This window comes from Peromyscus maniculatus, chromosome 6 (genome assembly GCF_049852395.1).
Source record: "Peromyscus maniculatus bairdii isolate BWxNUB_F1_BW_parent chromosome 6, HU_Pman_BW_mat_3.1, whole genome shotgun sequence".
In the NCBI taxonomy this organism is placed as follows: Eukaryota; Metazoa; Chordata; class Mammalia; order Rodentia; family Cricetidae; genus Peromyscus; species Peromyscus maniculatus.
The window spans coordinates 4,463,917-4,536,005 of NC_134857.1; the positions used below are offsets into that span (position 1 = coordinate 4,463,917).

Genomic DNA, 72,089 nt, shown 5'->3' on the forward strand with positions numbered 1-72,089 from the left:
AGAAGGAAGCTCTTGCTTTTTGCCTGTTGGCCCTCACTCTTACCGGCAAATTCCTCTTTCTTGTGGCCAAGGCGTTACTTTGTTGCCATTCGAACACACTTTGTCAGGATTTCAACACAGACTGAGCTGAGACATCAAATCTCATGGACCCATCAACCACTAGATATGGTGATATTTTATTTGTACTGAAATGTGATTTAATTTGTATGTTAATAAATAAAGTTGCCTGGGGGTCAGAGCTAATAGCAAGCCATAGCAGAAGTCTGGCAGTGGTAGCACAGGCCCTTAATCCCGATCACATGACAGGCAGATCTCTGTGTATTCAAGGATACCACCAGCATGGAGACACATGCCTTTAATCTCAATACCAACCATAAAAGACCTGAAGGTCTGTATATATGGGCAGTAACGAGGAGGTCATGTGGTTGGGTTTACAACCAATGAGAAGGCAGAACAGAAAGTCAATAAATAGGACAAACACACAGGAAGTAGGTCTCTTGCGGAGAGGTAGGACAGCAACAGCAGTGAAGGGTAAAGTTTTTAGTCTCAGCTCTTAGCTATTGCTCTGACCTCTTGGCTTTTAATTCTGTATTTGGCTCTGTGTTTCTTACTTAATAAGACCATTCATCTACAACTAGATCCTTGGCCTTTCGATAGAAAAGAGACAGCCAGACTAGCTACGCCATAGCCTGTAAGCCACCCTAATAAATTTCTTTCAACATATTCACTTATATTTATAAATATTCTTTCCATCAGTTCTATTCCTCTAGAGAACTCTAATACAGATACCATGAATGGGTGTTGGATTTTATTAAATGCTGTTTCTGCATGATTATGAGGTTTTTGTCTTTGATTCTGTTAAAATCATACACGACTTTAGTTGATTTTCAATGATAAAATCAACTTCGAATTTCTGGATACTTGGTCATACTGTGTGTAGATGTAACCAACCATCTTATTAACGGTTGAAACACAGAAACAATGTAAAAGAGAAAGCCAAGAGGTCAGAGCTCAGAGCTAAAATCTCACCCTTCCTCCTGCGGTGTCCCAGCTTCCCCAAAGAGAGCTATTTCCCTGTGTGTAAGTCATTTCATAGTCATTCTGCCTTCTCATTGTTTGTAAACCCAAACACATGACTGCCTCGTCACTGTCTGTATGTACAGCCCTCCAGGTCTTAAAGGCGTATGTCTCCAATGCTGGCTGTATCCCTGAACACACAGAGATCTATGGGATTAAAGGCGTGTGCCACCACCGCCACACTCTTGCTATGGCTCTAATAGCTCTGACCCCTGGGAAACTTTATTTATTAACATACTATTAAAATCACATTTCAGTACAATTAGAATACCACATTTCCCCTTTTCTATTTTAATAAAAAGAAAAAAGCAAAAGGTTATAACTAACAAAAGAAAAACTATATACAAAAGTACAATAACTATATATAATATATACAAGTAATAAATACCTAAACAGGTATTTGACAAATCAGAGAAAATAATTCCATTATCTATCCTATTTTGGTAAATCCAAGATGTATCTAATGCATTTTCTATTCTATCAAGGCCAATTCTTTCTCAGCTTCAGGTGATAATTCTCTTGGACTATTTAAGTCCTTGTCACCTTCTAAGGTTTTGAACAAATTAGTCAGTTCATCATTTTTTACCCCAACAATAGTTTGTAGATGAGAAATATCTCCAAATAATCTTTGAAAGTCATTAAGAGTCTGTAGTCTATCTCTCCTAATTTGCACCTTTTAAATATTTTTGTATAGTATTTGATTCAATATGCCAAGTTTTTGTGAGTGCTGGGCATTCAGTTTAAGGCCTCAGTAAAGACAAATGTCTATCACCAGTAGCTACCCTCCGAGCTGCTTGCTATTTCCCAGAGGATCTTACTATATCCCTTGGCTGGTCTGGAACTTGTGATTCTCCTGTCTGAACCTTCCAAGTACTAGAGTTCAAGAATGTATCATCATGGCCAGCCTTCTAATACTTTTGAAGTATTTTTTGCATGTATATTTAAAAGGGATGTTAGTTTTCAGTTTTATTTCATGATTTGTCTTTTCATTTTGGAGTCAGAATCTTGGCTCATAGAATGGCAGCATGCTTCCACAGACATGTAAGTGGAATTTTCATTGTTATAATTTATAAATTGTAATGTTTCAGTTTCTGTGAGTCAAACCATCATCATCATCATCATCATAATCATCATCTGGTGCTTGGATCGAACCTAGCATGCTAGAGTGTCCTGTATGACTGAACCCTAGTCTCAGCCAACTCCCAAGTTACCATTAAGGAATAAGCAAGATCTCAGTCACTAGTCTGACCACCATCTAATTGGTGCAACACATCTAGAGTTTGTTTTTTTTTTTTCTGGTTTTTCGAGACAGGGTTTCTCTGTGTAGCTTTGCGCCTTTCCTGGAACTCACTTGGTAGCCCAGGCTGGCCTCGAACTCACAGAGATCCACCTGCCTCTGCCTCCTGAGTGCTGGGATTAAAGGCGTGTGCCACCACCACCCAGCTCATCTAGAGTCTTATACTGTCCTGTTGCAGACAAGAGCAGAGGCAGATGATATGCCAGGACTTTTGTACCTCAGCATCAGCTCCATTGACTAGACAGGAGAGGCGTGTGCTGCCTCCTACTTTTCTTCGTATCATGGAGTGGTTAAAAAACTTCCTGAGTTGTCACTGGCCATTGTCACCACCGCTTATCTTGAGATCACATCCTCCTGAGATTTGGGGGAGATGTGTAATAAAGGTACACAGATATTTATGAACAACCAATATAACTCTGCTGTTTAGTATCTCTAGATGCCAAGAGCCAATAGGCTGTCAGAAGAATCTATGTGTCAACCTGGTGTTTCAAGAGATCAGTCAATGTTGCTTTCATCATGTATCCACAATACTTGTTATGATCATGACTTATCTGGGTTATCGTTTAGTTTGTGAAGTGCAGTGCTATAAAAGTATAATGCAATGGAAAGCAACTGCTTTTTTCCAAATTAATTGATCTCATATGTAATTCATTAAGTTACTTTCAGTTTTTGAAAACAAAACAAAAATCATCTCAGTTTGATATTCACTGCTGTTCATTTTTCAAACCTCAATTCACATGTCACCTCTTCTAGAATGAGCAGCCACTACCTGTCATTTTGTGCTATGTGTACTGTCTCCTTTACCCTTCACACAAGGGTATGAGGATCTTTATCTTTACAGATAAAGACCCTGGGGGCCCAGAGAGGTTAGGGAATAGACCATTATCACCTCTACAGCATAATGACCAGTTGGTTTAAGCACAAATTCAGGTAACTCAGGCTAGCCTCTCCTGTTGCCAAACTAGCCCTCTGACTGCTGGGTACTCCCTGCCCCAGCACTTGCATAGTTTTCTCAGAGACCTTACCTCTCACAGATTCCATGTGGCTTGACACAGAACTCCAGGTTGAGTAGCTTGGGAAGGCCTGCCAGAACTGTGTGATTGGTTCTATTTTGTATTTCTAGCATTCTAAAGTGTAGTGGCACACGGGTATTCTGTATGTACTGTGAACAACTATACTTCCAGGAAGTTTGACATAGAAGGAAACCAAGTTTTTATTTAATACAAACTTGTGCTACCAGTCAGGGGAACTGAGCCTCAAAGAAGGAAGGTAACATTTGCCCAGTCATACAGTGATAAAGTAGAACACGCTTTCCACCCATGACTATTTCTTGTAACCCTCGGACTTTAGTTCAGAAGTTGCAAAGCTGATGCCATACAACAGTTTGTAAGTTGTTAAAAAAAAAAAAAAGGAAAAAAAGACCAAAAAACTAAGGGATCTGAACTTAAGATATCAGAGGCACTGTGGAAAATTCTAATCACTGACTCTATACCTATCAAAGCTGTTTATTAGTTCTGGAGATCACCCCCTACCTGAAATAAACCAAGGCCTCTCTCAGACCCCAAATCAGCCAACTTAACTCCTTGCTCAGTGCTAGTAAACTAAGAGGCTGAGATGTGAGGAATAAAATTCACTCAGGTGTGCAGCCCAGCCCAGCCGCACAGACAAGCATAGCATTCTCCTGCTTCACAGCTATGCCCTTCCTCTGCAAGCTGATCCTATGGACGAAGAATAAATACAATCTCTCTCTCAACCCCTCCCACCGGCTGCTCCTTCCAGCTAGGCCTGACCTGCTGGTTGTGCTGTCAGCCCCCACACCCCAGAGCTCACCAGGCCTGCCCAGCCCCGGCCTCCTTTCCTCCCCACTCAACACCCACCCACCCCACCCCAACTGTGGTCAAGGTTAGCAAAAAAGCCATGGGAACTCTTTCAGAGCGGTGCAGAAAACAAAAGCGAAGACGACCTCCAAACACCAAATCCTCTAAAATTCACGTTTGGGGCCATCCTAGGAGGCTGTGGTCACAGCCTTTACTCACCTCGCTGCAGGTCAGTTCAAAGCTGCTGCATCACATTTCACCCATAAGGAATTCAGCCCACTCATTTCCTTGCTCAGCTGTCCTAAAAGCTTCTCCCTAGTCTTTCACACTACATCAAAACAGTCGGACTTTGCCTTTTGGCTTCTCCATTAACAGTCCTTCTTTCCGTATAGACATGTCCTCAAGATGATCATCTTATAATATGAGCATTTTGATATTTTTGTTATTCTCATTCATTTAGGCTAACCTGACTCTGATATTTGTATTTTCTCAGCTTTCTAATATTTGCAAAGAAAATTTTCTCTCGAAACTCTTCTCATTCATCTTAAATAATTTCTTTGAAATTATTACCCACTGTGATGGAGCCAAGGGGTTCAAGGTCAAGCTCAGTAACAGGGAGGCACACTCAAAATTAAAATGTAAAAAGAGGGCTGAGAATGTAGCTCTATGTAGAGGGCTTGCTTGTTTGGTATACACAGACCTGGGTTCAATTCCCAATACCTCAAAATAAGTTTTGGTTATGCAGTTTTCCTAAATTGCTATACATATTAAAAACATGTATTCAAGGTCTACATATAGATTCACACACACAAACACATTTGAGACAGACTCTCCTATAGTCCAGGCTGTCCTAGACTAAGCATACAGGCAGCGATGATAAACATTTAACTCTTCTGCCTCTACCTGAGTGCTGGTATTAGAAGGTATGTCACCATACCTAGTTTATGGTTGTTGGGGAATGAACCAGAGCTTTGTGCAATGGTAGGCAAGCGTTCACTACCTGAGCTACACCTCTAGCTCTGAGATGTTTATTTCTAAGATTATATTTTATTTCTCTCTTGTCCAAAGTTTGCTCCAATTGAACTACCTTAACTTTCCAAGTGCTAAATTTCTGTGCTTTCTATTGGCTATACATAAATATTCCAGGTTTACTTTGATTTCTGTTTATTTTCTGAAGGTTAAGAACTTTGGGGCTGGAGAGATGGCTCAGTGATTAAGAGCACTGGATGCTCTTCCTGAGAACCTAGGTTCACTTCCCAGCACCCACATGATAGCTAACAATTGTCTGTTAACTCCAGTCCCAGGAGATTCAATACCAATTGTTAACCTCTAAGGGTACTACATGCACATGGTACACAGACATACTTGAAGGCAAACACCCGTACATATAAAATAAAAATTTAAAAACTCAATAATAATTTTGAAAGAATACTAACCTTCCCTGATTGTTTCAGTATCTGTTTCAGGCCAACTACTGCCCAGGCCTGAGCTGCCCAAAGTAAGGGCTGCTCCCACAAACAGCAACTGGGCTGAAAAAGCAGTTGTTTTGAATCAGGATGCACTGAAGGCATGAATACTCACCTAACACAAATCCTACCTGGAAAACAGAATATAAAACATCTCAATAATACTTCACATTGAATATATATTTGGGTTAAATGAGGTGTTAAATAATAGATGATGTCTTTTAAAAAATTTAAATGTTGCCAGGTGGTGGTGGTGCATGTCTTTAATTCTAGCACCTAGGAGGCACAGGCATGTGGATCTCTACAAGTTCAAGGCCAGACTGATCTACAAAGGAGTTCCAGGACAGCCAGAACTGCAACACAGAGATATCTTGTCTGGAAAAACCAAGAAACAAAACAAAACAAAAGCCAACCAAGCAATCAACCAAAAAACCTTTAAATGTCACTATGAGAAAATTTAAAAGTTTCCCATTTGCCTACACTGTGGCATTAGTCAGCAGGCAGTAGTGGCCTGTGAATGTCACACATTCAAGAGTGAAAGGTGAGAATGATTATATTTCCTTGAATTTTTTCTTTTTTTTTTTTTGTTTTGTGAGATGGAGTCTCAACAGTGTGGCTCATGCTGGCCTGGAACTCAAGATCCATCTGCCTCAGTCTCCCCATGCTGGGATTACAGGTGTGCAAACCTGGCAATTTCCCTGACTTGGGGGACAGTTCACTAGCAATGAATCAAACAGGATTTTTGTGAATTTTATTACAAATCGACACAATATTTTTATTTGTACTTGAGACTCCCAAGCCCTAGAAAGGCAGCTTTATACCCCACATTCTATCCGTTTGATAAAGACAGGGGAGCGCTAAGAATTCAGTGCAGTATCCGTCTGTGTCTGGTAGAAGATGCCTGAGGAAGGAATCTGAAAAGCCAGGGGCCACCAGCGGTGCTCTGTGGACTCATGTCGGAGGCTGTGTTCTCCCCATTGAATTCATTCATTGAAACTGAAGAGTTGTTCAGGATGAACACCTGAGCAGAGGGATCACATCTAGGAAGGACTCAGCCTACTTGGGTGGAGAGGTAGGTGCACACTGGGACAGTAGGACATTGTGACATCAGCAGTGATGGTCTCTGAATTTCCTATTGCTGACCCACCCAGTCCACGCTGTTACTTGCACCAAGCCCATTCCTCTACCATGCGTGTGAAACAGCTCAAATCAGCAGATCCACATGGACCTTGAGGTGACAGGCTGGCTCTGGTGAATATTCCTCTTTTCTATTTAGAAGGTGACCTACCGCAGTATTACGTGTTTGTTGTGAAGTGGATAATGATGCCGAATTCCCTGAGGTTTTCCCTTTGTCCTGATTAAGGATTCCTCTTCGAATGGTTCAGAATGTGGAGGAAAGAGTCCCAGGCAGTCATTCCTTCAGCTTCACTGGTAACGTTTACTGGGGCAGGGGACAGCAAAGGCTTTTATTTCTAAGCACTCTCTCATAATTTTGGTGTGAATTGGGGCCCATGGCCCCCATAGAGTTCCTGTGGGCCATAAGGCCTAATCCTTAAAAAGCCCTTAAAAGTTATATTTTAGAGGCTGAGGGTACAGTACAGAGGCACAGGTGTGAGCATGTATAAGGCCTTGAGTTCAATTCCCAGCACACACAGACACAAACATGGTATAATTCTGCATCAATAAGCTCTGCATGTTACTTTACTCAGGCTAAAATATGGTGTAACAAATTCATTACACATTAAATAAGTAAGCCTGGGCTCAATAAGCACATTTTATGTAAACGCAGGACTAAATGGCACCCACCTAAGTTATGCATGAGAGGCTGGTGGCTACATATCTCAGACTTGTGCCTCGGAACTGAAGCTGGACTGTACGTTTCATTTTAACTAAATGAACTATCAGAAATGCTAGCAATCTGTCTTTTCAGAGTTCTTCTCTTTCTGCCAATCACAGATTCTAGAATTATAGACTCTTTGGTTTTACATGTTTCTCTAAACAGAGATGCAATGATTTTTATCAGTGAATATTTACCTTAACATGAAAAATATAAACTTTTGCACCAACATTTTCCAAACTGGTTTACCTTGGAATGTCACCTTTCTACAAATACTATGTCATTATAGCTATGGGTGTACAAAGAATGTGTGTATGCATGTACACAAGGTTGGATTTCAGCTAGGTGTTTCCATCTTATTTCTTTTTACTGAGACAAAATTCCTGCTATAAAAGTAGTTTTTAAAATTATGTATTTGAGGGGCCAGAGAGATAGCGCAGTAGGTAAGGGAGGCTGCTACTTAAACACAGGGACCTGAGTTCAGATTCCAGCATCCACATACAAAGGCATGCCAGCCTGTAACCCCACTGCTGGGGTGGGGGTGAGCTGAGATAGGAGGATCACTGGAGGTTGCTGGAAGCTAGCCTAGCTCCAGGTTCATTAAGAGACCCTGCCTCAAAAGAGTGAGGCAGAGTGAGGCAGAGAGTGATACAGCAGGACATCTGATCTCCTCAGTGGTCTCCACATGTGTTGTGCAAAGGTATGTGCACATCTGCAAACATACTACACACACACAACTTTCTTTATCTGAAAAAAAAACTAAAGCATTTGAAACAACATATTAATGAATACCTTTTGTTAATCAAATACTGTAATTTATACTTTATCTTCAAGAACCTGCCATTTAAAAAAATAACCAGAACAAGTTTCACAAATATGCTTATCTCACACAATAATAATGATTAATATTCTCCATTTCACATTCAGTTCTGTAACCTGGAAATGTAGTGATGTGTACCATTGCTATTGCATTTACCATATGACCATGTGTATAATATGCACCTGCCAAGGAGCATGAATATCTTATTACAATAAAAATTGTATGGACATATTATTATAACTTCTTTTGAGACAGGCTCTCACTGTGTAGCCCTGGCTGAGCTGGAACTTGCTATGTATACTGACCTGGCCTTCACTTGCATCTGCCTAACAAGTACTGGAATTAAAAGCATGTGCCACCACACCTGGTCCAGTTATTGCTATAAGTGTTTTTTTGTAAGATTTTTAAGTGCAGGGCAAACATTCTACCACTGAGCTGTATACCCACAATCCTATGCAGTCTTAAGACCCACGGAGAGCTATCTGATTATTTTCCTTTAATTTATCCAACTGCTGCTCCCCCCACCTTGTGTGAGTGTGAGTGTGAGTGTGTGTGTGTGTCATACACACACACACACACACACACACACACACACACAGACTGGGGGTGGTGGTGGTCAGCTTTTCACCCAACACTAAAAACTCAAAGATAGGGTAAAACACTTGCCTCAATAAGCATGAGGACTTGAGTTCAAACTCCAGAAGGTATGGAAAAGTAGGGCACATAGTTCATGTGTCTGTAATCCCACTACCTCTACAGGGAGATAAAAAGTGGTGGACACTGGAGAATCCCCGGAGTTCAAGGGTCAGTCAGTCTGGCAATATGAGGTGGAAAACAACAGGAACCCCACTTTAAACAACGTTGAAGGCGCATGACACCTGAAGTTGTCCTCTGACCTCCAGACAAATGCCATGCATCACTGACCCCACATACAAACAAAACAAACAAAATTACCTCAAAGATGTACATGATCAGGTCTTTGCCCTGGTCAGAGACAAAAGATTATCAGATGATGTCTTAAATCTAACAATATACAGTAGGGGTCATAGAAATGTAAAACAAGATGCCCCAATTGTGGAAGTCCAGAGTAAGAAAGAAACTGTGGTAGTTTAGAGAACACATTATAAGTGGATTGTCTGAGTTTAAGTCATAGCTCTATTATTTGCTGTGTAACCTTAGGCATATTACTTACCCACTCTGTGCTTCGGTGCTCCCTACAAATGGGCATAGCTTAGACCTAAATTTTTGCATGAGTCTCATGGGCTTATACAGTACGATACACAGGGAACCCTCACTCATGTGTGCCAGAGACAAAATAAGACCAAGCCAGGAAATATGAAGTATATCATGCTTAGCAGGCAAACATTGAAATCTGAGCTGCATTCGTGTGGAGGGCTATGACAAAGGCGGAAGACAAGCGGAGAAAACCCGCGGACTCCAGAGAAGCTCCCATTAGGATAGTTCTTGGAGAAAACCCTCGGACTCCAGAGAGGCTCCTGTTAGGATAGTTCTTGGAGAAAACCCGCTGTAACTCCAGAGAGGCTCCCGTTAGGATAGTTCTTGGAGACTGCTGAGGAAGAGATTCCGGTCTGTATTGCAGACAGACAACTCTGGGACAGAAGGAAAAGTATAGAGAAGATGGGATGGGGGACACATATCTTAGGCAGCTCAGCCTGGGCTACATGGTCAGACCCCACCATCTCAAAAGGGGCTGGAGGAAACAACTGATGAGAGATAATGGACTCTTGGCTAAGGGACAGAAGCAGAAGGCAGGTTGTTTAGGTGATAAAACTGACAAGCTTAGACTAAGGGAAATGAGGTTGAGCCATTGTGGATGGTTCTGATATTTAGCTTGCATGATGAAAAAGCAGTGGGGGAAAGGTTTGGGGTAGGTTTTGGCTTTGGGGGGGTCTGTGGAATGAGTAGAATTAGTGTTTAGGACACACCATGCAGAGCGTCAGTAAAGATTTTGGACTCATTGGGGGATATGAACAGGAGTCTAGGAAGTACAATAATGAAGAGATTCGGGCTTGGTTGTGGAAAGCGCATCACTGAAAAGCCAAAGAGTTTAGCTAGCAAAGAAGTATGGTCAGAGGAGGGGAGACTAGAAACAAGTAAAATCATGGAAAATGATGGAAATTCCAGGAGGAAGTGTTGAAATGCAGGAGAGAAAGAGGTCAAGTGGAACTAAGAATCGTCCCTTGGAACTGGCACTTTGGAAAGAGCTTTAAGAAAACCTACAAGCTACCGCTGCAATAATGTCTGATGGAGTGCAGCAAGAGACAGAGGCTTCTTCGTTAATATTTTAGGTTGCCAGGTTGAGTTCCTAGAGAACATCCACAGGTGTGACCCAGTTTCACACTTGCTACACGTTATTTTCTTAGGGCCTCGCAAGAAGTTAGCCACATCAGCGTACATATGCTGATGTCGGAAAGAATGAATGAATGACAGGTCTGCAGCGCCAAAGATCTGCCTCTGTAGGGCTCTGGGAGCTCCCAACACGTGGCTAGTTCTAAGCAGTAGTAGGAGGCCTTAAGGAGTTACAGTTGTCTTAGCAGAAACTAAGAATTGTCTTAGTAGAAACTAACTTCCAGGGCTGATCTGGTGTCTGTGCTGAGGGGAGCCCCATATTGGTGATGAAGATGCGGATGGTACTGTTGGGTGATATACACAAACATGGGCAATCTTGGACAGCTTTTTAAAGCGCCGAACTTGCTGTTTTATTTCCTTCCTCTGCAGGGAGCACTGTATTTCTTTCTCCTTGCAGCACACACGCGTCCTCCGGATCGCAGCTCAGAAGCCCGGCTAGGTCGAGCTTGGACAGTCCACCATGACAGTGACTCTAGGTGCAATAGTCTCCCGGATTCTTCCCCAAACTTACCCGGGAACTCTGCCGTGGAGCTATTAGGAGCGCACGGCGGACAGGACGCGGCCGTGATCGCGGCGCCCGGAGTGGGGGCGCAGGCAGGGCCCCGCCGCCCCGCGTGCCGACGCGCCGGCCGGCGCCCCGCTCGTGCTCGCAGTCACCCGCCGCGCGGGGCTCGGCGCATGGCCTCAGCCCCGGCGGCCGGGTCGCCCGGCTGCTCGCGCCACGGATGCCGGCAGGCCAGGCCGCCCACCCCGGGGCCCGCGCCCTCCGCCTCCCGCGGCCCGGCCGCTCCGCGGGCCGCCGCACTGCGCATGAGCGGGAGCCCGGCGAGCCCGTGAGAGGCGCCGCCGCCGCCGCCGCCGTCCATTCGCTGCGGAGCCGGAGGAGGAGGGGAGAGGTCCGGAGGACACCAACATGGTGAGGCACCGCGGCGCCGTGCCGCCCGGCTCGGGCCCCCAGCCCGGCCGCGCTCCGCTACCCCTGCTCGGCCGGCGCCCGCCTCGGCCCGTCCCTTCCCGGCGCCGCCGCTACGCGAGGGCCGGGCAGCGGAGCGCGGCGGGGCCTAGTCGCCGGAGCGGGGCCGGGCGCCGGGCGCGGAGGCGTTGGGGGACGGCCCGCGCCCCATTGTGCGGCCGGGCGGCGCCTGGGCAGCGGGCCCGGCGCTGCCTGGTCCCGGCCGGGCCCCTCGGTGCTGGCGGCCCTGGCGAGCCGGCGTCGGCCTTCCCGGTCCGCGCTGGCGCCGGGCGCCCGGGAGTTGGGGCGGCTCGGCAGAGGCTCGGTCCCAGCGAGAGGACTGGGAGGCTCCGGGCTGCGGACGGAAGTGCAGCCGGGGGACCCGAGACCTGCTGCCTTCCGAGCGTCTGCTCTATTTGCTTGGGGTGGGAGGAGTAATTGCTTTATTATAGCAGTTAGGGACCATTTGTGGTTCTTAAAAAACAGTTTGTCAAGTTGCTCCCCTCCTGGTTTTTGTTTGGGTGAGAAAAAGTCACGGAAGCTGGAGGACGCTGTAGTGAGCTGACTCCTTTGTCATTAAGTACCTGGCGCTGCTGGACACTGTTTTTCAGTTTGGAAGTATACAGTCACACCTTGTTGGAGTGTGACCAGGCAGGCTGCTGGGTGAATAGTAGAAGTGATAGGGGTCCTGTCGCTCCGGAGAGCAGAAGGGCCTCTTTGGGGAGGAGGGTGTGCTCCAGTCTTCAGTTGTGGGGGGTTGTTTTTCGCTCAGTGACACTTAAGTGGCCCCAGCCCCCAGCTGCTTTGGTCTCCTGTGTAGATTATGTGGTTTGGTCCCACAAATTAAAGATTTCTCTTCTGTGCTAAGTTCTTAAAACTTTATATTTTGTAAGAAAGCTTTCCTGTAAAGTACAGGATTAGTGTTTGGATTGAGAGTACAGTGTAAATTCAAAGACCCAACAGAGAGTCTGCAGTTTCTTCTTGGACAGGCCTTGGACATTACCCCTGAACCCCTAAGAGTTTCCACCCTCTTATTGAGGTGCTTGTAGCAGGCTGAGTTAATGAAGTGCGGGTCTCTGATGAACATTTATCATCGCGGTGTGTGTATGCAGCTTCCAACAGCCTACATCAGAGTCTCCTCGAATCCAGTGCCTGCCAATGCTCTTTGGGAATGTAGGATTCATGCTGTTTAGAGGAGAGCTCACTTTGGGTTTGGGCTTGTAGCCTTCTGTCCCTTTGGTTAATATTAAATTAGCTCGTTTTGGAACTTAGCCACAGGTCATGCAATCGTACTGGTTGTGACAAGATGCCCTTAACTTAAAGCACTTTCTATGCCTTAACTCATTTTATGTCACTGGGACTGTCTTGGTATGGTCTTGTTAGTTTAGAAAGTCAACATAGGCCCATAAGAATCTTACAGTAAGTTTATTTCATTATAAATTTGTAGTTTTTTTTCTCAGTGCAGTTGTAGGCTGTTAGGAGTTTTTGTTTGCTTTGTTTCTGGTAGGTGTACCACGGCTAATTTCTACAACATGAATTATTGTCAGTTTTAGGAAAGACATAAATGACTGAATATCTGAAATATTTCTATTAGAAAAAAATCCAGTTACCTGTCTTTCACACTCACAGAGAGACCAAAAATAACCCGGGCTGGGGATCAAACCTAGGCAGGGCTTCATGCCTGATAGGCAAGTGTATTTTAAGAAGTACTCAAAACATGTGAGTTTTTTCCTAGTAAGATGGCAGGACTGGGTTTGTTAGCTTCAAAAGTTGTAACGAGTTTAATAATTTGATGATTCTAATGGTTTTTAAATGTGTAAGGTCTATGTAGATTGTGTAGCCTATTTGATTTTTATAAATTACCAAAAGATTTTAGACCTATAGTGTCTTAAGAGATATCTGACTTGTCCCCTTCCCTTTATAAAAGTAGAAATGGAGGCTCAAGAAAGTTTTGAGGTTCAGGTTTGTAAGATGGTTATAAAAATGTAACTATTTTCTCCCAGCCTGTCATTTCCTAGTATTTGTGGTACATGTATAAGTCTGTAAAGTTAAGACTAGAAAGGAAATCTAGAAAAATGGCTGAAAATTGCACTTGAGATTAAATTATATTAAATAGGAAAATAACTATTAAAATAAATAAGTTAAGTAGCAAAATTAAAATTAATGGGTAGTTAATATTGTTAATTACTGTTTTAATGGCTTTAAAATATATAGACTTTGAAATGTATATTGTATTTTTTGCTATTTGCAGGCACTAAAAATGCAATATGTAAATCTGCCCTGGGTTGTTCTTTAGAATGTGTTGCATATCTTCTGTATAAGCGGCAAGTAAAGCAGGGCCTGACTGCTTCTAACATTCATTAGGTATCTGCTATATTCCTCACTCTGTTCTAAGCTTGGAGATACATCTGTATCTATCAGAGGGAAACCTGGAAAGTTAGAAATCTAGGGAAAGTCAAAGAGTAGACATTGTCTATATTTTCCTGCTACTATTTACGAAGTGTTAAGTGTAACGGGAAAAGACCCTATTAGGACAGAGGATGATTAGACGCACACTGGGGCATGGTGGAAGTGGGGATACAAAATAGCAAAATAGTGTTTGCGCTCGGTGGAGGAGAGAAAACTGAAACAAACTGGGAGTTGAGAGACTAAGCCTTGCAGGAATAGGGTGGAGAAGAGCTTGTGAGACTGGTAGCAGTGTATGAGTGTATGGAAGGCTGCTGGAGTGGGAGGGAGTGGAGTGATAGCTGGGGCTTTGTCTTGGGGAACATTGGGAGGATACCAGACTTTTGCTTCGGAGAGAGAAGCAGAGGGGAAGCCCTGCTAAACTCTGAGTGCTGTGGTAGTGTTTTTTTGTCTCAGGTATCCTGTTACAACATGATATTTTCAGACAGTCCTTTCCATTCAAGACTCTTATTAAAGTTCTTTCTTTCCTTCTTTGTCTTTCTCTTTCTTTCCTTCTTTCTCTTTCTCTCTTTCTTTCAGCTCTGGCTGTCCTGGATCTTACTCTGTAGACCAGGCTGACCTTGAACTCATAGAGATCCACCTGACTTTGCCTCCCTGAGTGCTAGGATTAAAGGCGTCTGCCACCACTACTCAGCTAAAGTTTTTTCTTCTGTAGCTTATGTGTACAGAGTTTTGAATTCTGTTTCACTATATAATGTTTAATACAACATTTTCCTCTAGCTGTTCAAGGGTTAATTTTAAAAATGTATTTTTCTTAAGTTGGATGTTTTGGTGATTTGTATGCATCTCAATGACTATATACAGAAAACTGGGCCTTTGAGGAGAGAGGCAATTGAGAGTTATTGAGAACATAGCACACGCTCGTCTTACAGCTTCTAACTGTATTCCTCCTCCCATCTGTGGAGCAGGAAGTATTACCACCTCCTGTCAGCATGGCTGGTGACAGCATTGGTGGTTCTTGGTGATTTGAGCAAGGTGAAGAGCTAGTATAGGAAAAAGCAGGGATTACAGACACCGTCCTGATTCTTACATGATACCTCCTCCAGGCCTCAGTTTTCCCCTTTAAAAAGAAAGAAAGAAAGAAAAAGAAGAAAAAGAAAGAAAAATCAAGCAACATTTCACTACTGGTATGGAATCTCTGACTAGTTTGACTAGTTTCTTATATTGAATGCAAGCAAGTTGCTTCTATATTAAATTCTATAATAAATCAAAGGGTCTGATGTAAACATTAAATATGTAATTGAAAATTAAAACTCTTTCGTGTATAGTGAAAAACATTGGAAATAAAATTAACTGATTGAGATTTTTGTTTTTCTTAATTTGTAAAAGACCAGGACTCATTTGAGTCAAGTGCTTCATATTACGGTCTCTTAGTGGGTGTGTACATACCTAGAGGAAGTCTGAGGCAGCACCTTTCACACATAGCTCTGAGGTGCTGAGGACCAGCTTAGGGGCTTGTGCCTGGTAGCCAAGTTTTCTATCACCATGCTACATCCCTGCCAAGAAAGTCTCTAAAGTACAGGATGTAAGGTTCTGGATATGGTGGTGCCTATTATCCCAGTATGCCGGGGCTGAGGCAGGAGGATCCCAAGTGGGAGTCAAAGCCAGCCTGGGTAACATATAATGTGTTCAGAGACAACCAGGGCTCTATAGTAAGACCCTACCTCAAAGCAAGCAGACAAAGGAGGAAACAATACAAACATAAATAGTACTATGTGGTATTCAGGCCATGACAGAGTCAACCATGACAGTTGATGAAGAGAGTAATTCCAAATAGGGCTCAGTTGCTGTGTGGACAGAAACAAGTTATTGAGTAGCTAAATGATTGACTTACCTCATTACTTTAGGTTTGTACCCCTCAACCAAGAAAAAGCACCTCCAATGACATCTTTCATTACTTTTGTGATTTAAATTTTTTAAATGATTATTTTTATTTTATGTGCATTAGTGTTTTCTGCATAATGTATATCTGCATTAAACTGGGGGTCTGCATTGTAAAATTTTAAGAGATTTACTCAAATAGTAATTTTCTAAAGAATTGTATTGAATTATACTTTTGAATCCCTCCCTACAGAGCATAGTGATCAGTTGCTGAAGTATATATAACCATCCCTTGTTAGGTTGGTATGTTTTAATTTTAATAAACATTTAAGAGGCTGGAATGTTGGTAGAGTGCTTGAATAAAGCCCTGGGTTTCGCCCCACCACTATATAAACTGGCCATGGTGGTTTATACCAATAATCTTAGCACCCTAGAGGCCTAGAGAAGAGGGTCAGAAGTTCAAGGTCATTTTTAGCTATGTATGGGATACATGAGCAGTCCCTATCTCCCATTTAGAGTATTGATTGCATTATTAGAGTATTGCTTAAGATTTGAGTAGATAAGAAAACTTAAAATTAGATTTCACTTTTTTTTTCTGGAGCTAAGGACCGAACCCAGGGCCTTGCACTTTCTAGGCAAGCGCTCTACCCCTGAGCTAAATCCCCAACCCCTAGATTTCACTTTTTAAGGATCTTTATGAAACAAATATTGCATTGGCTGTTGAATGCTAATCATTGTGGTTATCTATGAAACTTTTAAAATACACAGTTCTTTGGGGCTTTGTTGTTGTTTTTTAGAACTTTTTTGTAGAAAAATTTTTATGAAAAGGGCAAAGCAATTTTATTTATTTGTTTGTTTATTTACTTTTTAATTTATTTTTGAAGTGAGATTTCCCAGGCTGGTCTCCAGCTCCTGGGCTCAAATGATCTTTCTGTTTCAGTTTCTCAAGGGGCTGGGATAGTAATCATTACACCAACTTGAAGAGCAAAGTTACCTATTATGACTGCTTGTTAGATGCTCAAATGGTAAGGTAGGGAAGATCAACAGAAAAGTGACCACCAACAGTCAAACTGGAGGAACTTGTTCTGTCCTCTTACCAGAGTTAACTAGAAATGAGCGAAAATAACTTTTAAGTAGTCCAACACTTTCTGTGGAAAACCAAGACCTTATTCCATTTTCAACAACAGACATCTTTTGACTAACCTCCCAATTCTGAGGTGAAATGAAGAGAAACTTGTTTAACTGTCTATCAGTAGAACACTTGTTAAAAACTTTGAGTCAGGTGTGATTGTGCGTGCTTCTGATGGGCAGTGGGGACAGGATTGCTACCCAAGGCTACGTGGTGAGGTCTAGGCCAGCCTGGGCTACAGTGTGAGTAAGACACCGCTCAAACAGCCCCTGTGAGGAATATTCTCTGCAACCATTCTGAATTGTATAGATGTACTTTCTGATTATATCCTTGTAAATAGTAACTATACAGCATTCTTGACTTTCTGTTCAGTGGCAGGGTACTACCTGCCTCTTATATGATATAAACTATTATTCATGGTGCAGAAAACTAAAGAATGAATGATAAGCTGCACAGCTCATAACTTTTCAGTTATTATTCTACACCGTATTTTAGAATGTAAAAGAATACTCTAAGAGCTGTTTGTTTTAGCTTAGTATTGGAAATTGTACTCAGTCCCTTCAGTTCTGGCCATAACCTGTCTGTTTATATTTTCTATGTCCAGCCTTTTCATTGGAAAAGGAAACTATGACTTCCAGTAGCTGTAGGTCTTTCTGTCTCTTCAGTCAAAGCTATAGACTGTCATTTGTTTAAAAAACAGACTGTCATGGAACCATAAATATACTTTTCATCTTGTTTTATTACTTGTCTTAAAAATAACCTATCCCCTTACTCCCCCAGCAAAGCCCTAAATAGATGTTCCATCCCAATCCCTGTGTCAGCCTGGGGACTAGACGACGAGCCAGTGTTTAAAGGGCATTTGCAGTTTGAAGGCTGATATTGGCATTGAGAAGGGAAAAGTCAGTTCTGTTAGAGGAGGTGAATGCTGCCCTCCTCTCCCCGCACTCTGTGCTGAATCAGTGGCTGCACTTTGTAACCTTGTTCTCATTTGCCCATGAAGTTGTGCATAGAATAAATGGAAAGACTGCACCTGCACTCTTTGAAGGAAGGCACCGTGCTTTGGGTACTGGCTTTGCTCTTTTGGGTGAGTGTAGCTTCTACCCGGAGCCTTGTTTTCCTTCCCTGTAAGATGGGCCCAGTGAGACCCCTTTTCTGAGTTGTTATATGTAAATCAGGATGATCTGTTGCCTCTAAACTCAGCTTGGGCAGCTGAGTCGGTACTGTCAAGTTTCAGGCTAGCCTGTGGCCACAAAGGCCAGTCCTATCTCTTCCCCACAGATCCCCGCCATCCAAAAAAAAAAAAAGAAAGAAAAAGAAAAGAAAAATTGACTAGCACAAGGTCTGACACAGTAGTAGCTCAAATAAATATGGTCATTATTTTTCATTTACTATTTAAATAATTTTGTCTTGTTACCTCCCCCCCCCCCCCCCCCCCCCCCGCTTATTCTTGCTTAATTTATGGACCTATAAGACTCCTTACTGTATACCAGTTAAGGTTAATTTAATTCATGTTAAATGCCTGGAACTGTAAAACTTTGTTTACTGCAGCAGAGATTAGTTTTCTATGGGTGGAGTGGAACCCTTGCCAGGTAGGCCTGAGAGGAGACTCTTCAATGTCGACAATCCATGTTACAGTGTTCCTCTGCAGCCAAAGGAAAGGCATAGGCAGTCTACCCTTACTTCCCTGGAGCAGAACTTTGCCTGTAGGTGAAAGTATTCTCTTGCAGCAGATCACCTCACTGAATTGACTTTTCCTGCACTTTTGACCTGTGATCTGTGGAAAGGCCATTTGTAGTTGAGGGGTTGGGTATGGGTAACATTGGACTGTCTGCCACAGACTTGGTCTTACATAAGAAAACATAGCTTGCTAGACTAAAGCTAGCTCTTATAAATATCATGGGAATTTAAAAATGTTAATCACATCCTAATCACATTAGCCACACAGAGCTTTTTAAAAACTATTACATTTATGTATTTATGTGTGGGGGTGCATATGTGCCAGAGTGCACATTTGGAATTTGGAACAAGTTGTGGAGTTAATTCTCTCTTTCTACCATGTGAGTCTTGGGGATTGAACTCGGATCATCAGGCTTGGTAGCAAGTACCTCTACCGGCTGAGCTGTCTTAGTGGCACCTGCTAGACACAGAGTTTTTCATGAAAGTAACACATGATCATTAAGGTTGTTTTGTTTTTATTTTGAGTCAGAATCTCACTAAGTAGCCCTAGCTAGCCTGGGACTCGCTATGTGGACCAGACTGACCTGAACTCATAGATCTGCCTTCTCTGCCACTATACCTATATACCTGGCCTCATTAAGGTATTCTGATATTTTGAAACATTGACTTTTGTGAACTAGATATCAGCTAACTAGAATTGCATTTCAAAAAGTAATTCCAGAGCTGGAGATATGGCTCAGAGTGTAAGAGACTTAGCGCTCTTACAGAGGACCCAGTTAGGTATCCACATGGCAGCTCACAATCATCTGTGACTCCAGTTCCAGAGGATCCGATGCCCTCCCTCATCCAGCTTCTATAGGCACTTGATATGCATGCATGCCTGCAGGCGAAACACTGGTGCTCACTTTGAAAAGGTTCTTTGAAACTGTGGACCCGAGTGTCCTAGAGTTGAGATTGAGGCTGAGGCTGAGGGAAAGGGAAGAAGATGAACATTGTGGGTGAAAATTAATGAAGGAATTTTCGTTTTACAAGCACCGCTTCTCAGTCAAGTTACTTCTGTTTTGAAAATTTGGGGTGTTAGTTGGCCAGGAGGTCATTTTCCATGCACATGATTTTTCTTGGGGAGCATAATAGGAAGACATTATTATGATTTTATGTAATCTGTTCATCTAATCACTGTTTTGTGAGTTTAGTGGTAAAATATGCTTGAAGATGTGCTTGGCTAGATCTAAAACACCGTATTTGAATTTTTCGGATAAACCTCTTATTTTGGTGCTGGACATTAAACTTGCAGTATGTATTCTACCACTGAGCCACACCGTCTTTCCAGAAAGGTTGTTTTGTTTGTTTCTTTTCTAATGTGAGTCTTAAGTTTATTAAGTTAAAAAAGGAGGGAAGATTTAGGTACAAAGTGGTATGTGTTCACAGTCTAGGCATTTTTTTTTTATTTTGTAAAGAAAATAGATGAGTTTTATTGTTCAGATTATGGAATTTTTCTGGGTTTTCTTCTCCCACCCCTCTCTTTTCTTTCTTTCTTTCTCTCTTTCTTTTTTTTTTTTTTGCTCTAGAATAAAAGTAAGAATCCTAACAGAACCTGAGTATTGTGTGTCCTCTCCTGCTTACCACTGTTGACTTTTCTTGAAAACTCAGTAATGTCTGAGTGAGTTTAACACTTGTGAGGATTGATGTTGCACGGCTTAGCCGATTTACCAGCCACTCTGCTGTAGTCCTTTTCAGTACGCAGCAAAGGAAATCAGTCCACAGCACACATTCGACTGCCGAGTCTTTGAGGCTGTCTCATGGAAAGTGGTCTCCATTAGCTTTTTTATATAAATAGAGAAAATCTACAGCCAGGCATTGTGGCGTACACCTTTAATCTCAGCACTCAGGAGGCAGAGGCAGGTGGATCTCTGTGAGTTCAAGTCTAACCTGGTCTACAGAGCAAGTTCCAGGACAGCCAGGGCTACACAGAGAAACCTTGTCTCAAGAAACCAAATTTAAGAAAGAAAAATCTGCCCTTTCTTCCTCTTCAGTTTTTTTTTTTTTTTTTTTAAATCCACCCTCTTATCTCCTGTTTCTCAATCATGCCCTGCTAAATCTAGTGACCCTTCTCCTGAGGTTGGCCAACTTTTGATGCCATTCTCTCTTGGATTGAAACACCTTGCCCAGTAAATACCACCTGTGTGGCCTGGGAAAGGAGGGTGGGCGTGTTAGGATTCTAACCAGCTTGAGCAGAGTGCAGATGTAGTTTACCTAGGAGAGCCCTGTGGTCTGAAGAAAGTGCATCCTTCCGGAGGAAAGTGAGTGCTAAAACTTGCTCTAGGTGCGGAGCTGAGAGGAATGTGACAGCCATCCCAGAAGTGGTGGTGCTTATCAGACATTGCAGGAGCAGGCAGAAACGGGTATCACGTGACCTCTCAGCTCTCTGCCTCCCTCTATCGATCTTCGCCAGGTGCTGCCCAGTTGTTTATGAGGTTACAAATGGGTAACTAGTTGCTTTTGAAGAATGTGTTTATTTCCCCACAGACCGAAAGTTTACATTTGTGCCAGACGGAATAGTTACTGTATTAAAAACAAGTGGTGTGACATGAAATTAAGTAGTTCATGTAATGTTGTTGCTTAGTTGGACAAGACAGTCTTTTTATCTTTCCCCTCTCTGTCTTCCAATATTTAGCTTTCTGTCAGGAAGTCACCAAGGCAAGGCAGTGAGTGATTCTCGACTTGTAGAGTAGTTTAAGCTGTGCTTTTGGAGTTCCTGTCTCCAGCAGGGACAGTGTACTGGGCTCAATACTGTTGGATTAAAATCCCAGGTAGGCTAGACTGTCTTGCTACCTCCAACTTTAGAAGAATAGGCAGCGAGGCAGTGGGGTGGGGAGTTGGGGGTGGTGGTGGGGAGCTATGTAAGAAGTTTTATCAGGGTTAATTAAAAAGTAGTTTCCAGCTTCACTTTCTGCATTGTGCATAAGTGGCCCTGATGATAACAGTGACACCCAGATACTTTAAAGGTATATAAATATGTCAGATACCCTGTGGTTAGGGGGAGAAACTATGCCGTATTTCAGAATAATTTCCAAGGTTGAAATAAAAATGAGTTTCTTGTTTACTTTCAGTTAATTAACTTTCAGGAATTTAAATTATTTCCTTTTTTGTTATTTCATTAGGATTGTCACTGAATAATACATTTCAAGGATAAGAGTAATCCTGGATCTTTGAGAGATGCATCTCATGGATAGGCTAGAGCAGTGGTTTTCAACCTTCCTAATGCTGCGACCCTTTAACACAGTTCCTCATGTTGTGGTAACCCCAGCCATAAAATTATTTCCGTTACCACTTCATAACTGTAATTTTGCTACTGTTATGAATTGTAATGTAAATATTTTCAGAGCTAAAGGTTTGGCAAAGGGGTCATGACCCACAGGTTGAGAAGCACTGGGCTATAACTGAGGTGGTATCCAGAGGTGGTAGGCTTATAATTGAAGGGCAGCTAGTGTATTTTACAATTTCTCTTTCAGTGGAGGATAGTGGTTGAGGTTGTAATTTGTAACTCGTGCATTAACATTTGCAGAGAGAGGAGAGAGTGATAGATGAGGCTCCTGGGCATAGGTGGATTTCGTGTTCCGAGAGAGAGGGTTTGTTTTACACTGGATTTTGTAGTCTCATTTTCCCTCTGTGGTAGTGGTGATGCTTGTATCTTTGATAGTCTCCCCGAGACTCTCAAAAGCTTTTTAAATATCCATCAAGCAGGAAGGGTCCCGGAAAAATTACCAGGATTTGAATTTTGAAGGCTACTCCTGTTCTTCCCTCATTTTTCCTTTATAAGTTGGGCAAGTTTGGTGAACCAAGAACCTAGCCTCCGGGTCTGTTTTCTCCATGTTCAGATGTTGGAGTTCCAGGTGTGTTGCTTAAAAGACACAACGCTGTCTCTTTAATGTGTTTGACCCTCCATTTACATTATAGCATTAGAAGAGCCCAAGTATTTTACCGAGAAAACAGAAATGGGACTTGCAAGGAGGAAGAGTGCAGGGCCTTGTCCAGGAGCCCGGCTTGAGTGGGAGGGGAGAGCACAGTCTTTGAGGGCAGGACAGAGCAGAGCCTGATGGCCCTGTCTCAGAATCTTTGTCAGTGTCGGGCAAGGGAAAACTTGGGGCCTCTTAGGCCAAGCATGGAAAAAGAGAGCGGATTCCTTCTAGAGAAACCAAGGGAGACTCTTAGTGAGAGTGTCTCAGGGACCAGCGACGGCTCAGCTGGCAAAGGAACTGCCTGCCGCCAAGTCTGCAGCCTGAGTTCTCTCCCGAAGACATGGATGGGAGAAGGGAGAAGTGACTCCTGCAAACTGTCCTCTGCCCTCCACATCGCATCTTGACATGTGTGTGCCATAAGTATGTGCACATGCATGTGTGTGCACACCCTCCCCCACACATGTGCGCACGTACACACACTAAGTAAATGTGTAATTCAAAGACCCCTTTAAAGGAAGTGTCTAAGTAGTGTGGGTGCTTCTGATTTGAGGCAATTCTGGTAGCATTGTATGTTTCCTAAACACCACCCCGGAGAAATGTAGGCTGTCCTGTGCCATCGCCTCCTCCATTTGGTGAAAAGAGCACACTCTTGGGAGGGAGTGCTGGCCTGGGCAGTGGGATTGCAGCAATGCCTGTGAGTGCTCCTTGCCATGGCGGGTTGCCCCTGGCTGAGTGCTCTTGTTCTGTCTCGCTGGCCACCCTTCCAGGAGGCTGCCACCCTTGCTGTATCAGATACTTTTATTTTTTTTTATTTTTATTATTTTTATTTGTTTGTTTATTTATTTATTTATTTATTTATTTATTTATTTATTTTAGAGTTACCGAGGGCTTTATTAGAAGGAAGGAGGGGATAGGAGGGAGGAGAGCCAGGCCTCGGGGGAGGGAACAGAGCAGACAGCAGAGAGGAAATAGAAAAAGAGCTCAGGTACTTTTAAATTGTCTTGCTGATTGACGATGGATCACAAGGAAGTCATAGTGGAAATGCTTTCGTGGTTTGTGAAGCACACGTTCTAATGGCGGTGGCTTAGCTGCGTTGATGTGGGGGGTCGTGGTGTGTGACTTTGCACAGTCTCAGTCTGTTTTCTGGTTCTCCTAGAACAAGTTGAAATCATCGCAGAAGGATAAAGTTCGTCAGTTTATGATCTTCACACAATCTAGCGAGAAAACTGCAGTGAGTTGTCTTTCTCAAAATGACTGGAAGTTAGATGTTGCAACAGATAACTTTTTTCAAAATCCAGAACTTTATATCCGGGAGAGTGTAAAAGGATCCTTGGACAGGAAGAAGTTAGAACAACTGTACAATAGATACAAAGGTGAGTGCCAGATAACTTCACTGTGTTGAGCAAAGTTTTTCCAAGCTAAAGACTGGTTCTGAGACATCAGCTCCACAGACTGTGGAGTCAGTGTGTGCAGCAGAGCTACAGCAGATCCTGGAACTAGAAATACCTTAGAGATGATCTCCTTGGCGCTTAATCTCTGCTTGGCCTATCCCCATCACATAGTTTGAGAAGGGAAGATTAGAGGCAATTTTTCCTAACCTTGTGTTAGTAAAGTTTGCTGAGCCGGGTTTTAAGAAAGTCTGTGTCATAACTTTTTGTAATGTAACACATACTTTAAAAAACTTGAAAAGCTGAGCATAGTGGTACAATCCTGTATCTCAGAGACAGAGGAGTTGGATTGAGAGTTCAAGGTTAGCCTGGCCTAAATTATAAGACCATCTCTGAAAGGGGAAAAAAGAAAAAAAAAGAAAAAAAAAAGAGAGGAAAAGGTTAATAGTTTAGCTGTTCCTTATTCTCCTGAGAGTAACCTATGTTTAACAGTTCAGTATGAGTACATGCCTGTCTTTTGTTTATGCAAACATATATAGAGCCATTTTCAAAATTTCACCCAAGTGGGATTATGTTACATACATAATTCATGCTCCAAAGTCTTGCTTTATTTTTCATTTTTTAGTAATACGGGGAGTAAATCTAGGGCTTTACCATTATGCAGGCCAGGCAAATGCTCTGCCACTGAACTACACACCCAGCCTTATATGCATCATTTATCTGCTAGAGTCACTACCAGATACTTTAGACTTTAGCAAATCATATTTGGTAGCAATATAGGGGAATCTCTTTGTATATGTCTTTTTTTAAACTTCACAGGTTTCCTATTGTAAACATCAGATATTTATACTGTTGAGATTAAGATTGAATTGTATATTTGACTTTACTAGAACTTAAGTGATTGTGATAAAATAAATTTTAAGAAAAAAAGTTTTCTAATTTAATATTGTTAATTTTGAATGCCTGATTAAATAAAATAGGGGTGTGTTGACCCAAAATCCCTTGCCCTTGGTTAAGCAGATCTTATTTTATTTGTATGTATAACTTTTTCACATGGATAAGTGAGGTGGTTTTTTTTTTGTGTTTTGTTTTGTTTTTAGACAGATCTCATTATGTAACTCTGGATATTCTGGAACTCACTATGTAGACCAGGCTAGCCTGGAACTCACAGACATCCACCTGTTTCTGCCTCCCTAGTACTGGAAGTAAAGGGGTATGGCACCAAGCCTGTGGCTCCATAAGTGAGACTTTTAAACATTAAATGTCTGACTACTTTTACACTGTCCTGTACACTTTAATAGTGACTTTGGTTGTTATATGGGGAAACAGCTGTAAAAATAATATTGCTTCATGTCTTTGGTATATTGTGATTTGTTTTAAATAAGTAATTAAAATAAGTAATAAAACAGCATCTTTTTGTTATGACTATAACCTTATAAGTATTGCATTAATTTTATATTGTATTGGTATTTTTAAAGATCCTCAAGATGAAAATAAAATTGGAATAGATGGTATACAACAGTTCTGTGATGATCTGGCCCTCGATCCAGCCAGCATTAGTGTGTTGATCATTGCATGGAAGTTCAGGGCAGCCACACAGTGCGAGTTCTCCAAACAGGAGTTCATGGATGGTATGACAGAATTAGGGTGAGTATGTCACTTCCGTAGGAGATGATGACTAGCTAGGAGAAGGATGGAGCTCAATTTTTTCATCTGTTTTTAAATGGAAATTTAAGTTTTTACTAGCCCACAAACAGTATTGAGTCAGTATGTTGTTTCCCTGATATTTTCTGGGTTTGCCAAATGCCAGTATAACTTTGTAGCCTCCTCTAACTGCATTGTCCTTGAATCATTTGTTCCTAGGAGAGTAACTAATATTCAAATTACCTGACATTAATATTTATAGCAAAGTGAAATGAGCAAGTAAATTATTTCCTAATTTGAGGCAGTGTACTTTGAACTGGTAAAATACAGAATTTAAAAACTAGAGGGTATTAAATGCTTTTCTTCTACTTAGTGCCTTGATGGCTAGTTTGGCTGAATGTGTTTGAATAGGTAGATTGAAAAGTCATAGGTAAAGGTTTTGCTGACAATCTCTGTTTGATGGGACTGTAGAAATAGTCTGAAAGCTGGGCCTGGTGGGAAGCCCAGGAATGCCCAGCCCTCGGGAGGCAGATGCAGGAGTTCAGGTCATCCTCAGCGACAGGTGCTCAAGGCCAGCGTGGGCTACCATGTGAGATCCTGTCTCCAAAATCTAACAAAACAAAAAAAAGTTCCCATTAACCAAGCATGGCTTCATCCCAATACCTGCTTTGCCTACCTCTTCATGACCACTTCTGTGAGGGAGGTACTTACTGACCCCTAACAGGTAATAACACCAGGTGCTATTCCAGTCAGGACACAAGCAGGACTCTGCTTACTGAGTCTTAGGGCCCAGTCAGGATACAGCCTCCCCAGTAATTTGACCACAAAGTGTAAAGAAGTACTAGACTGTGTAAAAGAAAACCCTAAGGTGTAAAGAGGTGGCAGTCGCTCTCGCCACCCATGGGACTGCATTGAGTGAGCCAGCCAGACAGGCCGGAATTCAGTCCCTGGGGGAGAGGAAGGGCTGCTTCCATGCTGAATAAAAACTGGTTAGAGGTCAGTGGGTGGGTTGCTGTAAGAGTTGCCCCCACTGGTAGGCACTGCTGGGACCTTCCACACACTAAAACCATTTTCCTGCATTGACAACAACCTCGGTAAGAATCTCCTTTCCTCCCCTAGCCTTCTAGCCCTGTCAGTAGACCCTGACAGTGGGCGAGCTGGCAAAAATAATAATGTTCAGTGGTTTGTGGCTGACCACTGCAAAGCAGGGCAGAGAATGGTGGGCATGACACAGAGAGACAATAAATTGATAATGTGCCTGGACCCTGTGTTTGAGCCAAACCGAGCCAGCTGGAGTCTGCTGGGCTTCTCTGTGGCAGATGTCACTGGAACTTAGGGAAAAGGAATGTCACGGTCTATGGAGAATGCAATATAAAATATGACCTGAAATATTAGAGAGAACATAGAAGGCAGATAAAAAGCAGAAAGTTTAGAGGAGAGAGCAGGTTGATTTGTTTGTAGAATCTTTAAGAAATGGGATATTTCTATCATAAGGCCATTGTTGTGAGGAACTAATGAAGTACATGGACCTTTTTAGCTCTTTGAAAGTTTTGTAAATAGAAAAAACATCCTAATCCTACTTTAGGTGATTCAGATGAAGGCAGTACAAGCTTTAGCTAATATTTAGTAAAAGCAAGTTTTCCAGAAGAACGCTTCCTTAGCAAGAGACCTTGTTCTAGCTGTGGGGAAGCTAGACCTGTGACTAACTGCTGTGCAGCTGTGCCCACCACAGCGAGAGTAGCGGCTGTGGAGCTGAGTGTGGACGTTCTTATCTGGTCACTGGGGTAGAAGTGGAGTCTGTACGTCAGTGTGTTGAGTTTGGTGAGTTCATATATATAAAAAGTAATTCTAACATTTCATCATTCCATTGTCTTCATTAAGCTAACTCTAGACAAGAGTCACCCTTTATCCGTGGCTTTTTTGAAGTTTTAGTGACTTATAGTTGACGGTGTTCCCAAATTATTAGTTGAAAGTTTCCAGGAAAAAAAAAATCCCTCAGTTTTAAGTTGGGCATCATTCTGACTAGAGCAGAAAGATTTTTAAACTGTCCTGCTGTCCTGCCTGAAGTATCAGCTGCCCTTTGTCCAGCAACCCTCACTGTACCTGCCTGTCTGGTAGTCACTTAGTGGTTTTCTCAGTTACCAGATTGCGATCCTAGTACTTATGTCCAGGTGGCCCTACTTTATTTCACAGTGGTCCGTCCAACAGTGTAGGAGCAGTGATGCTGGCAGTTAAGATGTGCCAGAGAGGCGTTCCTTCTAAGTAGATGGAGAATACATGCATAATATTTTCATTGCCACGTAATTGTTTTATGATTAGTTCTGATTAATGTCTTGCTTTGTCTCATTTATAAATTACACTTTGTATCATAGCGCTGTATGTGCAAGAAGAAGCTGCATATCTCTGAGGCATGATGCTCACCAAGGTTTCAGGGGTCAGTGAGGGACTTACATCCCTGTGACTAAGGGGAGACTGCCTTCTTAATATATGTAAAAAGATGAAATCCCATATATCTGATTTTAAAAAATAAGTTCTAGGAAACAAATGCAAGCCCTCATAGGAATAATTAAGTAAGTTTTTTAATTTCTAGTGAAAAGTTAACCGTTTACAAACTTAATTTTATAATGTAGATGTGACAGCATAGAAAAACTAAAGGCCCAAATACCCAAGATGGAACAAGAATTGAAAGAACCAGGACGATTTAAGGATTTTTACCAGTTTACTTTTAATTTTGCAAAGAATCCAGGACAAAAAGGATTAGGTAAGAATATTTTAAAATTATATTTGGTGTTTTACATATATTTAAATACATTGATAGTATCACTTTTGCAATAGAAAGTCTTGTGTTTTGAACATAACGTTATGAAAATACCAGTTATTGGAAAACACTGAGCAGTAAACATTAGTTAGGGGACACTGGGCACAGTGCAGCAGAGGATCACTCTGATGTCTTATGTGAATCACTGAATTATTAAAACACAAAAATTATAAATAGAGAAAAGAAATAGCCCTTAATATTTCACTGCCATCTGTTTATGCATTCTTTTGTTCATATATGCTCAAGAAGGCTCTTAGGACCTTAGGGTCTGTAAAATCACAGTTATAACATTGCAGAAAGAAAAGGACTATCACTCACGACCTTCCTGGGAACACACTAGCAGCATAGAGCACCTTCCCCCCGCCGTGTCGCCTCATCTTACCAATGGCTTAGATCTCCCAGTTTGGACTAAATGCAGTGGGCATCCATTTGTTTGGGGGCCAGTTAGGTGATATGAAAGGAAAAGGTGAAATGGAATCGACAAAGTTCTTAAAAGCTTAGACAGCAGTAGATAATACCAAGTAAATAAAGATAGAGTTCCAAGAAGGCGGGGGTGGGGTGGGGTACTAAAACCAGAGAGATTGGAAAGGGCTTTCTGGGCTTTGTGAGGTAAGAGCAAAGATTTGTTATCTGGATGGACAAAAAAAGGTAGTACTAAGGGGTGGGACTCCAAACCATAGACGTAAATCGAGACTCGGTGCAAGAGAAGGCATTGGAGACACAGTAAGGCTAAATTAATAACCATAGACTTCTTTTGAAAATGGAACAAAAATGTTTTGGAGTATGAGAAATAGGACACATTAAAAGTTCGGGCGGTGACAGTATTTAATGTGAGCTTTTAGTGTGCCTGATAGTGTGCTAAGTCTTTCACAAATACTGCTTCCGCAATGCTCAAGAGTTTTATGTTTTCATTCAATAAATTATTACCTGCTGGGTACCACATACACAGTTACAGAATCTAGATGTTTTTGTTCTTAATTTGCAAATGAGAAACTTATACACAGAAAGTTAAATAGTAAGTGAGATTGAGGTTTGTTGGTTTGTTTGTTTTTTGCTTTTGTGATACTAGAAATTAAACCAGAGCCTCACACATGCTCGATACTGCGTGTCCTACTGAGCCATGTCCCTGCTCTCTCAGTTCTTCATTTTGTCTCTAAGCTTTTTTTTGTTTGTTTTCTTTTTTTTGTTTTTGTTTTTGTTTTTTTTTTTGGTTTTTTTTTTTGGTTTGGTTTTTTTTTTTTTTGTGATATATATTTTTTATTTTACAATACCATTCAGTTCTACATATCAGCCATGAGTTCCCCTATTCTCCCCCCTCCCACGCCCTCCCCTTAACCCCAGCCCACCCTCCATTCCCACCTCCTCCAGGACAAGTCCTCCCCCGAGGACTGTGATCAACTTGGTAGACTCAGTCCAGGGAGGTCCAGTCCCTTCCTCCCAGACTAAGCCAAGTGTCCCTGCATAAGTTCCTGGTTTCAAACAGCCAACTCATGGAATGAGCACAGGACTTGGTCCCACTGCCTAGATGCCTCCCAAACTGATCAAGCCAATCAACTGTCTCACCTATTCAGAGGGCCTGATCCAGCTGGGAGCCCCTCAGCCTTTGGTTCATAGTTCATGTGTTTCCATTCATTTGGCTATTTTTTTTCAATAATTGAGTAAAACTGAAATTGACTATATGCCACAGTCATCCTAGGGACCTCCATGCTATATATATGGCCTCTATGGTTCTATGGGTTGTGGTCTGATTGTTCTTTATTTTATATCTAGAATCCACCAATGAGTGAGTACATACCATAACTGTCTTTCTGGGTTTGGGTTACCTCACTCAGGATGATTTTTTCTAGTTCCATCCATTTGCCTGCAAATTTCATGCTTTCATTGTTTTTCTCTGCTGAGTAGTACTCCATTGTGTATATGTACCACATTTTTTTCATCCATTCTTCCGCTGATGGGCATCTAGGTTGTTTCCAGGTTCTGGCTATTACAAATAGTGCTGCTATGAACATAGCTGAGCATGTATCTTTATGATATGTATCAGCATTCTTTGGGTATATGCCCAAGAGTGGGATGGCTGGGTCTTGAGGTAGTTCGATTCCTAATTTTCTGAGAAACTGCCATACTGATTTCCACAGTGGTTGTACAAGTTTACATTCCCACCAACAGTGGAGGAGTGTTCCCTTTGCTCCACATCCTCTCCAACATTGGTTGTCATTGGTGTTTTTGATCTTAGCCATTCTAACAGGTGTAAGGTGGTATCTCAGTGTCGTTTTGATTTGCATTTCTCTGATGATTAAGGATGTTGAGCATTTCTTTAAATGTCTTTCAGCCATTTGTAGTTCTTGTTTTGTGAATTCTCTGTTTAGCTCTTTAGCCCATTTTTTAATTGGACTGTTCAGTGCTTTGATGTCTAGTTTCTTGAGTTCTTTATATATTGTGGAGATCAATCCTCTGTCAGATGTGGGGTTGGTGAAGATCTTTTCCCAATCTGTTGTTTTTTGAGACAGGGTTTCTCTGTGGTGTAGCTTTGCGCCGTTCCTGGATCTCGCTCTGTAGACCAGGCTGGCCTCGAACTCACAGAGATCCACCTGGCTCTGCCTCCCGAGTGCTGGGATTAAAGGCGTGCGCCACCACCGCCCGGCCAGTTCTTCATTTTGATGGTCTCACTAAGCTGCTCAGGCTGGCCTGAAATTCACTTTGCCCAGGCAGAACTTGAACTTTCAATCCTTCTGCCTCAGACGCCCAAGTAGCTAGATTAGGAGCCTGCGCTTCCAGGCTCAGTTCTGCTGTTCTTACGTCAGTAGGGCTTGAGCCTGGTCCTCTGCTGCAGCGTGCTCATCACTGTGTTGACACAGTCAATGGTTTCCCTTTGGAAGAGGCTAGTGGGGCCTCTGGTGCTAATCTTGCCTTGTACTTTAGATTGCACATTGAGAAACAGACCAATTATATGACTCGAATTTAGAAGCAACGGAAAGCTAGAGAAGATGGGATGCATGTGTGTGTATAATGAAGAATTAGCCTAAAGAGAGGTGAAACAGGACTTAACTGATTAAAGATGTTCAAAATATTTGTAAAATGAAATTCTAATGAACTGATTGTTCAGTATACGCTGGATCTTACTCTTTTCTTTAAATGCATTTGAAAGGAACAGATAATTATACAATTAGTAGGTTACAATGTGATGTCTGTGTACTTCTACAGTACAAAATGATCAGATGGGCTGGATTTCATTACAGAAGGCCTCCCTTTCAGGATGAGAAAGAAATCGCTGCAGTCCAAACGGTTAGACACCGGTTAGCCAGGCACTTCTTGTTCTAGTTTTCTCCTTCCACCCTGCAAGTGAAAACTCAGTAAAGCTTTTCAGTTTGACTATTATTTTTGTGGTATTTAGAAATGTAAAGCATTTTGGTAAGATCACACATAGTATTGTGGATGTCAAATTGATTTAAAGGAATCAATTTCTTAGTTACATTCCTGCCCCTTACAGGATATATAAAATAGCATTTTGAGTAAATAAATAGTTTGATGTTAAAGTGAAAATCAACATTTTATGGTTATTTGTTATAGTAATATGATAAATTAGAATTTTTAGATTAGAAAAGAATTAAGAAAATTACGTGAAAACAGATTTTGAAAAATAGTTGTTTTCTAGTATTATGCTTAAAAAATACATTGTTCAGTGGTTGTAGAGTTTGTTTTGTAAGATGAGTATTCAGGAGATTGCTTAATAATGAGCGTGTCACACATTTACTTCTAAAGGTAGAGGCAAATTCTGTGTCATATATTGATGAAACTCCCAGACAGTAGCATTCACAGTGAAATGAACCCTAATGCAGAATGTGAGTTTGTTAGCAATAATGTATCTGTGTGGATTTATCAGTTGTTCTGATAAATTTATCAGTAGGAACTCTGTAGGAGGGAGAGGGGTTTCCAGGGGGAAGGAAGGGAAGTGCACTCCACTTTGTGCATTGTGTGAGGTGGCAGGAAATGCAGTGACCCGTGTCACTGAAGAGCTTAGTTACAAGGAGAGTTTTCCTGACAGCCTTTCTGAGGTTCCCAAGTGTGGAGTTTATGGGAGGACATCTGAGTCCCAAAGGGTGGGAAGGACCGAGAGTGGGGCACTGAGCTGTGCTGATGCAGGGAGAGCTGGGCCTCCTGATTCCAGTTTCCGCTTCCTGCCTTCCCTCTCTCCTGTCCCTGCCATCTCTGCAGTCACCTGCAGTTTTGGATTAGTCTGTGTGTCTTCAGTGTGAAAGAGACTTTTGTAGGCCCAGTGAAGTCTAACCTACCTAAAGTGCTAGCCCTGCTTAGGAGCACAGTTGGGTTTTCACTTTGTGTCTGTGTTTTAGGAAGTTGCCATTCCTGCCCGGAGTGCCTTTGCTGTTTGTTACATAGTTTTCTTATGGGGCTGAGTTTGCTCTTCTCTGTCCTCCTGTTTAAAACAGAGGAAGGGTAGCCGTTTAGACTGCCACCTCTCATCCTCGTCCTTTCCAGGTCAGGGTTCCAGCTTCTCTAACTGTCCTTCATTTGATGTTGGTTATTCCTGGTGCTCTCCCCCAAGCACATTTCTAGGTTTTTGGTTTCTTTCAAAGTTGAGTGTTTAAATCTGGACTCAATCTTCAGAAGAAGGCTGTGAAATAGTACACTGCAGGAGACTGCTGATTCTGCTCACTTAGTCAGAGATTATATACATTCTGTAACAGCCCTGTCATTTTAAGGACCATTGTGATTGTGAACCTTTGTTAGAATAAAATCTCAGGCCAGTAGGATGGCTCAGTGGGTAGAGTCGCTGAAGCGCAGACCTGACAGCTGCTGGTAGACCCCGATGTCCCACAAGGGAGCAAGAGAGGACAGCTTTCCAGGGCAGCAGGACTCCAGAATCTCTGATGTTTTAAAATGTTTTTAAGTGAGTAAATAATAGCAATGATTCATACATTATTGGCAGGCACTGTTGTAAGGGCTTATATGTATTAACTCCGACCTCACCACACACCAGGGTAGGTCAGTACTATTAAGTACTCTTACATTCCATGCTCTTCTGCCTTCTGGGTCCTGGGGATCCTCAGGCTGGATGGCAGGCACCATCTCAGCAGCTTCTAGTTGGGACGTTTTTTTATTACTACATGCTGGGGAGAGGGTGGGGGCAAAAGAAGAACTTTAATTCAGTGTTGGTGGGAGTGCAAGGCAGGAGAGTCACTGTGAATTCAGTATGGAGGTTTCTCAGAAACTTACAAGTCTGTCGTATGAGCCAGCTGTCACGCTTCTGAGCACATACTCAGAGGAGGACTCAGTCCTGCACCAGAGATGCTGCACGTCCAGGCTCTTTCTGCTCTCATTCAGCCCACCAGTGAGGATAAAAATAGCTGATGAGGAAGGATGAAGAGTGGGCAGAAGGACGTGTGAGACATGGAAGAGGTAAAGAGACTGGGGTAGCAGAGGTCATGAGGGAACTAGCTGTGCCAGGAAGATGGGGGAGAGAAGAGGAAAAGAAAAGCTACCCAAATATACTTTGTTTGAAAATGCCATGATATCTAGTGCATGGTATGCTAATTTAACAAATAAAAGGCACATGTGTTTGAAATGGTTACATTGTTTTGAAGGACTCCCCTATTCAGCATGAATTGATCTGTTCTAATTATGCTTTGAAGCCTATTGTGTTAGATTACTATTGAAGGGTGTGTATTAATTAATTCTCATCATTTTATCGATCCGCCCTCCCCCTTTTCATGTTCCTTATTTGCTTATCTACTGTTCTAGCATGGTGTTTCTTTCCTATATCCTTATATACACGCTTTTCTCTTCAGTGCATAGAACTTCTTCAGGTATCTTCTATAATACTGGCTTAGTTTTCATAAGTTGTGTCAGTTTGTTTACCAGATAAAGTTTTTCCTTTTCCATTAATCATGCTAGATAATTTTGCAGAATATAATAATCTTAGTTGGCAGTTAATTTTGGAGCATAGAATACATTTGTCTGTATTCTCTTTGAATTTAGGTAACTTATTTGTATTTTCTAATTTCATTAGATGTTCTTATAAATATTCCTTTAAAATCATTGGCGTTTGTTCTAATTCAGCCCTATAGGAATTCATTCTTGTGGAATATACCACATTTTCTTTTCTAGTTATCTTTGCACCTAGGTTGATTCTGCAGTACAGTAAACATGAAAGTGCAGTTGTCTCTTTGGTAAGTTTGTTTAATTTGCTTTGGATATCAAGATAGATGGGTCATATGATAGATCTTTTATTTTGTTTGTTTTCTTTTTTAAAACAGGGTTTTAATGTCTTGAATATATGTTTTAATGTCTTTAATACCTTTTGGTATTAGAGAGGGGTACCACTCTCTAATGCCTGGTTCCTACTTTTAATCTTTTGAGGAGCTTTGTTGTGTCATTTACAGTCCCACAGTTCCCCTTTGTCCACATCTTTGTCAATATTTGTCAATGTCTTTTCTTTTTTTCAATGAGTATGTGTGCTTGAGTGTTTACAGTGTGGGAGGGGTGCCAGCAGAGGCCAGACAGGGCACTGGATCCCCCGGAACTGGAGTTACAGCAGGTTGTGAGCTTCCCAGCTGGAGATGAAGAACCAAACCTGAGTCCCTGGAAGAGCAAGAGGTGCTCTTAACCACTGAGCCATCTTTTCAGCCTCAAGTATTTGTTGATTTCTGTCTTTCCTAATTGTGGTTTTGATTTGCATTTATTAAGCTTTTTTTCATATTTTTTTGTTGGCCATTTGTGTTCCTTCTTTTGAGAAATACCTATTCAGACCATTTGTCTATCTTTATTTCTAGGAATGTTTTGTTGCTGTTGTTTTGAGTTCTCCGTTTAGTTTGGTAATTAGTCGTTGGCCAGGTGAACAGCTAACAAGCATTTTTATAGATTGTCTCTCCACTCTAGTTCTGTAATGATGCTGAAGCTTCTTGGGTTGAAAAAAAAGTTCTATTTTTCTTTGTGTTTTTGAGGTCTTATCTAGAAGATCAATGTCTACATTGATGTCTTCGATTTGTTCACTTATTATTGTGTGTGTGCATGTGGGAGTGCAGGCGCGTGCATGCCATGGTGTGCATGCAATCAGAGGACAGCTTTGAAGAGTTGGCTTTCTGTGTCCACCTTTATGTGGCTTTGGGGCCTTGGATTCAGATTGTCAGGCTTGTATGGCAAATGCTGTACCTGGCCCAGATTTTAATGTTTCTGTTCAAGATTGCGTTGGCTATTCTGATTTTGTTTTCATTGGTTTTTTTCTCTTTGTTGTTTGTTTTGTGGGACAAGGGTTGAACCTGGTTCGTGTGCATTCTAGACACTGGTGTGCCACTGAATTAGATCCTCTGTGCCTTCCTTTTTCAGGATGTTTCTACATGAATTTTGAGGTTGGGATTCCTAGTTCTTTGAAGAATGTCATTGAGCCTGTACATTGTTTAGATGTTTGGGGACGTTTTTAGAAAAATCAGTTCTTCTAATGCATGGGCACAGAAGGTCGGTCTTTCCATCTTTTTGTTTCAATTTCATCATTGTCCATAAATTTTTATTTTAGAGGCCTTTCTCTTCTATGGTTAACTTTAGTGATTTAATTTTATGATATAGTGAATAGGATTGTTTTTATGATTTCTTTCTCACCAACTTTATTATTACTTCAAAAACACTGTTGGTCTCACAGCTTCATGGAATCTGTTGTCATCAATTCGCATAATCTTTGGTGACTCTCTTTTAGAGGATCTTGTTTTGGGATTAGAGTGGAGGCAAGTGCCATCTTATTAGGTTACAGTGGTTATGTGTTTCATATGGACACTGAAGACCTTCAGGTTCATGGCAGAATGTGGCATCAGGGAAGATTGTAAACCAGGTGTCAGCGACATCAGTGAGTCCAGAGGATTTCATTTAGGAGTGTGCTGGATGATAGCAATAGCTAGATGGCAGCACGTGTCCATAGACCACATGTCTGCACCAAGGCGACAGTGTAATGGGCAGGTGGTTTTAGTGATTTAAGGGAATAAACATTTTCCAGTGGGAGGGATATCTGACTACTCACTGGAAAATGACACCAGAAATTAGAGTCCTTTGGGAACAGCCAGAATTCACAGAGCACAGAGAATTGAGGCACATATTCTCCCTCATACATGGAACCCAACCAATTAAACACACGCGGCATGCACATATGGGTTCAGTATAGAAAAGAGGAAAAAAAGGGCTAAATATAGGATACAAGGAAGGAGTGAATGCAGGCAAGAGACACGAGTTATGAGGAGAATATGAAGCTAATCATTTTCTAGTTCTGAGTCTGTCATGGACTTTTTATTTTTGGTGGTAGTTAAGTGCATAAAAATATATTCAGCAGTCAAAGTGTACAATGCAATGTGAAGCTCCACAGCTTCACAATAAGTGATTCTAAATGGACAGAAATTCACTGGGGGGTGTAGAGTGGGTCTGGTTAATTTTAGTGTGAGATTTTTATTTTCAAGGTCTTTTTTTGTTGTTTTCAAATAATAAAACTATAAAAACACTTTTTGGCCGGGCGGTGGTGGCACACGCCTTTAATCCCAGCACTCGGGAGGCAGAGGCAGGCGGATCTCTGTGAGTTCAAGGCCAGCCTGGACTACCAAGTGAGTCCCAGGAAAGGCGCAAAGCTACACAGAGAAACCCTGTCTCGAAAAACCAAAAATAAAATAAATAAAATAAAAAAATAAAAAATAAATAAAAACACTTTTTGGCTGTAAAGAAAAATGAGATTTGCAGGTAAATGGATGGGACTAGAAAAGATTATACTGCTTGAAGTAATCTAGACCCAGAAAGACTAATGCATATTCTTGCTTGTTTGTGGGTCCTAGCTTCTAATCTTACATTATAGCAAAGAATCAACCTAGTTGTCCATCCTCAAATGAATGGGTAATGAAAATTCAGGGTGCTCGAGAGATGGGGTGGGTGGGTGAGACTATTCAACTCTAAAGAAATTTGTAAAAATATAAAAATAAAGAAAATTGTAATCATAAAATGTACAGAAAAATGATGGAGTTAGGATGTATAATATTAAGCAAAATCATACAACCTCAGAAATAAAACCCTGCATGTTCTAAAAGACACAGTCTTGTAGTAGACGTCCTGTTTCTCTTGCTCTAGTAATCTTTCCACCTCCTCTTCCACAGTGTTCCCTGAGACTTGGGTATATGTGTTGTATTGTAGATGGTAAGTTGGGGCACACCACATCAGTTGTTGTCTACATTTTGACAAGTTGTAACTGTAATGGTCTCTCTGTCTGATACAAAAAGAAGCTTCTTTGATTGTTTGGTGTGTGTGTGTGTGTGTGTGTATGTGTGTGTGTGTGTGTGTGTGTGTGTAAGCTACACTTAACTGTGGGTATAAGGGTAAGTGTTTAGAATGCAGTTAGGAATCATGCAAGCCTATAGAGTAGAAGTAGTAGGTTCTCCTAAGAGCCATGACCTCACTAGCCACAGATGATCAGTTCAGTTTACAGTATGAGGCCTGATTTCCTCATGTTAGGTGGGCCTGAAGTCCATTGGACTGTTGGTGGACTGTCAAGATGTGAGTGCACTATTGCACCCATAGGGCTGCCATGCAGTGCTGGTCATTGTGGTTCCGAGACATCACAGCTGGCTGAGAGGATCGACCACTTTCCTGCCTGTGCAGTCTGCATACCGTCTTCTGGTACTGTGAAAAACTGGGCCTCAGGGAGAAGAAGGCTTTCGGGTCAGACCCAGCTCCATCTTCTGAGGCTTTTACCAAAGCATGTTGTCCTCAGCAGTAGGAACTCACCTTAACCTCTTGGAGGCAACTGCAGGCAATTGTTTGGGAGTCTTGGATTCCCCCAGCCAACAACTCTAAAGGAGGTTTCTCAAGCCTGGCCTAGTGCTTTTTTGTTTTAAGTCTTTAAGATTTTAGTCTTTGGTTTTTGGAGATAAGCATTAGCACCCCCAAGTAGCATAACTTCACTTAAACTGCATCTGTGCATGTACACATAGACCTATATACATTATATGTAATTTTAAGTAAATAAAAACAATATAATTCCCTGTGACTGTTTCACATATCTTTAGTGTTATTTCTCTTTTCTCCCTCTCTTCCCTTCCCTATTTTCCTTCCTTCCCCATCCCAATTATTCCCATGTTTAGCCTTCACATAACCTGTATCTTGCTCTTACCCTTTCTAATGCTCCTTTCTTATCCATGGTCCCCTTTTCCTTTCCTGGTTGTACAGTTACTCCAAATTATATACTCACATCTGAAGATTTGGAGCCAGGAACTACAGATTTGAGAGAGAACATATGATGTTTGCCTTTCTGGATCTGCGTTACTTCACTCAATAAAAAATTTCAGTTTCATCCATTTATTTACAAATTTTATGGTTTAATTTTTCTTTACAACTTTTCATAGTGTATGTGGACCACATTTTTGTTACCCATTCATCAGTCGAAGGACATTTAGGTTGTTTCCATTTCCTAGCCATTGTGACTAGAACAACAATGAATGTAGCTGAGCAAGTATCTGTGGAGTACATCTGCATCAGCTTTCTGTTTTCAATGGTTTCCTTCACTGCTTCAGCTTTTCTTTAGTTCCTTTTCACAAGTTGGGAGTTAGCTGGGTGGGGTCTTCCCTTGAGGTTACTGTTCCCTTTATTCCCTTTAGGATCAGGCTTTTGTTTAAACCTTCTCTCTCCTTGAGCCCTGGGCTTAGCTCTATTATACTTCTTGGTGCTCCTTTTTGTCCTCAAACTGTACATTTTGTATCTTTTTTTTTTTTTTTTTGCTCAGCTTCCTTCTTTTCCTTATAGATCTGCATAAAAGTAATCACTAATAGCTATAGGACAGAGTCAAAATTAGGCTGCCTTGATATCTCCTCTGCCAATGCCATTTAATCCAAAACTCTTCAATTTATCCTCAGGCAAATTTTTCGAACAAAGGCAAAAAGCAGCCACATCCTTTGCCAAGATATCACAAAAACCATCTCTAGGCTACTTAGATTCTTCTCCTCTGAAACTTCTTGAGTTGGGTCATCATAATCTACATTGCTCTTAGCACCACTGCCTTCCCTACTCCTATTAGTATGGTCCAGTAAGCCCTACTTAAAGCATTGAACTGCTTTCTTAATCCAAAGTCTCAAAGTTTACATCCTGCCAACAAGAAGCATGATCAGGCCTGTCATAGCAATACATGACTCCTGGTACCAACTTCTGTCTTAGTCAGTTTTTACCACTCTAGTTGGCGGCATGAATGTGGAACAGCAGAGCTTAAAAATGAGGTGGACTAAAGTCTCATGCAATCACTAACAGAGCATCAGATAGTTTCTATTCTGGAGCCTTCTGAGGGTTAAGCAAGGTCAAATGTGCAAAGTTCAATTGATTTCAAGCTGTATTAGATCACATGAGTTTAGGCTGTATGCAGTTGTGAGGACAACCTGTGCTTGGAAACACCATTCTGAATGATAGTAGATGGTGGGTTATCTGAAGTAACCCACTCCTATTTACTACACCTGGAAGGGGCACAAAAGTACATCCCAAGAACAACCATATTATGGAAAAACACAGGTTAAAAGACTTTTTTTCTTGTTTCCTTGGAGTTACCTCACAAGCTCTCAGAATTCTCCTCATACAGTTTCATTCATGGACTTTATTCAGACAGTCAATATTCTATTGCTGTGAAGAGACCAGAACCACAGCAACTCTTATAAAAGAAAACATTTAATTGGGGAGTCTTGCTTACAGTTTCATAGGTTCAGTCCATTAACCATCATGGTGGGAAGTGTGGCGGCATGCAGACAGACATGGAGGGGAGATGAGAGTTCTACATCTGGATCAGCAGGCAGCAGGAAGGGAGAGACACTGGGCCTGGCTTGAGCATTTGAAACCTCACAGCCCACCCTCAGGGACACACTTCCTCCAACAAGGCCACACCTACTCCTAGTCAAGTAGTGCCACTTTCTACTGATAAAGCATCCAAATCCATGAGCCTATGGAGGCTGTCCCTATTCAAACCACCATAATTCCTTTGGACATGGCTAAGGAGTAGGTCATCTGGTAGACTAATTTGTAGCTTTTTGAGAATTCTCCACAGTGCAATCCTATAAACAGTGAATGAGGGTTCTCCTTTTCCCAAGTATTGCCAACATTTGTTATCGGTTGTTTTCCTAGTCTTAGCTATTCTGACTGCAGTAAGTCAAAAATTTAAAGTTGTTTTATTTTGTATTTGTCTAATTACTAAGGGAGCCTGTCTTAGTTATTTTTCTACTGCTGAGACACCATGACAAAGGTAACTTATAGAAGAAAGCATTTAATTTGGCCCTACAGTTTGAGAGGGCAGTTCTTTGACCATCATAGTGAGGAGCATGGCGGTGGCAGCAGGCACATCACTGGAGCAGTAGCTGAGAGCTCACAGTCTATCCACAAGCACAGGACTGAGAGAGCTAACTGGGAATGGCATGGGCTAGTTACCTGAATGACACTCCTCTATCAGGACCACACCTCCTAATCCTTCTCAAATTTCCCACCAACTGGGAACCAAGTATTCAAGTATATGAGCCTATGGCAGCCATTTTCATTCAAACCACCACAGATCCTCCCAGGTTTCTAGCATTTGTGGTTTACAGCTGATTTCCTACAAATCATCTGTGCTTTTTGTCAGGGAATAAGCATTGAATTTCTTTTCATTATTTTAAAAAGTCTGAGCAACATTTGTCCGTTTTAGTCTTTACTAGCCTTTTAGGTTCCCTCAGATTGGCTCAATGGTTTTGACTTCACAGCTTGAAGGGATTTTTAAGGTTCCTGCGCTGTGACTTACCCGAGGCATGTCAGTTTCTCTTGAAAGCAAGGCAGCTTCAACTACCTGAGTTCCTTGAAGAGATCCAACTTGTCTTTTCTGTCACAGAACAGGTCTAGAATTTGGAACAGTGGATGTTGACAGGACTACTTCTTCAGCCTTCTCTGTCCCGTGTCTAAATAAAGAACTTTTTAATGTCTTTGGCAAATTAAAAAAAAAAACTTAGATTATTGCTATTATTGTTATTTAATTTTTAAATTATTTTATTTTTCCATGGTGCTGGGGAATGAACCCTGTAGTGCACATGTATTTTATAAGATTGATGCACTGAGCCAAAAGAGCAACACAAACACAAAAAGCCCACAATATTTTTCTGGTCTCTTGTAGTTAGGACAAGGTAGACATCAACTGTTAGGGTGTAAGATTTCTAAGATTGGGAATTGAGCAATCCTTTGCATTTCAACCAATTGATGTGCATCTAGGATTCTTAATTGGGGCAAGTTTGCCCTCAAGAATGTCTTCTGCTATATAGGGGCCATATTGGTATCTGATGATAAAGGCCTGGGTACAGCTAAGTGATCCATGTTGCATACATAGCTCCTACAGCCAGAATGTTGGAAGGGTCTGTACTGAGCCTGGGGATTTCCACACATTAGTATTTGACAGTGGAAAGGTGCATAGTGACATCTGCTTTCAGCATCAACACCCTGTGAAGGTAAGTTGTGTTATTCTTACCCCAGAGGTCCTGGGAGCTCACTGGAAGGAAGCAGGTGTCAAGCGTGGACTTGGGTCTTTAAGAAAAGTTTAATCTATGATACTCAGAATGCAAATGGCTTTCTTTGTTTCACTCACTGTTCTTTTGCAGGGACATATATTCAAAGCATTAAATTTTATAATTTATTTTTAATATTACAGATCTAGAAATGGCCATTGCTTACTGGAACTTAGTGCTTAATGGAAGATTTAAATTCTTAGACTTATGGAATAAATTTTTGTTGGTAAGTTAATGTTTTCTATAGTTTCTGTTTTAATCTTAAGATTGTACTGTAGTTAAATATTAATTTATTTCAAGGCATCTTTAATTTCAGAGCATGTCATGAACGTAGAGTGAAAAATTTGATTACCAGAATTTCATTATGCAGCTGTTACATTTTCCCATGTTTAGCTGGACTAACTTTTCCCAACTGTTTCCAAGGTTTAAAGGCTTTTTGTTTTTTGATGTTTTAATAGGAGCATCATAAACGATCAATACCAAAAGATACGTGGAATCTTCTGTTAGACTTCAGCTCAATGATTGCAGATGACATGTCCAATTATGATGAAGAAGGTAGCAAAAATATTTGCCTTACCTGAACTTCTGTCCACTGTGTCCATGGAAGTGATAGTCCTGTTCTGAGCTTTTGTTCATTCTCTTCTCTCCCTCCCTCTCCCTCTCCCTCCTGTGTGTGTGTGTGTGTGTGTGTGTGTGTGTGTGTGTGCGTGCGCGCGCGCACGCTGGTGGCATAATTGCTGAACACCTGCTGTAACACAGAAGTAGAACCAAGTTCCTAGTCTTGGTTTTTCCTCTTTGCCAACTGCCATGAAGGAGGGTGGGTGAAGTCATAGCTCAGTTGCAGAGCATTGTGGAGCCTGGGCCCTCTCCATTGCACTGAACAATTACAGGGGGAAAAAATCTTACCAGTATTTCTCCTCTAGAAGAACATAAGAAATATTCAACCATATCTTGCATGGTCAATTTACTGTAAGAGTTATGGTCTCTTAATGTATTTTATACTCATTTGAATCCAGTGAGGGGTTTTTTTTTTGTTTTTGTTTTTGTTTGTTAGTCTCGTCTGTAAACTCATGAAGTGTGCTGGATTTGTAGAATTTGAAATGACTTCAACTGCCTGGTCTTAGTTGCATTCAGCCACTATCTGTTAAATGCTTCTCACCATTTCTCCATCTGTGTGGACAGCATGCCCTCCCCAGCAGCATTCCCAGTTAATTCTTCGCAGTTATCTAGTCCCTTGTGAGACCCAACTGTTGATTTTTTTGAGATTGTTAAATGTAGGATATACTTTGGAAAATCTCTCGTGTCTTTTATCTCCGTATAAGTCCCCTAGGACCACTTGGCTTAGCCAGCCATAGTCTCTCTTCTCCCCATTCTCATTGTGGTCACCTTACTAAGAGTGACAAGTGCTCGTAAGGTGGCTGGAGGACTTGGTGCCTCATCATGAGATAGGCTGCCTGACTTTAGTAAAGCCTTCAGAAAACCACACTCCATATAACTGATGTATTGCTCCAAAGAGGTGTTTCCATTGATCAAGCAATAACCCCATTTTAGAGTAATAGATTAGAGAGAAGACAGGAATATATTAATAGAAGACATAAAGATAGAGTCTTTTAAAGATGGATCAGTGGAAGTAAAGAAGAGTAATATTTTAATTCTTATGAGGGCGCTATAAAAACACCAGGATTCTGTTGAAATATTAGCTTTTATCCTGCTTTTCTCTAGTTCCTTTCCTCTCATATTTTTCTTTCCTTTTTCTTCAGGAGCATGGCCTGTTCTTATTGATGACTTTGTGGAATTTGCACGCCCTCAAATTGCTGGGACAAAAAGTACAACAGTGTAGCACTAAAGGAACCTTCTAGAATGTACATAGTCTGTACAATAAATACAACGGAAAAATGCACAGTCAATTTCTGCTGGCTGGACCGAACTGAAGATCAATCCTCACGGTTCAAACTGAGGGTTGAGACAAACTCTAAGGATACATCTTGGACCATATCGTACTCCATCTTCTACTGGTGGTTTGGGCTTGTCTTCTAGTCTGGGCCACTCTAAACATTTATAATTCCAACATTGTGGATTTCATCTTACCTGTGGACCATCTTAGTTTGTCTTCCCATAAGTCATAGAAGCTCGATGGTGATAATTTTGAGGGTTCCATTCCTGCATAAAGCACAATGCTGTCTTCATCAGAAAACAGTTTGGCATAAGAATTAAACATAATAATGAACACCACAAACAATTTATAAAAACTTCTTAAGTATATGCTTTGGGCTAGTTGCAAAGACTCTGCTGGTAGCACTTCAAATGAGAGTGATTTATCTGAGTGTACTGGATCTGGAATGGTGTTTGGTTGAGGGAATGTAATTTTCCTGGCAAACCACATGTACTGTTGATGTGAGTGAAATAGCTGATGAAAGAAATGTCAAAATACCAACACATGAGAAAATTTAGGATGACTTGGTGACTACCTGAAATATGTCTTGTGTTTCAGACTCTCTCACAAAGGTTCTCCAACACAGTGTGTGGTTTTCCTGCCCGTGTTTAGACATAGTAGTCCTGCGGGGAGCTTTTATTTACAGATGCTGTAACAGGACATAGTGTTAGAGTCCACTCACTCTCAATGCATCACACACCACAGAACTGGATTTCACTATGCTTCTGAAATGCTTCTACGCCTTTTGAATAAGTTAAACTATTTCATTTGTTTTGAATGTTTTGCATTGCTATACAATACAATATTCTAAATTTAGGCATGAGGGTTTAGTTTTTGTTTTTTAAATTTTTGTCATCGCACTATGGAACACAATGCAGTTCACTTAATTTATAAGAAGATAGTAGGATTTACATTTGAGACGTGGTTGTGATGAGCCGTGAAGTTCAATATTTATCATATAGGCACTGCTCTTTCAGGCAATACTCGAGCCTTGACGACTTGTTATTGTGTTGAAATGGCTTTACTGCTAAATCACTGTGGTTGCCAAATCTTTCCTCCAAGAGCAGAGATTTTCAAACAAGCGAGTGCTGGTGCGGAAAACCAATGGCTCTGTTCTATAAATTATTTGGACTTTTGACTGTTTTTGTCTCACTTGCATTTGCTATTTCCACATCAAAGCAGAACGCTGTCTTGATTGTATTTTATTTTTTTCATGACAGGACCCATGAATCGCTCTCCTGCTGAAAAGGCTTGTTTCTCTGTTAAGACACTGACATGTGCAAAGGGGTCTTCATAAATATTTCCAGGAGGATGTTAAAAATGATGAACTTAGATGTTGGATGTCTGGCCTTCGATAGGGACAGAGTTTGCTCCATGTATCCAGGTCCTCTTCAGGGCACAAAGGAATGTACTTTGGGAGAGCAGGGCATTTTATGCAGATATGGAAATGATTAAAACTGCTTTTTAGTCACATGATTTGGAAATTGCATAGAATGCTTACCTTATAGATGTATCATTTTTCCAATCATAACTTTAATTTAGAAAACATTTCAAATACCAAAAGAAAGCTTGGAGTACATTTCTATTCACCTTACAAGAATTGGCTATTAAAAGAGAAAAGAATTTGCTTTTTTCAGTATTTCTTGATTTTATTTTGTAAATATGAAGAACTTCAATTATGAAAAAAATTAAAGATATACATACATATGTATATCTTTAAAAGTTTTACAGACATATTGTTTATTTCCTACGTGGAATATTTTGAGTTCTGGTATTGTTTTCAGATTGATTGATTTAAGTATGATTAATTTTCAAATGAAAGCCCATTAGCTTCTCTCCCCACCTCATAAATTTTTCTTCATAAAAAATCTTAATATTCGTTTGTGGCCTAATGCTTTGAGTTTTACAGATCTTATTTTTCAATGCAAGATTTTTCCACTTTGTCATCAGTTTGGTACTAAACATCTACAATTACTGTGTAATTATAAACAAAAATATATAAAGCTTTAATATAATTATGTAGCAAAAAAAGTTAAGGTTGTTCACCATGATGGCATCTTAGAATTAAACAAAACTATTACTAGGGCTCAAAAAAGAAGACTGATTTAATGTGTTTATTCTGAGGACAAATGTCTGATTATAGGGAATGGTTTGTACTGAAATGCTTACACTGTTGGGGGAGGGGCATCAGTGAGTCTGGAGAGAAACGGCACACACACACACACACACACACACACACACAGCCAGCTTAACTGCTTCAGTTCACAGGTTTCGGTCTTTGTTTGCGTCAGGTCTCCATGCAGAATCTTTTTTTCCCCCCAGACAGAACTATAGGGAGAGTTTACTTTTGCCAAATGTCAGAACAGGTACACATTTCTCAATGTAATGCTTTTTAAATAGTAAAATGTATAAAATGAGAAGTACCCACATATAAAAATACTTGAGATGAAGGTTATCTTCAGTGACTATCATCTGCATATCTCTGTAAGCTCAAGTGTGTCTTTTGCAATCCCTGTCATATCACCAACAGAGGCAATAAAAGCTTCAGTGAAATTGCCGTGACTAAATCTTTTCACATATTATTTCAGTGTTTTAGTTTTTTCACCAAACCAAAATATGCTTGAGGACTTCCAGGAAGAGTAATTATTCATGGAAGAGCATTGAAATGGCACATTCGGGGGAAGAGAAGAAGTGTTTACTGTCAATGTTTACAACTGTACTCGGCTGCTTTATTTATGCACTGTGCTAGCTGTATACTGTGGCATTGTGAGTGTGCATCCTTCATCATGCACTGCAAAAGTTTTAGTGAGTGAAAGTAAATTCACTCAGTGAAAACATCAGAAACCTTTCTAGTAATATCTCTCCTGAACAATTCTTAACAAGGTATACTATTTTTTTTTTCTCCAAGATCTACGTGAAGAATTACTTATTTTTTTCTTTGATCATGAGAAGCTTTGAGTCATTTTGTGCTCACCCTGCTTAGGTGTTTAGGTATGTTGCTGTTAGGATGATTGGTTGGAAGCCTGTAATTTTGACATACAAATAGCAAGTTGACCTGAAGGAACAATTTTGGAATTAAGAAAGGAAAAATGGTGTTGGGAAAATTTATAATTGTTTACAAAGTATGCCTTTGTAAAAGTGATTCAACATTTAGTAGAGAATTTATGTGGCTCTGAATGTTCAATTGTGTATTTATTAGGAAATATTTACCTGACACCTCCAGATTTTTTGTTGTTGTTGTTGTTACCTTAAACTTTAATAATATGGTTTATATTGAATGCTGAGATGTTTTGATAAGAGTTTATCAAATTTGATAATGTAATGATGTTTTTAAATGTGAACTATTTATCATATATCTTAATAACTGAATTGTGGTTTTTATATAACAGATGATGAACAGGGTCCAATTATGGCTCACCATTGAATTGATTATAAACTTGAGTGTATTTCTCAACCCTTTCATTGCTTCTATTTTTATAATCATGGCAGTAATTTTTATTTCTTAGGAATTTAGTGAAGTTAATTTCTGGTTTCCATTGGTTCCATTTGGTTAACTGAATTCATGTTATTTGTACCACACTCTGGAGGCAGGTACAGACAAGCTCAGAGCTGTCATGGATGGGTTCTCAGAGCACTCTGGCCATAGTTTCTGTATTACCTCTTTGGAAAGTATTATTTCCTGCAGACCAACTAACTCTTTGGCAGCTTTGCCCTGGGCTCAGTATTGGTGTTAATGCAGTTTTTTACTTCTCTTTGGTTGACTTTTTCACCTTTAATTATATGCCTCTGTTGGGGGAATGTACACATGGTTGCAGGTGCAGGTTGAGGCCGAAAGAAGACATAGGATCCTCAGGAGCTGGAGTTACAGGCAGTGGGGAGCCACCTAATGTGGCTGTTGAGAACTGACAGGACCAATAAGCGTACTTTAATTTCTCCAGCCCTGGGTTAGTTTAAAAAAAAAAATCTCATAAGTCAATTATGGTGAAAAGGAAACAGCCTTTATAGCTGCCTAAAAGGTAATGGTGTTATGTAGGATGATGGAAAGAGAATTACTTTGTAGTTATTCACTTTTGCTTTTGTTGTTACTGTTTTGAGATGGAATCTCATGTATTCCAGGCTGTTCTCAAAATCACTGTGTAGCCAAGGATGTCCTTGAACTTCTGGTCATCCAGCCCCCATCTTTTGAGTGCTGGGATTACAAGTGTACACTACCACACCTGGTTTATCTGGGGCTGGGGATCAAAGCCGGCATTGAGTGTGTTAGGCAAGTCCTGTACCAACTACTCAGCTATATCCCCTACTCTTATACTGAGACTAAAAATATGTTTAAGTGTATACAAAGTTTCTCTACATTCACAAGCAAGTTGTATTAGTAACTTTGTTTGATTTTTTTTTTTTTTGCAGTGATGCTGTTCCAAGATCATCAAGTAGTTCATACTTGTTTGTCTGCTATAATGTGAGGCCTTTGAGCCATCAGATACAGATGACCCTACTTAATTCAGAACTTTGCGTTTACGCTTTATCTTTTGTGGATGGGTTGTTCTGTTGTTGTTGTTGTTTGCTTGTTTTGGTAGTGTGGGTTTTGTTTTGAGACAGGGTTTCCCTGTGTAGACCAGGCTGGCCGTGAACTCAGAATAATCCACCTGCCTCGCCTCCTGACTGCTGGGATTAAAGGAGCGCTCCACCACATCCTACTGCTTTTCTCTTTTATAAGTGTTTTTTATGAGGTTTGTTACGATTGGATTTTTTAAACTTTGTTTTGGCTTTGTGTTTTTAGAAATGGGTCACTGCTATAGCCCAGGGTTGCCTCCGATGATTAATTCTGTCTCTCAGCTTCCCAGATGTTGAGATTAAAGGCAGGTGGTACCATGCCCAGTTTGGGCTGTTTTTCTTCCCCCCTTTTATTTTACATGTGTGGGTGATTTGCCTTTATGTATGTCTGTGCTTCCTGTGCAAGGAGGCCATAAGAGGGTGTTAAATTCCATGAGATTGCAGTCAGATGCTTGTGAACCACCATGTAGCTTCTGAGAATGGAACTCATCCTAGGGAGGAACAGCCAATGCTCTTAACTGCCCAGACATCCCTCCAGCTCCTTTGGTTGTTTTTTAATATTTGTGTCTTAAAATGTTTTGTTTTTGCGCTTGAAGTGGTCTCACATAGCCCAGACTGGCCTTGAACTCACTGTGCAACTGAGGATGATCTTGAACTCCTGACCCTCCTGCTTCTACCTCCTGAATGCTGGGATCACAGGCATGAACCCCCATGTCTGGTATGCAGTGCTGGAGAGGGAACCCAGGGCCTCCTGAAACTGGACGAACTGAGCTGCACACCTGTCACTGAGATGTGTTAGCAGTTGACTGAGAAGGTAAAGTAGCGTTACCTCTTTGACAAAGCTGCCAGCCAAGGGAGAGACATGGAGACTAAGAGGAAAGTTGGCCCTTCCTGGAAGAAAGAATCCAGCAAATTCAAGGAAACAGAAGAGTTTTGAACCCAAATAGTGAAAACTAAGTTTGATTTGAAGCAAGTGTTTGAAGCATACAAGGAACAGCTTAATTAGCAGATATGGAAGAAGAGAAAGAAGAGCCGTTTTACATCTAGAAAGTGTGTATTTAAAAGCATCTTCAATGCAAATATTAAAATTTTATTTTGGGTTACTACTCAGAAAATTTTGTCTAATGAAAAAATTGGGTGATATCAAGCAAGAAATTTTCCAAAAGAAAATAGCAATAGTGACGGGGTAAGTTTAGAGTGAAACAGTTGTGTAACATGGCCAAAATGCTGTGCTGCCGTGAACAGTGGAGGAGGTTTCTATAGGCTGCGTTGTGTCCTCAGCAGACAGTAACCATCACTGTGAACAGGATGCGGAGACGGGATCCTTTGCAGGCAACACACTTTCAAGCAAATGTGGACTGTGTCCTCCCATCATTAGAGTTCTTATTGAGTCTCTGGACTGCCAGCCAGAGCCTTAGCAGTCTTCCTCGGTGTTTGTTTTCATAGCTCTTCATCGGCTCACAGGAAGCCGAGGGTACAGTTCAGTGGTGCCAACACCAGAAATGGCTCCATTAAAGGATTATCCATGTGCTGTAAAACTCGGTCATTAGCAGGACACAGTTCAGTGGCTCAGCAGATTCGAGCATTGTATCATCACAATCAAGTTTTAGAACGTTGCCACCTGACTGGAAATGTCCCCTGAGCCGCTCCTGTCCCTTCCTTAGGCAACCCGGCTGATGTGCTGTCTGAATACATTTTCCCTTTTAGGGTGAGTCATGTAGTTCCTAGACTTCTGCATCACCTTGTGGTGTGCTATTTCTGTGCCATGTGTGTGGTTAGCTCCTCAGACTGCTGCATGCTTCCACTGTGGAGTGAACCAGATCCCATCTCTGTACTCATTTGTGGTAGACATTTAATGTGTCTACTTTTTTAAAAAGAGATGATGCTATGGATGTTCCTGTATTTGTCTTTGTGTGGATCCATTTTAATTTCTCTCACATATTTAGTGTTGGAATTGTGGCTGTACCATTTAGAAATGTTCTACACCACACAAGTATTGCTGTTTCTCCACATCCTTGTCAGTCCTTCATACACATGCCCATACTGGGGGATATATTTTTCAAATTAGCATTCTTATTTACAAGATATACAATCTGGGTGACTTTCAGAAGGTCTGAGAAATTGCTGTAGAATTGGTAAAAAGATGTGAAATTAGTCTAGGCTACACTCCTCCTCGAAGCCAGTGTTTTCTGAAGCAAGTACAAGTGAGTGAGAGATGAGTTTGAGGGTTGGTGCTGGTGGCTGATGCTCTGGCTGACAAAGTGTAAGCGATGGTAGACAATCACTGGTGAGGGTCATTAAAATGGCACGAAGTACCTGCAGTTAGCATTTCATTAAGTTTTCAGAGCTTTTACTTTTGAGGTACCTTTGAGATTTTAGTTAAATTCTTAAAGATGTAGTTACCGTTCTGTTTCAGCTGCCTGTGCAGCTGTATAAGGTTGCTTCAGCCTACATTGGTCCCTGGTCATAGGTTCAAGGGCACTGGGATGAAGCTTAGCTTGCAGACAGTCCCTGGCTAGCATGTGAGGGCGGCCCTGAGTTCAGTCCACTACTACAAATGAATAAATAAAACACGACAACCTGCTTGTGCTTTTCTATGCGGTTGTGTCTTTTAAAATTTTAATGAAAAATTTCAAAAAGGAAAAATAGTGTAACGAGTCCATTTCAACTTGCTTGGTTCATGGAAATCTTATATGCATGCTACCTGTGTTTGGAACCATGATTCATTTTGAAGCAATTCCCAGAAAGCAAATTATTTAGCTAGGAATTATTTCAGTCTAAAGATTTTTAAACATCATCTTTTATTTTTCCATTTAATTGCCAGTAGTTTCTTAGTGTTAGTAACTAGGATGTAAACTACACTCCCTTACACAACATTGCAAGTCAGTGTTTAGATAGCATCCATACATTACATATGTCTTTGCAAGTCTCTTTGCCTATACCTTATAGAGTTATTTGAGAAAGCTACCATGGCTTTAATTTTTTTGTGCAATTTCAAATTTATGGTGAAGTTTTGATATAATTAGTAAAAATATGTATCTGAATTATGTATCTGAATTGTGTATCTGAACTTGAACATACTTTGAAAATTAATGGAATGTGACATAAACTAGTGTAATAGGTCAGCAGACTTTGAACATACAATGTAATAGATCCAGAGAATATAATAGACTCTTAGATCTTTAAAAAATGTATTATTATTGTATGTGTGCATGATGTATATGTGTGTGTGGGTGTGCATGCCATAGCATATACTTGGAGGTTAGAGGACAACTTTAATTTTCTCCTTTCACATTTATGTGGGTCCCAGAGACTGGACTCAGGTTATCAGGCTTCTACAGCAAGTGTCTTTACTCACTGAGCTCTCTCACTGGCCTAGGGACTCTTAGATCTTAATAACCCAGTTTCTAAATAAATGAAGTAGACATTTCTCTAACGTTTCTTAGTCTCTAAGTGTCCAGTTAGCATAAGGAAAAACTTCAACACCATTAATAGGATAATGTAAATAAGCCTGAGAGACCCGACTTCCTTAACCTCCTTAACCGCACTGCACTTATCAGATTGGGACAGGAGCTGAAGTTTGTAGTTCAGTGACAGTACTTGGGAGGAAGGAAGGAAGGAAGGAAGGAAGGAAGGAAGGAAGGAAGGAAGGAAGGAAGGAAGGAAGGAAGGAAGGAAGGAAGGAAGGAAGGAAGGAGGGAAGGAGGGAAGGAGGGAAGGAGGGAAGGAGGGAAGGAGAGAAGGAGGGAAGGACCATTGTTGCTGAGGCTGTGGAGAAGTGAACTGTTGTACATTGTGGGAAGGATTGTAAACTCTTGCACTGGCTTTAGGAAAAAAATGAGCCTTCCCCAATAAACACGGAGTTAGCATGGGATCTAAGAATTCTAGGTACACTCAAGAGAATGGAGTTTCTTTACAAACATACAAAAATATTAATAGCATAGTAGCTAAAAACGCAGAAGCAATGCAAGTACCAACTGGCTGGCTGATATGTACCTACACCAGTTCAATGGTATTTGTCAACAAAAAGGAATGAAATATATAAAATGCTAATAAAAAATTTCAAAGTGTTCTTTAAAAAACATCCTTAGCCATCAGAGATGCAAAATAAAACTTTGAGATCTTCATTCCAGTTCAAACATCTGTCATAAAGAAACAAACTGCAACAAATGTTGGTGCAGTTGTGGGGAAATAACCCTATTCACTAATGGTGGGAATGTAAACTAGTGCAGCCATTATGGAAATCTGTACAGCAGGTCCTTTAAGAAGTAAAAATGGAACTACCATGTGAGCTGTGTATACACTGTGGACATATACACAAAGGACTTTGTGCCCTACCACAGAAATCACCACAGTGTCTATTCTGCTCTACAAGAACAAGGAAATAGAACCAGCCTAGACACACTGGACACAGCCACAGATAAATGGATAGTGAAAATATGGCAAATATGCACAACTGAATTTTATTCAGCTGTAAATAAAAATGAATTTGCAGGGAAATGGATGGATCTAGAAAATATTGTAATCCAGGCTCAGGAACTGTTCTCATATGCAGGCCTTAGCTATTGATTTTTATACACATGTATATATGTGGGTGTGAGTATAGCTACTAGCTATAAAACTGGAAAGAGGACCATGAGAGGGGGAAAGGGGAAGTAATGGACCATGTGATGTAAAACAGAAAGGGAGCTACAGAGAGTGGTAGGGAGGAAGATGCTGTAATAACACAGACTAATTTGTGTGCTAATTAAAACAATGAAGATGCTACAACATGAATGATCTTGAAAACATGGTACATGAGAAGAACTAGTCTTACAGTATGATTACTTATGTAAGAAATGTCTAGAGTGCGCAACAGCATGGCAAAGAGTCTGTGACTGGAGTACATGGTGGGGAGTGAGGGGCGTCTGCCAATGGACACAGGCTTATTTGCAGGATAATGATGATGATATTCTGAAGTTAGATAGTTGTGTACACTGAATCTTATGCCTTAGAATGGCATTTAAATTGTTTATCATTAGCTTTCTTCTGAGAATATGCAGGATTGGTGCACAGGGGGCCTCAATTTCCCCCTCCAGAATGTTCCCTTTAAAAAAGGCCCTTGCCTTTGTAATCTTTGATGAAAGCAACTTGGTAAAGACCGGCAGTGGGAACCAGCTGATAAAGCTCCAGTTGAGTGCTGGGCTTGTGCTGTTCTTGGGTCTTTGAAAGAGGCTGGCCTGGGACAGGCTCCGCCCTGCTGCTCTCAGTGGAGCAGTGAGGCTGCCCTGCAGATGAGAGCTGCTGTCCAGATGTTGAGCTGCATTCGATTTGGGGATCTCCTGGCTGTATCACCATTGAGCAGCAGGAGAGAAGTGTTCGTTCCTGTGTCCTACTATTACCTGGGATGGGTGACATAAACTGTATTGATACCCTACAGGGTTTCCAAAAGAAGCCGGGAAGTCTACATTAAGAGAAGTCTTTGAATTTCTCTGAACCCTCCTGCTTTATCCTTAACTTTTCATAGCATTGTGATGTATACATGGGAGGGTAGATTCTGCATGCTTCCTGAGCACAGCATAGTAAATTTGAGTGAGTCCTTTTTTCTCAGAGTATAGGTGTTACTTTGGGCAGTCCAGTCTGGCTGGCTCCATGCCAGCAGACACCTGTACTGGAAAGCTGAGTATCTTGTAGGTGTCAAGTATTCCTTGAGCTCTAACCTCGGAATGACAGAATTCCAACAAACTAGTTACATAGTTGAATAGGTTTTTGTCTGAAATTGGTGGATGGGTTCATCTCATGTAAAAGGAACAGCATTGGGCCTGGCAGAACAGCTGGGGTTTGTAAGGAGATGAGCAAGGAAGGAAGCGTAGCAGGAGCAGGCAGCTCAGCGGTGCGTTATTTCCGCTCAGAGACTTACTTGAAGGCAAGCTGAAGCCAGTCAGTCTGTCTGTCCTGATGACTCGGAAGCTTACAGGAACAATGCAGCTTGGGTTTGCTTTGTGGAGTCTGAGTGCAGATGTTCAGAGCAAGAACTTCAAGTGCCTTATGTTCTACAGGAAAACTGTTTTACAGTCACATCACAAGAATTTGTATCCTTACAGAGGAATGAGGGAGTCAATGTAAAGTCAGTCACCAGATCCATTCAGAAAGCCTGTTTCGCTTGCACACACAGACACCGCCAATTTCTCAGTCTCTGATGACTTCTGGAGCCCTCTTTTCACTTCAGTTTCTCCATTGTCACGGCACATTTAAGAATCGTTTGGTTCTGAAAGAGATCTCCATTTTGGTGACCATTTCCATAAAATAACAATCCATCCAAAATTGGTTCCTTTCGAGACTATTTCTGCCACTGAAACTGGCTGGCTCTGCATTTCTCCCAGACAGATCTCCACAACTGCATCCATCCTTGTGACTTCTAAAGGATACAGCATGTCACAGGGCTGTGTAGACAACTTAAAACTTTTTTGAGAAGGCTCTTGCTTTGTGGACCAAGTTGACACTGAATTTTCCATCTTCTTGCTTTGTTTCTTATTATTAAGTTATAAGACTTTTAAAATAGGTTCTGGATGAAGTCTTTTATTCCAGATATATTTTGTTCATAATTTTGCATCTGCTGTCTGTGTGTGTGTGTGTGTGTGTGTGTGTGTGTGTGTGTGTGTGTGTGTGTGTGTGTATGTGTGTGTGTTGGAATATCTACATTTTCTTAATCTCTTCCCAACACTCCTTCATTCCTTCCTTCCCTTTCTGTTCCCCTCCTCTCTTCTCTCTTTCCCCTGACCAAAAACTGATACAGTTCAATTGATAAGTTTTGTGATGTATCTTAAGAAATTTTGGCCTAACTGAAGGTCACTAAGACTCCCTCCTACATTTCTATGTATTTTGTAGTTTAGAACATTTGAGTTTTATGGTTCAATTGAAATTTGAGTGTGGTGTAAGAGTCTGGATTCCGGTTCCAGTTGATCAGGCTCCCCCTGCCCAATCTGATTATATTGAAACCTCTGTCAATGGACCAGTAGGCCACTGTGTGGGGTTTATTTCCCAACTCTGTTATATTTATGATTTTGTCAAGTTAAATAAGAACAGAAGTGGGGACTGGAGAGATGGCTCATTGGTTAAGAGCACTGGCTTCTCTTCCAGAGGACCTGGGTTCAATTCCCAGCACCTACGTGGCAGCTCATAATTGTCTCTAACTCCAAGATCTGACACACACACAAACATACATGCAGGCAAAATACCAGTGCACATAAAATGAAAATGAATAAGTCATAAACTAAGCACAGCAGTGTTTTCATACACTTGTTACTACAGCTGGAGTGCAGCGGGAAGCCTCACACCCAGGGGGGCAAGGGCAGTTGCACAGCACCATGTCTTACAAGGAACGATCTGATGGCATATCAGTAATACTATTCTGAAGCCTTGGTGTAAATGATACATTAATATGAAAGACAGTTGTCATTTTAGGAATAAGGAAAATTTTATCTCAGAAGCATAACATATATTGCTTGCTTAGATCTTTAAATTTCCCTAGCAGCAGATTTTATGACTTATCAGTATTGCACTATTTAAAAATTTATTTTTGATATCATTATGAATTTGTTTTAATTTCATGTATGGTATTTTGTGACAAGTATATAGAAATAAAGCAGATTTTGTCCATTTATCTTGAATCCTGTGATGTTGCTAAATACCTTTATAACTTCTAATCTTTAATAAATTCTTTACAATATACCACATACATCATTATGCTATTTGCTAATGAAGATCACTTAATTCATTTTAATTCATATGGATTTATGTTTTATCGTATTTTGCTGTCTAGTATAATGTTGAATAGACATGGTAAAAGTGTCCTGTCTTACCCAATTTTTTTTAATTTATTTATTTTTATTTTTTATGTGAGCTCATGTTTTGCTTGCATGTATATATGTGTGTGAAGGTGTCAGATCATCTGAGACTGGAGCTACAGACAGTTGTGAGCTGCCATGTGGGTGCTGGGAATTGAACTCAGGTCCTCTGGAAGAACAGCCAGTGCTTTTAACCTCTGAGCCACTTCTCCAGCCTGTCTTACCCAATTTTAAAGAGAGAGAAAACATCTATTTTTACTATTAAGTATGATAAGTGCTATGGATTCCATTTTTCCTAGTTCTTTTTCCTGAGTGAGTTTTTAATATCTAATAGATTATTATTTTGTCTGTTCTTTTTTCATATGAACCACACTGATTGACTGTTTTGGCTATTAAAACACTTGCATTTCTGGATCATACACACTTGGTTATGGTGTGTCTTTTTTATATATTGTATGAGTTTGCAAACATTTCTATTATGATATAGTTTAATAAGATTCACTTGCTTAACATGTGAAATTTCAACAGCTTTTCATATTTTCCTGATGCCGCACAATGATCGCCACTGTTAAATCTCTGAACATTTCCACCCGAGATGTTACCTCTTAGCTGTCACTGGGTTGCCTTTCCATCAGTACCTAACAATGACTAATCCATTGTCTCTGCAGATCCATCATTCATGAACATTTCACAGAAATGTCTTTTGTGATGGGTTTATTTTGCTTAGTATAATGATGCCAAGGCTTATATGTACTATGGCAAATATCAGTGCTTCATTCCTTTTTATGACTAAATTATATTTCATTATACAGATCTACATTGTTTATATATCTGACAGTTGATCAATAATCTGGTTTTTATTTTTTATATTAGGATGAATAATAGTGTTATCTATATTTATATACAAGTGTTTGTTTAAATGTTTAGAAATATACTTAGAATTCTGTAGTCTAGTAAGTCCGTGTTCAACTTTTTAAATTTTTTAATTTATTTATTTGTATTTCATGTTGCATTGGTAGTTTGCCTTAATGTATGTCTGTGTGAGGGTGTCAGATCCCCTACAAGTGGAGTTATAGACAGTTTGAGCTGCTATGTGAGAGCTGGGGATTGAACCCAGGTCCTCTGGAAGAGCAGCCAGTGCTCTTTTACATGGAGTCAACTCTCCAGCCATTTATGAGTTCTACTTATAAATGACAAATTTTTAGTGACACATGATGAAGCAACTAGTTCAAGGGAGCTGCAGAAATGATTGTACAACAGCCTTTCATGTGCAAGAGCCAGCCAAGGGCTCGAGATGGCAGGCACTTTGTCCCAGTACTTGCTGGAGCTCTCTTTGAACTTTCTGAAGAATGGCCTAGGATTGGCCCATCAGTTTCAGAGGTCATAGGTTGTGAAGTATCTTGTACAAGCCCATGAAAGTCTTCCCTGAATTGTTTTTCTGTAACAATCCTTCAGGATGTTGATGAATGCCATCTCTATTTCATACCTCCATAATGAGTAAAAATATAGTAATGAAGCTTTCTGGCCAAGTTTATTGCAGAGGCATGTATATTTATTTTCTTGATTCTGACTATTTCAGTGTTTATAAAATCAGTTTGTGAAATCTGGGCTCTGGCATCTATTCCTCTTGAGTATTTCATGGCATGTGTTTTAAGAAGGAGACTGAAGGGGAAGTAATCTGTCAATGACGCAGAAATAACAGTCTACACTTGTCCTTCTGATGGCATAACAGAGACCAACGGGCATTGCTTGCCCAGACCACTGAAGAGCTGATGGATTTTAGTGAGGGAGAAGAAAATGTGGGTTCATAACTGGTGCAGGCACCAGGGGAACAGGTGGCAAGGTGGCAGACATGGCTATTCACTGTGTGAACAAAATATGTTGAAAAGGCTGGTCTTTGCTGCTCCTCTAATGGAGATTCACCCATTGGAACTTTGCTTCCTGGTGGACCAATCCCCTGAAGTCAATTGCCACCTGCTGTTCCTCTGACATGGCCACCAGCAGAATTCAAGACAAGATCTCAGAAGACTTACACCATTGGCACTACAGCTCTTCCTAGACTGACCCCTGTCCCTGAATTGTTACAAGCTTAACTCTCAGAAACTGGAGACACAGAGATGATGTTTTTAAGCATGAAAAGGGATGCTATTTTTACTATAGTCCTTTGAGATTCTGGAGAGATTCTGATGGGTGATATAGAAAGCACAGTAGATAGTGTTACTAAGTTTTCAAAGGCATGTTTTATACCTGGTGGAGGGTAACAGAAACAAAATTAGCCAAACAGATCCCATCATATGGAAATATATATCCTGGACTTCAACAATGTGCTACTAAGAATGTTGCTGAAGTGTTTGAAGCTATTCCATGGGCATTGACAGAGAATTCTTGAGTTAAGAACAGTGAAATAATGTCTAAACTTTGTGTAGTGCACCAAGAAGACAGAAAGTACTGGATTAGCTAGCTATTGAGGACAAAGTTCTTTTTGTTTTGTTTTGTTTTGTTTTGTTTTTCGAGACAGGGTTTCTCTGTGTAGCTTTGCGCCTTTCCTGGAACTCACTTGGTAGTCCAGGCTGGCCTCGAACTCACAGAGACCCGCCTGGCTCTGCCTCCCAAGTGCTGGGATTAAAGGCGTGCGCCACCACCGCCCGGCAAGGACAAAGTTCTTGCTATAAAAGACACACTGGAAACTGTTGCTATAGATCTTCACCTAGGAGAATGCAGGGTTACCAGACTGGCCACTATTGCTGCAGTCACTGTACTGATGAGTCAGACCATCATGCAAAACCAGCAGAGGGCCCAAGCCTCCATGTGGGAATAAAGACAGGAATGATGGCCAAAAAGACTTAAAAGGCTTTTTACCGTAAACAGAGGTTGTGTTTGTAGGATAGCAATTGCCTATGCTCTTGTTCTCCTTAAACTGTGTTTTCTGTCTTGATTTTCTGTGGAATGATAAACACACTGCTTGAAACAACAACAAAACCTTTGCCCTCGTGTAAAAGGTTCCCTCTTCTACTCTCCCCTAGGCCTGGTCAACACTAATTTTTCTTTTTATAAGAAGTTACTACTTTAGATAGAAACATGAAATCATGCAACATTTGTCTTTGTGTGATTGGCTTATTTCACATCATGATGCCAAGACTCCTTCATGTGGAAGCATGTGTTAGGATTTATTTCCTATTCAAGACTGAATAAAGTTCCACAGTATATATATATATATATATATATATATATATATATATATATATATATATATATACTACATTTTGTTAATTTGTGCATCTGTAGATGAAAGATGATTATCAACTCTTGACCTGTTTGAACAGTGCTTCTATGAACCTAGGTGTTCATATACCTCTTTGAGACCCTACTTTGAGGTATACCCAGAAGTGAGATTGCAGATGATGTGGTAGTTCTGTTTTTAAAGTTTTTGAGGAATTGATATAGTTTTCTATAGTGGCTTTACTATTTTACAGTCTTACCAACAGTACACAAGGGTATCCATTTTTCCAGTCTCTCGAACACTTGTGGACACTTTTTTTTTCTTTCTCTTTTTTCAAAGTAGATATCCAAATGGTGTGGGATAATATCTTAAAATTTTATTTTTAATTTTGTGTATGTGTGTGTACCTGTGTAGTGGGTTATGTACACCTTGTGGGTATCTATCAAGGCCACAAGAGGGAGTTGGTTTCCCTGGAGCTGTATTTACACATAGTTCTGAGTCATGTGGCATGGGCATTGAGAACCAAACTTGGGTCCTCTAGAGAGCAGCAAGTGCTGTTAACCACTGAGCTATTTCTCCAGTCCCATGTTGTGGTTTTGATTTGCGTTTCTTAGAAGTGTTGAACATGTTTTCCTATCTGCTAGCTATTTGCACATCATCTTTGGCGATGTCCAAGTCCTTGGCCCTTTTTAAATTAGGTTGATTTTGTTTTTATAAAGTTGTAGTTCTTTATATATTCTGGATATTAACCCCTTAACAGATGCATGATTTGCAGGTATTTTTTTCCATTCTGATGATGATGATGATGATGATGATGATGATGATGATGATGTGTGCATATATGAAGGCCAGAGGTCAATGTTGGGTGTTCTCTCCAACCACTTTCTCACTTTGTTTTTTGAGACAGGGTCTCTTACTGAACCTGGATGTCAGTAATTGCCTAGGCTGGCTGGTTATCGAGCTCCAAGAATCCCCCTGTCTCTGTTTCTCCCACGCTGGGATTATAGGTGTGTGTTGTTAGGCTCAAAGGTCATGAATATTTTCATCTTTATTCTGTAATTTTTCAAGTTTAGATTTACGGTTTACATCCTTAGTCAACTTAATTTTTATATATAATGTAAAGCAGCATATGGTGGGAAACTATTGTTTTGCGTAGGAGTCTCAGTTCTCCCAACACCACTGGTTAAGTAAGCTACCATTTCCCTTTGAATGTATGTGGATCCTATTAGAGGCCCTGACCATACACAGGAGGGTTTATTATGGGCTTCCTGATGCACTGTGCTGTGATTGTCTTCATGCTAGTGTCATTTCCATTGCTTTCACTCTGTAATATGCTTTGAAATCAGAAATTCTTAGTCCTCCGAGTTATACTTCCTTCTAAAAAGTGTTTTGGCAACTTTTTTAGAAAGCCCATTTTCTAAATCCTTTCTCCACTGTGGTTGTAGCTTCTGACTTTGTCCAGTGTCTAATGCTGACCCTGTGCTGTGTCTAGAAGATCTGATGGGGTCCCACCAGGACCAATGGGCTTGCTAGAGCAAACTCCCACCAGCAGGTCCAGAAGCTGGTTGGAGATAGTTGATCATTCACAAGCCTATGGCTATTTCCTAGTTTGCCCAGACAGAAGCACAGCACTTGGGCATTGGTAAGCACAAGGGAAGGATTAATGTGCAATGCCTGGGAAGGGAACCTGTGTAAGGAGTGGATCCTGTGCAAACAGTGGAGAACGTATCACAAATCCAAGATGTCTCTGTACATCACAGTCTGCATTCTAGAAGTATGCTGTGTTTAAATGCTGCAGGGGTCTCATGGAATACATCTTCCAGCTGAAAGCAGGCTAGGCCAGGAAGAAGCATCCAGCTCACTGAAACAAGAAGGCCTAAGACCAAGGAAGTATGCACATACTCCAGGCAAGCAGTGCTCATCAAGACTGTCCAAGAAAGAAAAGACCCAAACAAATGCTCTCTTTTCCTTTTCACATATAGTAGTCTTGGTGATTACATATATTAATTATTGAAACAATGAACTTTTGTCATCAAAAGTAGAATTTTATTTGATTGTGTGGAATGCCTAAGGTCCCATCAATTTTTGGATTGATTTTTCTGTTCCTGTAATGAATACCACTGGGATTTTCATAGTAATTGCACCACTTCTGTGGATTGCTCCAGTAGTCTTAGTATCTTCACGTTAAATCTACTCATGCACAGAGGATATGTGACATTCACCCAGTCTTTAAAGCCTTTAGGGGAAAAAATCTTGCTCAGGCTCATTCCAAGGTATTTTATTCTTGTGATGATTTTGTAAACACAAATTTATTTGTTTTCATGGGGCTTCTTGGGGAAGGGGTGGGCTTTGGCTATATAACTCATACTGGCTTGTAACTCAAGATCCTCCTGTCCCAATCAAGCAGTCCTCTGTCAGAGTTTAACAGGTGTGTCCTACCATGCTAGGCCTTTCCTTTCTGATTATTCGTTGTTAATGTATAGAAATAGAGCTAACTTTTAATGTTTGTATCTTGTATCTTTTAAAAATATTTATTTTAGTGCATGCATGTAGATGCATGTGTGTTATAGGCGCATTTGTAGAGGTCAGAGAACAACTTCAGATCTCTTCTACTGTGTCAGTCCCGGGATTAAACCTAGTTTGCCAGGCTTGTTGGCCTGCTCCTTTGCCTGCGGGTTTTATGTTTTATTTTTCCCCCAGAAGTCATTGTTCTAGTGGTGTGTATGTGTCTGTGTGACTATAGGATATTTTTTAAAATTATGTATGGACCCCCCCCCTTGGGCTCCACACTAGGTCCCACAGCCCTGGCAGCCTTAAGGGAGGTCAAAGTGGTCCTAGGAACCCCAAGTAAGATACCACCACTACCCACTAAAACCCCTTAAGCCTGTCCAACAACCCCAGACTATACTCCCTCCCCTGGGCTCCATATCCTGGTCTACAACTTGAGAAGACTTCTGCTTTACCAGAGGCCAGGCTGGATCTAGGGACTCCAGGCTCCCCAAATCACAGAGGGGACACCCTACTGGACCTGAAGACTCACTAGTCACCATAACCCTTGGCCATTTAGGCTAGAAAAAACAGAGAGGAAAAAGAAACTAAGGAACAAAACACCCATCCAACAAAGAAAGAAAAATGCAGGGATCAACACCTGGATCTATACTCATTCCAAATCCAGATGCCTAAATGCCAGTATAAGAACACAATAACAGAAAGGACCGTATGGCACCACCAGAACCCAGCTATCCTATGACAGCAAGACCTGAACAATCCAATGCAGTTGAAGCACAAGAAAACAACCTTACAAATGACTTTATGAAGATGATAGACGTCCCTAAAGAGGAAATGAAAAAAAAAATCCCTTAAAGAAATTGAGGAAAAGAAAAAAAAATGGATGAAATAAATCCCTAAAAGAATGCCAAGAAAAAAAATAGGTGAAGGAAACTGTTCAAGACCTGAAAATGGAAATAGAAGCAATAAAGAAAACACAAACTGAGGGAATCCTGGAAATGGAATATCTGGGTAAGTAAACAGGAACTACAGATGCAAGCATCACCAACAGAATACAAGAGATGGAAGAGAGAATCTCAGGTGTTGAGGACATGATAGAGGAAATAGATTCATTATAGTCAAAGAAAATGTTAAATCTAAAAAATTCCTAACATAAAACACACAGGAAATCTGGGACACTATGAAAAGACCAAATATAAGAATAGTAGCAAAAGAAGGATAAGAAACCCAGCTCAAAAACCCAGAGGATACATTTAATGAAATCATAGAAGAACTTTTTCCCAACCTAAAGAAGGACAGCCTATAAAGGTACAAGAAGCTTACAGAACATCAAATAGATTAGATCAAAAGAGAAAAATCCTCATACCACATGATAATCAAAACACTAAACATACAGAATAAAGAAACAATATTAAAAGTGGCAAGGGAAAAAGGCCAAGTAACATATAAAGACAGACTTACATCCAACTTCTCAACAGAGACCCTAAAATCCAGAAGAGCCTCTGCTGATGTCTTGTAGATTCAAAAGACAACAGACACCAGCCCAGGCTACTCTGCCCAGCAAAACTGTCAATCACCATAGATGGAGAAAACAAGATATTTCATGACAAAGTCAAATGTAAACAATATCTATCCAAAAATCCAGCCCTACAGAAAGTACTAGTAGGAAAACTCCAACCCCAGCAATTTAACTACACCCACAAAAACACAGGCAATGGATAATTTCACACCAGCAAAACCCAAAGAAGGGAAACACACACACACACACACACACACACACACACACACACACACACACACACTACCATCACCAACATCAAAATAACAGGAATTAAAAATCATTGGTCATTAATATCCCTGGATACAATTAATATCAATGGATACAATTCACCAATAAAAACACACAGGCCAACATTATGGATACAAAAACAGGATCCTGCATACAAGAAACACACTTCAGCATCAAAGATAGGCATTACCTCAGAGTAAAGGGTTGGAAAAAAATTTCCAATCTAACAGAACTAAGAAGCAAGCTGATTTAAGCTATATCTAAATAAATAGACTCCCAACCAAAATTAATCAAAAGAGATAGAGAAGGGCATTTCATACTCATCAAAGAAAAAATCCATCAGGATGATGTCTCAATCCTGAATCTATGTCCCAAAAGTAAGGGCACCCACATTTGTAAAAGAAACATTACTAAAGCTTAAATCACATATCGAACCCTACACATTAATAGTGGGAGACTTCAATACCCTACTCTCACCAATGGACAGGTCATCCAGACAGAAACTAAGCAAACAATGGAACTAATAGATATTATGACTCAAATAGATCTAACAGATATCTACAGGACATTTCAACCAAACACAAAAGAATATATCTTCTTCTCAGCATCTCATGGAACCTTTCCAAAATTGACCATATACTCAGCCACAAAGCAAGTCTAAACAGATACAAAAAAATGAAATAACCCCCTGTATCTTATCAGACCACCATGGATTGAAGCTGAATTTCATCAAAAACAGAAAGCCTACAAACATGGAAACTGTGCAACTCTCTACTGAGTTACAACTGGGTCAAGGAAGAAATAAATTAAAGACTTCCTAGAATTCAATGAAAATGAATGAACAACATACCCAAAGTTATGGGACACAGTGAAAGTGGTGCTAAGATGAATGCTCGTAGTACTAAGTGCCTTCACAGAGAAATTGCAGAGATCACATACTTTTGTCTTAACAGTATACTTGAAAGCTCTAGAACAAAAAGAAGCAAACACACCCAAGAAGAGCAGATGGTAGGAAATAATCAAACTGAGGTGCTATAGGATATCCTCCTGTACACTGTGAATGTTGTGCTGCTCTCATTGGTCAATAGCATTTTCGTCAATAGTGAGGCAAGATAAGATTAGGTGGTACAATGAAACTGAGGATGGAGATGAAGAAGGGCAGAGTTGGGAAAGATACTAGCCAGCCACCAAGGAAGCAAGACATGTAGAAAATGAGGTAACAAGCCATGAACCACATGGCAAAGCATAGGTAAGAAATATGAGTTAAGTTAAATGTAAGAGCTAGCTAGTAATAAGCCTGAGCCATTGGCCAAGTATTTATAATTAATATAAGCCTCTGAGTGATAATTTGGGAAGAAACTGCTAGGTATAATCAGGTGTATGGGACAGAAAGTTCCACCTCCATTTACATATATCACCCACTTTCTGGTATAGATCTACATAAGACTAGGTAACATGGAGGGTTTATGGGGGGATGCCTGGATCTCCCTTAGGAGGGGACATAGAAAAGATTTTGTGAGTGGACTGCAGGTGGGTGGGGATGGGAACATGAGTGATCAGATTGGGGGTATGTAGAGGGGGAGAGTACTGAAAGAGACTACTGGAAAAGAGGGGCATTTCAGGTTCAGGTAAAAACCTGATGTAAGGAAATCTCCCAGAAATCTACAAGGATGACCCCAGCTAAGACTCCTAGAAATAGATATATAGACTGAACTGGCCATCTCCAAGCAAGACTTCATGTTTAGGGAGTAGGAAACCAATACAACCACATAACCTTCAATCTACAGTCTGTCCTGCCTATGGGATGTGCTGGGGTAAGGGTGGCCTAGATATTGAAGGACTGGCCAACCAATGACTGGTTTAGTCTAAAACCCATGCCAGGAGAGTTAGCCCATCCCTGACACTGCCTGAAACACCAGGACCCACAGGCCAGATGACCCAGAGACCTAGGATAGAACCAAACAAGACTGGAGGGAAAAATGTCAATGTAATGATGCCTAGTGATATTCTGCTATACTTGTAGATTGGTGCCTAGCCTGACTGTCATCAGAGAGGCTTCTTCCAGTAACTGATGGAAAGAGATGCAGAGTCAAACGTTAGTCAAAACTAAGGGAATTCTGAAGAAGAGGGGAAGGAAGGATTGTAGGAGCTAGAGGGGTCAAGGACACCACAAGAAAACTCACAGAATCAACTAACCTGGGTTCATAAGGGGCTCCCAGAAACTGAACCATCAATCAGGGAGCCTGCATGAGACTGACCTAGGCCCTCTGCATATATGTTACAGTTGTGTAGATTTCTAACAGTGGGAACAGGGGTTGTCTCTCACTCTTTTGTTGTCTTTTGGGATCCTACTTGTCATACTGTGTTGCCTTGCCCAGCTTTAATACAAGGAGAGGTGCTTAGTCTTACTGCAACTTGATATGGCATGTTTTTATTGATACTCACAGGAGACCTGTCCTTTCCTGAACAGAAATGGAGGAGTGGATTGGGGGGTGGGAACAGAGGGTTGGGGAGGACGAGGGACTGGGAGGAGAGAAGGGAGGGGAAACTGCAACAGGGGTGTAAAAGAAATAAATTTTAAAAAGAAAACAACTAAAGGCAAAAAATTATTTATGTATGTAAATAAGTACTCTGTCTGAATGTTTGCAGGCCAGAAGAGGGCACCAGGTCCCATTACAGATGGTTGTAAGCCACCATGTGGTTGCTGGGAATTGAACTCAGGACCTCTGGAAGAGCAGCCAGTGCTCTTAGCCCCTGAGCCATCTCTCCAGCCCCAAACTATAGGATATTTAGAGTTTTCTAGTAATATATAAAACTTCATCTGTGAACACAGATAATCTTCTTCCTAATTTGGATGTTTAATTGCTCTGGTTAGGTGTTCAGTTCTTGAAAAGAATGGGTGAAATCCACACCTTTCTCTCAATCTTGGAGGAAAAGCCGACTTTCATCCTTCATTCAGTTTATACAGAGCCTTCCTGTTGGATTGTGGTAATTTTCTTCTATTCTTTCTTCCTTCCTTTATTTATTTATTTATTTATTCATTTATTTACTTAACAGTCAAGTAGTGAGTTGTTTCTACTTTTTTTCTGTATCCACTGAAGCAGTCATGTGTTTTTGTCTTTCTGCTAATGTGCTTTTCCATGATCTTGTTATGATGAACCATCCTTTCATTCCAAGAACAATCACGGCTTAGGAGTTGTGTGTCATCCTTCATAGTGTTGTTGAATACAGCTTCTATGATCTCTTTTAGATGTTTCATATCAATATTGATCATTGTCATCCTTCACGGTGCTGTTAGATACAGCTTCTATGATCTCTTTTTGATGTTTCATATCAACATTGATCTGATATCAGTCTTTTGTACTCTTTGCTGGGTTTGGGAACACTCCATTTTGGGATGAGTCTGAAGATGACTGGCATTAATTCTATTTAATTTATGTTCAGAAGATTTCAGCCAGCTATCTGGTCTTCCCTTCTATTTATGAAGATATTTTTGTTTACTGATTTAATGTCCTTTATTGGCCTTATTCAAATTTCCCATTTTTTCATGGTCCAGTGTGTCCATTTTTTAGTTGAGTTCCCTTTTTATTTTTGAGATGCAATAGTTCTTTACATTTTTTGTATACAACTTTGTCAGAACTTTATTCCAAAGGTCTATTTATAACAATGCCAAGGGGTGGAGCAAAAGACCTTGCTAGTTACAGTCAAGTGTAGACCCTTACAAAGACCTGGTACTCAGGCCCGTGGTCCACTCAACCTCTTATGCAAGTCCTGCTGGGTACAGCCACTAGGAAAACCAGTGGGTTACAATAGTGGGTCTCAGTATTAGTCCCCATCTGTTGCTGGAGGAAGCTTCTCTGATGATGACCGAGCAAAGCACTGACCTATTGGTATAGTGGAATGTCATTAGGATTCAGTTTAGTGCTGTTTTTTATTTATTTATTTATTTATTTATTTATTTATTTAATTAATTATTTTTTTTTAACAGTAGCACTTGGGTTTACCCTATATCCCAGAGCCATTAGTGTCAGGTTCTTGGTCACCAAAGCAGTGCCAGGTGTGGTTGCCATCTCATGGAGCTGCCGTTAAGTCAAATCAGATATTGGTTAGTGACTCCCCCAAGCTTTGGGCCACCATTGCACTAGCATATCTTGCAGGCTGGATACCATTGTTGGTCAAAGGGTTTGTGGCTGCTTTGGTGTTGGGGGTCAAAGGTTCTTCCACCTTCAGAGCACTAGGGAACCAGGAATGTTAATCATACGGGGGTTTCCACAATAGGGGAATAAAATAAAATACCCACATTCCATCCAGAAAGCTGAGTGGACATTGTTAACAACCTGGTGACCTTTTTGCTATCTTTGGAGGCAGACCTCACCCAAATTCCCCATAATGATTATCCTAGACTCTCCCTTCCTAGATTGTTATCTTTAGCTCCCAGAGTTAATAGAACCTAGCCTTGGAAGAAATGTCACATATATTTTATGTCCTGCTGACCTCTATGCTATCTTGGTCAGAGACCACATTAGATTCTAGGTCTTTTAGCTATAGAACCCACCATCACAGTTATGTGTACTTTGCAAATGAGTTTCTATGTAGTTACAGTGTAAGCTTTGTTAAGTACCTGGAACTGGAATGATTGTTGCCTGGAAACTTTTCCCCAAATTGTACTGTGTTTTAAATATCCTGACAGTCACCCACCTGGCATTAGACTCTCTGAAGTCTGATCCAGGTTGATGAAGTCAATCGGAAATGAGTTTTCATTCTCATCTCTTCAAGGATTCACTTCCCTGCCTGGACAACTACAGGGTCCCCCTCAGGTTGGTGTTTACATTTCTCTTTTGGTAGCCTGCAGAGTACCTTCCTGTACCAAAGATGTAAGCATGTAGTGGTGAAGATTCTAGGTAGGCAGTAGCATGACTTCTCCATGGTCAGTGAGTTGTGTAGGTGTTACCTTCAGGAATGGGGCCTTGCTCTCAGTTGTCTAGAGCAGTTTGTCTTGGCAACAGCCTGGGTTGTTTGGGAGTTCCTATGGGACACCTTTAGCCAATAATCCAATTAGATGTAATCCAACCCACTACTGTGAGCTGCATTTGGTGACAAGAGATGTCCCATTGAGTCTCTTTACCCCCTTATTTGGCAATTTCTTTTAGATCACCTTCATATATGTATATATTTTAGGAATCTTGTACTGTATTAGTTTCCATAATACCCCTCAAATGACCCTTAATGACCTAGATGTCTCTTCCTATAATGCCTCTCTCATATTCCTCTTCCCTCCCTGTCCTCAATTGACCCTCCCATTCCAGCCTCCCACCCAATCCATCCAAAACTCTCGAGTCCATTTCCTTTTTCTAGTGAGAGCTATCTGTTGTCCCCAGCCCTAGTCCCTGACTCTATACCTAACCTCTGTAGTTCTATGGGTTGTAGCTACTATCCACATATAGGAATACAAACCATATTTGTCTTCTGGGATTGAAGTACTTCACTCAGAACTTTTCTAGTTCCTTCCATTCACCTGTGAACTTCATGATTTCATTTTTTAAAAAATGGCTGAGTAATATTCCATTGTGTAAATGTACCACATTTTCTTTATCCATTCATCTGTTGAGGGACATCTAGGTTGTGTCCAATTATGAACAGAGCAGCAATGAACATGGTTGAGCAGGATCTTGAGGTAGATTTGTAGTTGGTTGTTTTTTACTCTTAGGCTCTTTGGGGGGTCCCACTATCCAGCTCCCAAATAAATACATGAAGGCTTATACTTTCTTATGAATGCCCGGCTTTCTTCTTACCAGCTTCTTCTTGGCTTACTTCTACCCAGCTTCTCTTAAATTATCCTGCCTATCTTTTGCCTCTGGGCTTTTATCTTTCTCTATTCTATATACCTTTCTTTCCTTCTTACTCCATCCGTGGCTGGCAGTGTAGCTGGGTGGCTGGCCCCTGATGTCCTCTCTCCTTCTTTTCTCATTCATCAGTCTTCACTTCCCAGAGTTCTCCTCCTGTTTATTCTCTCTGCCTGCCACTCCCACCTATCCTTTCTCCTGCCTCGCTACTGTCCGTTTAGCTCTTTATTAGATGAACAGCTTCAGAGAGTTAAACAAATGCAACATAAACAAATGCAACACATTTTTACATCATTAAACAAATGTTCCACAGCATAAACAAATGTAACACATCTTAAAATAATATTCTACAACACGTTGAACATTTCTTAGAGTATTTCTTTGTAGCATGAATCTTGCCAATTCCTCAGCTGATCCAGTTTCCTCAGACTGGAAGTTTCTGAGTTCTCATTCAGAATGAATCTCAGCTGAACTGCTTCTCAAAAGCCTGAAAGCTTAACCAGCCAAATGTTAACCAGGCCAAATGCTTCTAGTTCCTGGTCTTCACGCCTTATATATCTTTCTGTTTTTGCTGTCACTCCCTGGGATTAAAGGTGTGTGTCACCATGCCTGGCTGTTTCCAATGTGGCCTTGAACTCACAGAGATCCAGATGGATTTCTGCCTCTGGAATGCTAGGATTAAAGGTGTGAGTGTCACCATTTTCTAGCCTTTGTATCTAGTGGCTGTTCTGTCTCTGACCTCAGATAAGTTTATTAGGGTGCACAATATTTTGGGGAACACAATACCACCACCACATTTCCCCTTATTTTGTCTAAAATTAGAAAAAGCTTATAACTAATACAAGAAAAACTATCCAATAAGTATATATAATATATACAGTCAAAAATTACATTAACAATGTCTAGTCCATTAACATTTGACAGATTCAGACAAAAAACTCCATTATATATATTAACAATGTCTAGTCCAGTAACATTTGATAAACTCAGACAAAAAATTTCATTACTTATCTTATTTAAAACAAGTAGTTCCTTTTTAAAAGTAGATTCCAAAATTGACCTTTTTATCTAATCATATCCATATTCTCTTTTTTCTTTTCATAATAGATTCAGTAATCTTCATTTTTGTCATTTTTATATCTTCCCCTTTTTCTTTTTAGAGTAGATTCAATTATCTACCCATTTATCTTATTATTTATCTTTTTTCCCTCAGAGTAGAGTCAATGATCTACCTCATATCTATATTCTTTCTTTTTCTTTTTCAAACAAAAACTCTGAATCTAATCTCCTTGTTCAGCTTTTTTCCTGACCATTAACAATGAACAACTTGTAACCAACCATCGTAAACAATGACAATATCCAAAACTCATTAAACGACCAAAACCCTCCCATCACACCTCTTGGGAATGTGGGTGTCATTTTCTTAAAATCGCTTCCTGCTTTCTGGGGGTGAAGACATCTTTAGGGAATCCTGAAAAGAAAATTTTTAGGTTAATTGTCAAGTCCTGTATCATTTGTCCAGTTGCTGTATAATGAGAAAGTGCAGGGCTTGTTTCAAGTCCTTGTTCAAGTAGTCTGTCAGGCTGGATCATCTCAGCTAGCCATCTCAAAATTGTCCTGCATAGTTTGTAGTCCAAAGCTGATCTTTCCGTGGTGTTAATCAGCTTAATGGCTTTACCATAGTCCATGTGGGATCATCTTTGTGGAGTCCTGTCTTCCTTTTGAAGATTTCAGTCGCTGTTAGGTGTGGTCATGGTTCCCTGCAGATTTTTTTTTTTTTTTTTTTTTTTTTTTGTGCCTCCTCTGTGGTTTGGAGCAATCACAGTCTGATAAATGTCTGTCTCTTGGAACCATGAACCCTAGAAGAGAAAATCTTCACAGCAATTTCTCCCCACCATTTGTCTTGCCAAACTTTTCCAAACTGACCTTTGCTAATGCTTTCTTGTAACTCGATGGTCCTGGCGATTCTTCTCTAAACAAGCAGCAGTAAGCCCTTTGTCCCAGGTAGCAGCATCACCGAAGTCACCAACAGAATGAGAAGGAGCCAGCAACTCAGAGCAGCAGCCGCTGCCTCCATGGTCCCACTGCAAACGTTTGTGGTAGGGCACAGGCTGAAGCTTCTCCTTAGGAAGCCTCCTAGGTGGGCCTCAAACTCGAGATCTTCCTGCCTCTCTCTCCTTCAGCAAATCCTACCAGTGTGCTCCACCACAACCGGCTGAGGGTAGCTTGGTCTGACCTGGGGCCCACAAGGCCACAGGCAAGTAGCTTTTTCCAGAATTCGAACCACGAACGTTGGGCGCCAGATGTACCATGAATCTCACCAATTCCTCAGCTAATCCAGTTTCCTCAGAC

At 40.7% G+C, this 72,089-nt stretch overlaps 1 protein-coding gene and 1 pseudogene across 5 annotated transcripts; both read left to right on the top strand.

Annotated features, from left to right (window-relative positions):
• The first annotated feature begins 6,771 nt into the window (after nt 1-6,771).
• On the top strand, nt 6,772-43,967 carry Dcun1d1 (defective in cullin neddylation 1 domain containing 1). 5 transcript variants are annotated; one of them, XM_016000178.3, is made up of 7 exons: nt 6,772-6,908; nt 23,845-24,061; nt 25,555-25,723; nt 28,351-28,481; nt 42,211-42,293; nt 42,526-42,622; nt 43,828-43,967. In XM_016000178.3, exons 2-7 carry the CDS (start codon nt 23,887-23,889, stop codon nt 43,905-43,907), a joined length of 735 nt encoding a protein of 244 aa, XP_015855664.1. In that variant the 5' UTR covers nt 6,772-6,908; nt 23,845-23,886; the 3' UTR covers nt 43,908-43,967. The 5 variants fall into 5 exon arrangements, with proteins under 5 accessions (XP_015855664.1, XP_076429976.1, XP_076429977.1 ...); XM_076573861.1 differs by lacking the exon at nt 6,772-6,908 and adding an exon at nt 7,040-7,088; XM_076573862.1 differs by lacking the exon at nt 6,772-6,908 and adding an exon at nt 11,464-11,600.
• A 12,621-nt stretch (nt 43,968-56,588) lies between these two features.
• Nucleotides 56,589-59,575, top strand: LOC107401881 (T-complex protein 1 subunit theta pseudogene; annotated as a pseudogene).
• Nucleotides 59,576-72,089: the final 12,514 nt, after the last annotated feature.

What these genes read in the sequence shown, in the direction of transcription:
- Dcun1d1 (XM_076573860.1), top strand. Translation starts at nt 18,068, where the DNA reads ATGGAAAGACTGCACCTGCACTCTTTGAAGGAAGGCACCGTGCTTTGG. An exon ending in ACTGTACAATAGATACAAAG is followed by an intron (nt 24,062 to 25,554) that starts GTGAGTGCCAGA and finishes GTATTTTTAAAG; the next exon opens with ATCCTCAAGATGAAAATAAA. An exon ending in GTCCAATTATGATGAAGAAG is followed by an intron (nt 42,623 to 43,827) that starts GTAGCAAAAATA and finishes CTTTTTCTTCAG; the next exon opens with GAGCATGGCCTGTTCTTATT.